The sequence below is a fragment of the Chiloscyllium punctatum genome, chromosome 30, assembly GCF_047496795.1.
Source record: "Chiloscyllium punctatum isolate Juve2018m chromosome 30, sChiPun1.3, whole genome shotgun sequence".
Taxonomy (NCBI): Eukaryota; Metazoa; Chordata; class Chondrichthyes; order Orectolobiformes; family Hemiscylliidae; genus Chiloscyllium; species Chiloscyllium punctatum.
Window position 1 is genome coordinate 41,075,302 of NC_092768.1, and position 72,089 is coordinate 41,147,390.

At 41.9% G+C, this 72,089-nt stretch overlaps 1 non-coding gene and 1 pseudogene across 1 annotated transcript; one reads left to right on the forward strand and one right to left on the reverse strand.

The window, feature by feature from the left end:
• Positions 1-301: 301 nt before the first annotated feature.
• Positions 302-46,619, reverse strand: LOC140455579 (uncharacterized; annotated as a pseudogene).
• On the forward strand, positions 31,051-31,122 carry trnae-cuc (transfer RNA glutamic acid (anticodon CUC)). Its single transcript has one exon. It is a non-coding gene; the product is annotated as a tRNA-Glu (tRNA).
• Positions 46,620-72,089: the final 25,470 nt, after the last annotated feature.

Sequence of the window (72,089 nt, forward strand, 5' to 3'; positions counted from 1 at the left end):
AGAAAATTCTCCCAGGTTGATCTGCAAGAGGAGAGACTAACCACAATGAAGTTTCAAACAGGTTTGGATAGATGCTGAGAAATACACCGCTTTATGCTAAGCATGCACTTGTTGTTTATTTTGTATGCTGGAGGACAGTTACATTGCTGACACTATCCTTTGAATATCCAACTGTGGGCCATTGAGCTATATAGCGTCAAACATATTTGATTAAGCAGATTTATTTATTCATGAAGCAATGTGACCAGGCTGGAGTTTAGTTCCATCAGCAGAAACAAAATCCAACTGACAGAATGTGGTTCAGTTGTGGATGTGAATACCAGCAGTGACAAAAGTAAGATCCATCCCCTGCAATCAGTTGTGAATTTGCTGGTGTTTTAGCAGGTTTGATGACTGAGTGAATCCTTTCCCACATACAGAGCAAGTGAATGGTCTCTCCCCAGTGTGTACTCGTTGGTGTGTCTTCAAGTTCGATAAACGTGCAAGGTTTTCACACAGCCAGAGCATTTGAAAGGTTTCTCATTGGTGTGAACTCGCTGGTGGGTCAGCAGGTGGAAGGACTGAGAGAATCCCTTCCCACAAATCGAACAAGTGAATGGCTTCTCCCCAGTGTGAACCCGCTGGTGAGTCAGGAGGTTAGAAGACTGAGTGAATCCCTTCCCACAAATAAAGCAGGTGAAAGGCCTCTCTCCGGTATGGACTCGCTGATGCTTCAGAGGTTTGGACGAACGGCTAAATGTCTTCACACAATAAGAGCAACTGTATGGTTTCTCCCCAGTGTGAACTTGTTGGTGTGTCAGCAGGTGAGAGGATTGGGCGAATCCTTTCTCACACACAGAGCAGGTGAATGGCCTCTTACCAGTGTGAAGCTGCTGGTGTTTCAGCAAGTTAGATGATTCTCGAAAACACTTCCCACATTGCGAGCAGCTGAACAGTCTTCCCCAGTGTGACTACGTAGATGTATCTCCAACTGAGATGGGTTGTTGAATCCCTTCCCACAGTCCCCACATTTCCATGCTCTCTCCATGGTCTGGGTGGCTCTGTGACTCTCTAGGTTGGATGATGAGTTGAAGTTTTGTCCACACAAAATACAAATGTACAGTTGCTCCTGCTGAAAAGTTAAGATTTTTATTCAGGAATGATAACTAGTCGAAGTTCTTTTCACAGTCAATGCATTGGAACATTTTCAGTCAGGTGTCTGGGTCTTGGTATCTCGCAGTCACATTGATACTTGAAATGTTTTGAACACGCAAATGGAGCAAACACATCTCCTTTCACATTCAAATGCCGAGAATATCCAGGATCTGTTTGTCGTCAAGCAATACTGTCAAATCTGGATATGACATTGTGTTTTGAGTTTTCTGATCTCAATTCTTCTTCTAATGTCCCTGTGAAAAGAGGTTAAAAATAATCACTACTCAAGGTACAAAACAGAATTTCAGAACAGGCATATATAGTTTCTTTGGAACATTCTTTCCCCTATGGTTTCCTCAAAACTGTAAGTACTCATCCCATACAGTTTCTTTTGTCCCTTTGGAGAAATTTCAAACAGACGGATTTCTCCAAAATTTCTCTCCTCTCTGTCTTTGCCCTCTTCGGCTGAGTTCAATTCTCCAACCCCAGTTGCAAAGTGACAATAAAGTCAACGAGTCAATGGTCACTCGTGTCTAGAAACCCAGACTGCTCCCTCTCCCATTCGACAAGTTGGCTGCCATTTTTATGGCCATGCCCTGGGAACAAGAGACCCTGCTGACTCAAACCTGTCTCAGTGGTCAAATATGGGTTTCAGGCTTCCTTCATGCAATTCCAGGTGAATTTCAGTTTTGACCTCTTCATATTTTCCTCCTTCTCTACTCTCATCCTGGCACAATTAAGTAATAGGAACAGGTTTTTCAATATTTATATAATCTAAAATTTTCATAACCTTGCACAACATCTAATCCTAGTAACTATAGGCCAGTGAGTCTCACTTCTGTTGTGGGCAATGTCTTAGAGAGAATTGTAAGGGATAGGATTTATGCACATCTGGATAAGAATGATGTGATAAAGGATAGTCAGCATGGTTTTGTGAAGGGCAGGTCGTGCCTCACAAACCTTATTGAATTCTTTGAGAAGGTGACTAAGGAGGTAGATGAGGGGAAAGCGGTAGATGTGGTATATATGGATTTTAGTAAGGCGTTTGATAAGGTCCCCCATGGTAGGCTACTGAAGAAAATACAGAGATATGGCATTGAGGGTGAGTTGGAGGTTTGGATTAGGAATTGGCTGGCTGGAAGAAGACAGAGGATAGTAGTTGATGGCAAAGGTTCATCTTGGAGTGCCGTCACTAGCGGTGTTCCGCAAGGATCTGTTTTGGGACCATTGCTGTTTGTCATTTTTATAAATGACCTGGAGGATGGTTTAGAAGGTTGGGTGAGCAAGTTTGCGGATGATACGAAAGTCGGAGGAGTTGTAGACAGTGAGGAAGGATATGGCAGGTTACAGCGGGATATAGAGAAGCTGCAGAGCTGGGCAGAAAGGTGGCAAATGGAGTTCAATGTAGCTAAGTGTGAGGTGATTCACTTTGGTAAGAGTAATAAAAAGATGGATTACTGGGCTAATGGTAGACTACTTGGTAGTGTGGAAGAGCAGAGGGATCTTGGTGTCCATGTACACAGATCTCTGAAAGTTGCCACCCAGGTAAATAGTGCAGTGAAGAAGGCATATGGCGTACTGGCTTTTATTGGTAGAGGAATTGAGTTCCGGAGTCCTGAGGTCATGCTGCAGTTGTATAAGACTCTGGTGCGGCCGCATCTGGAATATTGTGTGCAGTTTTGGTCGCCATACTATAGGAAGGATGTGGAGGCACTGGAACGGGTGCAGAGGAAGTTTACCAGGATGTTGCCTGGTATGGTAGGAAGATCCTATGAGGAAAGGCTGAGGCACTTGGGGTTGTTTTCATTGGAGAAAAGAAGGTTTAGGGGTGACTTGATAGAGGTGTACAAGATGATTAGGGGGTTAGATAGGGTTGACAGTGAGAACCTTTTTCCACGTATGGAGTCAGCGATTACAAGGGGGCATAGCTTTAAATTAAGGGGGGGTAGATATAGGACTGATGTTAGGGGTAGGTTCTTCACTCAGCGAGTCGTAAGTTCATGGAATGCCCTGCCAGTAGCAGTAGTGGACTCTCCCTCTGTATGGGTATTTAAGCGGGCATTGGATAGGTATATGGAGGATAGTGGGTTAGTGTAGGTTAGGTGGGCTTTGATCGGCGCAACATCGAGGGCCGAAGGGCCTGTACTGCGCTGTATTCTTCTATGTTCTATCTCAACACCCAATCTCCTTTGTTCCAATGTCAACTTCTTCAACCTAACCTTCCAATTTCCTGTATCTCTGGAACCATTCTAATAAAATCACCTATACACCTTATTTCAACTCCTAAGCTGTGTTGACAAAATTGAATACTTTGCCCTTGATCTGGCGTAACTAGAGCTTTCTGAGTGTTTACAATAAATTCACAACTTTTGTACTCAAATTTCTGACTGGCAGTCTGTGATCAGTGGGGTTCCACAAGGATCAATGCTGGCATCTCTGTTGTCTGAAATACATATAAATAATTTGAAGAAAATATCGATGGCTTGAATAATATCTTTGCAGACAACACAAAAATTGGTGGAGTTGTGAAGAGTAAGGAAGATTGTTAAAGGATACAGCAAGAAGTAGACTAGTTGGAAGGTTGGGCAGAGAAACAGCATATGGAGTTTAATGTGAACAAGTGTGAAGTCATGCATTTTGAGAGGCTAAATGCACAACGAAAGAAAGTATATAGTAAACAGCCGGCCTCTCAGGAGCATTGATATACAGAAGGATCTTGGGTTTCAAGTCCATAGCTTCCTGAGTGTGGCAACACAAGTGGATATCATGGCAAAGAAGAACATATTGGAACTGGCCAGTTAAGCATATAGCCAATATGTAAATAAAACGTAATATCGAAAAACATAAGCTGATGCCTTTTTAAAGATAGGAGAAATAAAAACAATTTTGACTAAAATGCACAGTTCGAAAGAGTGAGGAGGATCAAAAGTACTCTACTTACCAGGATGGTAAATCCTTGAGGGTGGTTGTACAACTTGGAAAAGCCATCAAGAAAGCATGATGTTTCATTGATAGAGGAATCAACATTGAAGATAGAACTGCACAGCACAGGAACAGACTCCAGCCTGCCATACATGTGCTGGCCATGGTGCGATTCCAAACTGCTTTCACATGGTCCATAGCCACTATTCTCCACCTCTTCAGGTGTCTGTCTAAAAGCATTTTCCGCATTGCTATTATATCTACTTCTGCTACCTCCCTAGACATTACATTCCAGGTACATTACACTCTTTGTTTAAAAATATCTGCGCATCTTTAAACTTACCCCCATCATCTTAAATCTATGTACTCTTGTCTTTGGCATTTCCAGGCTGGGAAAAAGACACTGACGACACACGCTATCCATAGCTCTCATAATTTTATATACTTCTGTCAGATACCCCCTCAGCCTCTGACGTTCAAATGAAAACGACCCGTTTGTCCAATCTCTCCTTATAGCTAATATATTGCTATCTTGGCAACATCCTACAAAATTTCTCCAGACTTCTGATAAAGTGCAGTGACCAGAACTGCCCAAAATACTCCAAATGTGGCCGTATTCAAGTTTATACAGTTCTTACGTGACTTGCAAACTGTTAATGTCCTATCCAATGAAGGTAAGTATATCATACATCTGATTTGCATCATTTCCACTGGTATTGCCACTTTCAGGAAGCGATGGACATGCAGACCAAGCTTCCTCTGATATTGATGCTCCGAAAGGTTCTGCCATTTGCTGTATATTTAAACTCTTGCATTTGATCTCCCAAAATGCAACCCCACATACATTTTCAGATTAAATTCTGTCTGCCATTTCTCCACCCAAACTTCCAATTCATCTATATCCTGCTGTACATCCTTCCTCATTTTCCACTGCAGTGATCGGAACAAGGTCAGTCAAGTGGATATCAAAGAATTAGTTCTTTTATTGCGTCTGTGAACCTGGTCCAAATCAGGGACGCCTGGCTGACAAAAGATAACAGGCTTTGTTTGTGTGTTTTTCCTGGTGGTGGAATATTAAAACTGGTATTTGTCATTTTGTCCTGCACCTACATTCACACAACACAGGCGCTGGGCAAAATAAACACGACTGCGGTATGGCAGTATTGCAGCGATATTAAAGAAAATAAACAGGCGAGTCAGGGGTTCTGTTCACTTCAGCAGTTGGCTGTGAGCTTGCTGGGTCAGTGCTATGTGCTATCTGCGTGTAAATCAAGGATGACTTGATGACTGCATACCAGCCTTTGTGGAATTACTTCTATGGCAATGAGCGTGGCATTAGTGATGTGACCATACAAAAGCACCTACTAGCTGAAGTCCCCTTGGACTTCAAACAGGCACGATAATTGCCTTTATCATTAGAAAATGTGGCAAGTGAAGTTTATGAGTTACACGGTATACCAATGTAAGTGGACACCCTCTCCAGGCCAGCTGAGATTCGGGAACACCATTTGAATGCAGGCAATTGCATGGCCTCATTCAGGTCATGTCCTGAGCAGAGGGAAGCTAGATCAGCCCACAGAAAAACCCCAACCAAAATCAATCCTCAACAAACAATTACAATTTTCTTGAGGATCCAGGCCAGCAGGCCACTTTCATACAGTCAGTACGCAGACACAAGTCAGCACGAAGTGTCCCGCTATGTCTGAATAAAGTCAGAGAACTCGTAGACTCGTATCCAAGACCATGCACACCCTATCAAGTGCATCTACAGCTGGTTTGGAACACTTAAATTGCTTCACAATATCCAAACCAGCACCAATCAAAACAAACAAATGGTTAAATGGTTACTCAGTTCTATTGGAAGTTGATATCAATGTGTCTGTATCTGTGGCTGTGGAACCAAAATTCACCCTGTATTGCAAACCTTACATTTGTGGAAGAGCCCCAACAAATTAAGTCTACAATCTTTGTTCCCATCTCTTATGAAAAGCAGTTGTTTCAGTTGCCACAGACTGATTATAGTAAAAGGCTGATGCACATGTCTGATGGGGTGAGATTGGTTGGGAAAGGTTCAACTTGATTGGTTGTGCACTTTTTGATTAGAAACTGGCCGCCAGAGCGAATTCTCAATTAAATAACCAGACGTTTGTCAGGGATATCTACGGACTATGAAAAGTGGCAAGACCACATTAAGCGTTGATTCAGAAGCAATTGCTTAATTCTGCAAGGCCTGACCAATGCCATTCACTTTATGTGCAAAAGTAGAGGTATGGGAAATCAGGCTGGAAAGTGAAAGAATGATCAAACCAATGCCGTTTGTGGAATGGGCAGAACTGGTCGTACCGATTCCGAAGCCTGACAGATCGGTTTGCCTTGTGGCGATTGCAAACAAATGGTGAACTGCTTTTCATAGCAACATAAATACCCAATCCCTTGCAAACAGGAGTTATCTACACATCTGGCGGGCGTGTACACATTGTCCTTCATGGAGCTCGATGAGAAACATGTGTTCCTTCAATTGCGATTAGAAAATAAGAGGAAATTAGATATTGCCCATAAGGGTTTGTATCAATACATGAGACTGCTTTTTGGGGGTCTAATCAGCTGTGTCATTTTCCAGTGGATAATGGAAAATATTTTACAAAGTCAACCATGTCAACATTTAACTGGATGATGTGCTAATAACAGAGAAGAGCAGTAAAGAGCCTTGAAAGAACTTGGAAATTGGGTCCTCAGCAGAGAAACAAAAATGTGTTCCAGTCACCTTAACTGACTTCCTTGGCTGACCGAGTCGACAAGACCAGATTACATCTATTGGAAGATTAAGTGAGGGCAGTCAAAGGTGCCCTGGCTCCCAAGTATGTACTAGTCTTTTCTTGGGTTGTTGACTTATTATGGAAAAGTCATATGTCACCTGGCACCTATGCTGGCACTTTTACATTTGCGAATGAAAAAGTGCAAGCATGCAAAATGGTCTTGTAGCTGAGGTATCGCCTTTAGGGAAGTGAAGAATCAGCTGTCATTGTCTAAGGTGTTGACAGACTACAATCTCAAGTGAGACGTAGGGCTGAAATCTGATGCTTCCCAGGATAGTATCACGGTCGTGTTGGCCCATAGGTGACTTTACAGAGAGTAGCATTCAATAGTGTATGCTTTCTATGCTTTGGTTGATGCTGAACAGAGATAAGTTGAGGTAGAGAAGAAAAGTTTGATGATGAGAGCAAGTTCCACCAATATTTGTATGAATGTAAATTTGTCAAAGTAAAGGACCACAATAGTAACTTAATAGATAGGGCTACTGAAAGAGGACAAGGCTCTGCCACCTGAAGGTTCAGGTCAGATTCAGCAGTGGGCTCCTATTCTGAGTGCAGACAATTACAAGTTGGAACACTGTCTGGGAGGTCAAGTGGCAAATCTGGATGCTTGGAGTTGCCACCCACTCATCAAAATTGGCCTTTCTCCAATTTAGAACAACATTTCGACCTGGTCTATCCTTTTCCATCACTATTTTGAAATAGTGAAGAATCAGCTTTCTCTCCCTGCTGACTCTCTGACATTGCCGTACTCCTTCAGTAGTAACCCTCTGACGGTGTTGCACTCCCTCATTAATAACCATCTGACAGTGCAGCATTCCATCAGTGCTGACCCTCTGACAGTGCGGCATTCCCTCAGTATGACCCTCTGACAGTACAGCACGCCCTCAGTACTGAGTGTCTGATAGTGTGGCACTCCCTCAGTACTGACCCTGTGACAGTGCAGCATTATCTTTGTCCTGACCCTCTGACAGTGCCGCTCTCCCTCAATACTGACCCTCTGACGGTGCTGCACTCCCTTAGTACTGACCCTCTGACATTGTGGCACTCCCTCAGTACTAACCATTTGACAGTGCAGCATTCCTCAGTTCTGACCCTCTGACAGTGCAGCACACCATCAGTACTGAGCCTCTGACAGTGTGGCACTCCATCAGTACTGATCCTCTGATGGTGTGGTGCTTCCTCAGTACTAATCCTCTGACAGTGCAGCAAAACCCTCATAACTTACCCTCTGACATTTTGGTATTCTCTCAGTACTGAACTTCTGACAGTGTGGCACTCCCTCAGTAATCACCCTCTGGCCGTGCAGCACTCCCTCAGTACTGTCTGCCAACAGTGTGGCACTCCCTCCGTACTGACCCTCTGACAGGGTAGAATGGATGTGATTCCCTTATTATTAAGAAATGAAGTTAATGCAATAGTAAGCAATGATGTAGGGTCGGATGGTGCAGAATTTGTGAGGGTAGAAATGAGAAACTGCAAAGGTGAAAAAACACATTTGGAGTTATGTACAGGCCGCCCTTAGGAGCTGTGCCTCAAGGTACATGAGAAGATAGAAAAGATGTTTAGGAAAGGCAAAGTTACAGTAATCATGGGGGATTTGAATATGAAGGTGGAATGGGAAAATCAAGTTGGTAGTGGATTGCAAGAAAAGGAATTTGTGGAATGTCAACCAATTGGATTTTTGGTGCAGCTTATTGTGGAGCCCACTTGGAAATAGGCAATACTGGATTTAGTGTGATGCAACAAGGCAGAGGCAGACATGATAAGGAAGCTTAAGGTGAAGGAACCCTTAGGAGGCAGTGATTATAATATGATTGAATTTACTCTGCAGTTTGAGAGGGTGAACATAAAATAGAGGTAATAATTTTACCGCTTAATTAAAGGCATGAGGAGGAACTGGGTAGAATTGACCGGGACAGGAGTCAAGCAGGAAATACAGTGGAAAAACAATGGCAGGAATTTCTGGGAGTAATTCAGGAGACACAGCAGAGATTCATCTCGAGGAAAAAAAAACAGTGCAGGGAGGATGAGGCAACCACGGCTGACTAGGGAAGTCAGGGATAGAATAACAGCAAAAAGAGAAAACATATTGGGCAAGTTGTTGGAGGAATCCTGAGGGACGGGATGTACATGTATTTGGAAAGGCAAGGAAATATTAGGGATAGACAACATGGCTTTGTGTATGGGAAATCATGTCTCACAAACTTGATTGAGTTTTCTGAAGAAGTAACAAAGAGGTTTGATGTGGGCAGAGCGGTAGATGTGATCTATATGGATTTCCGTAAGGCGTTCGACAAGGTTCCCCATGGGAGATTGATTAGCAAGGTTAGATCTCACGGAATACAGGGAGAAGTAGCCATTTGGATACAGAACTGGCTCAAAGGTAGAAGACAGGGTGGTGGTGGAGGGTTGTTTTTCAGACTGGAGGCCTATGACCAAGGATCAGTGCTGGTCCTCTACTTTTTGTCATTTACATAAATGATGTGGATGCGAGCATAAGAGGTACAGTTAGTAAGTTTGCAGATGACACCAAAATTGGAGGTATAGTGGACAGCGAAAAGATTACTTCAGATTACAACAGGATCTTCACCAGATGGGCCAATGGGCTGAGAAGTGGCAGATGGAGTTTAATTCAGATAAATGTGAGGTGCTGCATTTTGGGAAAGCAAATCTTAGCAGGACTTATACACCTTATAGTAAGTTCATAGGGAGGGTTGCTGTACAAAGACATCTAGGAGTACAGATTCATAACTCCTTGAAAGTGGAGTCGAAGGTAGATAGCATAGTGAAGAAGGCGTTTGGTATGCTTTCTTTTATTGGTCAGTGTATTGAGTACAGGAGTTGGGAGGTCATATTGTGGCTGTATAGGACATTGGTTAGGCCACTGTTGGAATATTGCATGCAATTCTGGTCAACTTCCTATCGGAAATATGTTGTGAAACCTGAACGGATTTAGAAAAGTTTTACAAGGACATTGCCAGGGTTGGAGGGTTTGAGCTATATGGAGAGGCTGAACAGGCTGGGTTCTTTTCCTGAAGCATTGGAGGTTGAGGGGTGACCATACAGAGGTTTACAAAATTATGAGGGTCATGGATGGGATAAATAGACAAAGTATTTTTCCTGGGTTGGCAAGTCCAGAACTAGAGAGCGTAGGTTTTAGAGTGAGAGGGGAAATATATAAAAGAGATCTATGGGGCAACTTTTTCACACAGAGGGTAATACGTGTATGGAATGAGCTGCCAGAGGAAGCGGTGGAAACTGGTACACTTGCAACATTTAAAAGGCATTTGGATGGATATATATGAAGAGGAATGGTTTGGCGAGCTATTGGCCAGGTGCTGGCAGGTTAGACTAGATTGGGTTGGGATATCTGGTCGGCATGGACGGGTTGGACCAAAGGGTCTGTTACCATGCTGTACATCTCCATGATTCTATACTGTGGTGAGGGCAATAGGAAACCAGAGGATTGGGAACCTTACAAAGACTAACAGACGAACAAGGAAATGGCTGAGAAACTGAATAATTACTCTGGTCAGTCATGAAGACATGAGTAAATTCCCAAATATTCAAAAGAGTGAGGGGAAAGAGCTGAGTATGGTGGACAACACCAAGGAGAAGGTGCTAGAAACACTGAATGGCCTGAAAGTGGATAAATCACCTGGACCAGATGGACTCCACCCCAGAGTTCTAAGGGATAATTGAAGAGATAGCGAAGGCAGTCGTGGTGATGATTCAGGAATTGTTAGAATCAGGGAGGGACCCAGAGGACTAGAAAATCGTTAACATGACAACCCTATTTAAAAAGGAAATAAGGCAAAAGATGGAATCTTACAGACAGATTAGCTTAACCTCGGTCATGGGTAAGATCCTGGAATTCATTGTGAAGAATGAGATTTCTGAATCCTTGAAAGTGTATGGTAAAACAAGGCAAAGCCATCATGGTTTCATCAAGGGGAGGTCATACTTGACAAATATATTAGAATTCTTTAAGGACATAATGAGCAGGTCTGACCAAGGAGAGCCAATGCATGTTTTCTACCTGAACTTCAAGAAGGCCTTTGACAAGGTGTCACACAGGAAGCTACTGAGTGAGATGAGGGTCGTAGTGTTCGAGGCAAGGTACTCACTTGGATAGAAACTTGGCTGTCTGGCTGAAAACAGAGAGTGAGGATAAAAGGATCCTTCTTAGGATGACAGTAAGCGACAAGTGATGTTCCACACGGCTCAGTGTTGGAACACAACATTTCACTTTATACATTAATAGAGCCATAGAGTCACGGAGATGTACAACATAGAAACCAATTCTTCAGTCCAACTCGATCATGCTGACTAGATATCCTAATCTAATCTCGTCCCATTTGCCAGCACTTGGCCCATATCTGTCTAAATCTTTCCTATTCATATACCCATCCAGATGCCTTTCAAATGCTGAAATTGTACCAGCCTCCACCACTTCTCCTGGCAGCTCATTCCATACCCACACCACCCTCTGCGTGAAAATGTTTCCCCTTAGGTCTCTTTTAAATCTTTCTCCAGTCAGTCCGAACCTATATCCTCTATTCTGAACTCCCCCACCCCAGGGAAAATACCTTGCCTATTTACCCCTTCCATGCCACTCATGATTTAATAAACCTCTATAAGGTCACCCCTCAGCCTCCAATACTCCAGAGAAAGCAGCCGCAGCCAATTCAGCCTCTATCAATAGCTCAAATCCTCTAATGCTGGCAACATCTGTGTAAATCTTTTCTGAACCCTATCAAGTTTCATAACATCTTTCCGACAGGAAGGAGACCAATATTCCAACAGTGGCCTAACTAATGTCCTGTACAGTCGCAAACTAATGTCCTGTACAGTCGCAACATGATCTCCCAACTCCTGTACTCAATACTCTGACCAATAAAGCAAAACATACCAAACGCCTTCTTCTCTATCTTATCTATCAGCGACTCTACTTTCAAGGAGCTCTGAGCCTGCACTCCAAGGTCTCTTTGTTCAGCTACACTTCCTAGGACCTTGCTATTACGTGTGCAAGCCCAGCTATGCTAGGATACGCTTTTACAAAATGTAGCACCTCGCATTTATCTCAATTAAACTCCATCTGCCACTCCTCAGCCCATTGGCCCATCTGATCAAGATCCCCGTTGTACTCTAAGGTAACCTTCTTCACTGTCCACTACATCTTCAATTTTGGAGTCCTTTGCAAATTTACGAACTATATCTCCTGTGTGCACATCCAAAGCATTTATAACATTGACAAAAAGCTTTGGATCTAGCACGATCCTTGTGGCACTCCACTGGTCACATGTCTCCTGTCAAGAAAGCAACCCTCGTCCATCACGATCTGTCTTCTACTTTCGAGCCCGTTAAGTCTCCAAATGCTAGTTCTCCCTATAGATCTAGTTGAAGGAGCTGAGGGCATGCTGGATACGTTTGCAGACAATACAAACATAGGTGGAGGGACAGATAGCATTGAGGAAATGGAGAGGCTGCAGAAGAATTTGGATAGGTTAGAAAAGTGGGTGATGACATGACAGAAAGAGTAAAACATGGCAACGTATGAGGTCATACACTTTGTTTGGAAGAATAGAGGCATGGACTACTTTCTAACTGGGGAGAAAATTCAAAACTGTGAAGTTCAAAGAGACTTGGGAATTCTAGTCCAGGATTCTCTCAAGGTAAACTTGCAGGTTGTTTCAGTAGTTAGGAAATAAAATGCAATGATGGCATTTACTTTGAGAAGTCTTGAATATAAAAGCAGGGATGTACTTCTCAGTTTCTATAAGACTCTGGTCAGACCACAATTGGATATTGCGTGCAGTTTTGGGCCCCATATCTCAGGAAGGATATACTAGCCCAGTAGCGTGTTCAGAGGAGGTTAAGGAGAATGGTCCCAGGACTGAAAATCTTAACAAATGAGGAGTGTTGAGGACTCTGGGTCAATACTCAATGGAGATTAGATGAATGAAACGTACAGAATACTGAGCGACTCATCTTCTGCCTAGGACCCTCCAACCACAAGGGATGAACTCAGATTTCTCCAGTTTCCTCATTTCCCCTCCCCCCACCTTGTCGCAGTCAAATCCATCGAATTCAGCACCGCCTTCCTAACCTGCAATTTTCTTCCTGACCTCTCCGCCCCCACCCCACTCCGGCCTATCACGCTCACCTTGACCTCCTTCCACCTATTGCATTTCCAACGGCCCTCCCCCAATCCCTCCTCCCTACCTTTTATATAAACCTGCTGGACACACTTTCCTCATTTCTGAAGAAGCACTTATGCCCGAAACGTCGATTCTCCTGTTCCTTGGATGCTGCTTGACCTGCTGCGCTTTTCCAGCAACACATTTTCAATAAATGAGGAAACCACGCTGCAGCTGACAAACAATGCAAATCCCCCTGTCTTCAAGTTCAAATGCTTGCCATGTAAATTGTGGTTTGTCAGCAATTAACTCGAACATTGAGTGAAAAAAACCTGCTTTGTGAGCTAATGTTCTTGCAAAAATTTCCTGTTGTTTCTGAGTCTGGTGGGATGATTCCATATTTTCAGACTCTTGATGAGCCTTGTACAAAATGCAGTTTTTTTCCCCCAGACTGGTTGTGTAAGTGTTACATTTATCAGTGACATCTGGGAGAAAGTATACTTAATCAAAATAAAAGCAATACTATTCTATAGGATTAAACACATTTCATAATGTAATGAATTTTCCAATAAACGTAAATGGATTGGTCACACACTTTTCGGTTGCTCTCCAAACTTCGCCTGAGTTACAGCATATATGCAAATTTTCGTGCGGCAAACGGGAGAAATGCACACCTATCTCCCCGTGCGACCCCATATAGAATACAACATGAACATAGAACATAAATGTATGAAATTGCCGAGATTTCAAAGAGTAAAGTTATGAATGTTCTTCTGTTTACCATCTGCTGGCTACAAGAATGTGTTTGACAGTGAAAACATTCAGTGACTGAATCAAAATAAATGGTACAAAGCGGGTGAGGATGTGATACAGAAACTCAATTGTTCCCCAAAACCGGGATTGCAGAGCATGCATTGTTACCTCACGAATCCAGGTTGCATTGTCAAGCTAATATTGATTGTTGAATGTGAAATACCGGACAGTATTCTCTAAACAATTCAACAGAATCACTACTCCTCGATTAATAGCCCAAGTTTTGTACGAGAAGTACTTAGTTGTCAGTTTCTGGCAACAAATAGCTAGTAATCGATACTTGGTAAACACAATACTGAGTCAGACGGAACAATATGGATATTGCACAAATATGAGACAATATGTCTGCAAATACAAGTTCACCCAAACATTGATGTGTGTTTGTAACCACGTGCATATGAGTGTGTGTGAAAGAGAGAGAGAAAGAGTGAGCGGGGATGTGTAGTTGTTTGAGGGAGAGAGAGGGAGATGGTGTGGGTGTGTGTGCTCTTCAATATGTCTGTGTGTTGAGATAGTGTGTGCGTGAGTGCAGTACATCCCTATGAGAGAGGATAAGTGTGACTGCGTGTTTGAGAATGTGTCTGTGTGAGTGTGTGTGTTTGTGTGAGATGTGTGTGTGTGTGTGTGTGTGTGTGCGTATTTGACTATTGAGGTAGGTTCACCTGCCGTGTGACATGAAGTCAAGATCTTCTCTGAGGCCGTACTCATTGGTCCCAAACATGGCGAACGGCAATTTGAGCAACACGATTTCGTGAAGTTTAACCAAACTGTTGTTGCGTGCCCCAAAGTCTGCCCTGGGCGATATTTACTCGGAGAACTGAGGCTGAATTTGGGTGATTGCTTTCCTGCCAAAGTCATACAACACAGAAAAGCCCCATTGAATCTGTAGATAGATTTTCTTCAGATGAATGAAATAGAAAAAAAAACGCGTTGTATTGCATGCTTTAACGCAAATACCACCTCAAGCGTGATACATCCCAAATAATTTAGAAGGAAAATCAAGGTAAGAAACGCAGCACAAGACGTAGTCGTCAGCATTCGAGCCTACGCTGTGTAACCCCAAAGGATTTTGAATGCATCGCCTTAACCACACGCCCACGACTACCTCAATTGCTGCAACTGTGCAGCCCTCTCTTTCTCTAGTTACAGACGTAAATCTTTGTTGGTTCTTTTGCGAAACGCTCTCCGGTTGCTGAGCACAATTACGTCAAAATGCATCGACATCATCTCCCAGATATGAGACGGAAGGATCCCGTCAACTCGATTCCATCCATGAGCAAAACATCCGAGGAGTATCATATGAAAGTGAAAATGTGTACAGCTCAAGTGGATGCCACTTCATGACAGGACATTGATTCATCGGATCTGCCAGTATTAGCCTACTTGAATGTTTGTGTGTTTTTTTTGCTTCCTTTAACATTGAATGATTCACAAAAAATGCCCGTCAGTGAGTGCAACAACAATAAAACGGAACGGGGTTGTAAAGAGGGAGCAGGTAAAGAGGGAGGAGAAACATAGTGCATCCTGATAATTAAAAACAATTGTACAGATGACTAGTAATGAAAAAATAGAAGAAAAACATATCTAAAATAGTGTAATTCCAACTTGACTATTGTACCCAAGTCAAGCCATCACATTCTGGACGGATAGTTCGGTTTCATGGTGATTGCAGGAACAGTTTTCTGAAAGGTATGCTGATAGAACACACCCTCATTTTACTAACTAGCACAGTTCATCAGTGCTCTTTTTTATAGTTTGAGCAACATAATTTCGGCAAATTTAATCAAACAGTTTTGAAAATAATTTTCTCTCCGCACTTGCTGCGAAGCTTGTTTGTGAATCCATTATTTTCCACTGATGTATTCTTTTTTAAAAAATCATTTTCTGTTTAATGCTTTGGTAATATTTTGCTCTTGACTGAAGCTGGAGAATGCCTGACACTACTTTCCAAGGAGAGCTGATGGATGTTGTATCCATAGATTTTCATGAGGCGTTTTATAAAATGGTACAAAGGAAGAAGGATAGAAAGGTTTGAATACATGAAATTCGTATTGACATGGATTAATGATTGGCTGGAAGTCTAAAGAAGATGGGAACAAGAATAAATGAGTAACTTTCACAGTTGGGTAGTGTGCCCTCTGGTGTACTGTGAGGATCAGTGTTTGGGCACGAACTGTTAACTCTATATCAACCATTTGCAGGTGAGTGTCAAGTCCAATGTTTGGACGTTTGATGAAAGTGGCCCGAGGTGTATTAGAACGATCGTTATGAATAAACTAGTAGATGACATTTGGGGTATAATGTGGAGACGTACGGGGCCAGACACTTTGGTAAATTTGCAAGCATGCAGAGTATTTCTCAAACATTAAGTGATTGGAATGTGTGGATATACAAATTTACATAGGATGACCTGCAGTTGCAGGAAGGCCACGAGTTAGACTAACACAATTCTAGACTGCATTTAAATGTTGATTTGAAGACAGGGGTATAACAGTATTACTTTGGTTGCTTAGGAGCTTGTTTAGACTGCTGCTGATGTGTTGTAATCGCAGCAAATATATTGAGTTGGAGGGAGTGCAACGTACGTTCACCAGATTGTTGAGAGAGTTTCGAGGAATGAGAACAATCTCAACGAAATGCATCAAACAGAAAACATGAATAAGCAGAGTAGGTTCAGGTGAGACATTTCACCAATTGAGATGGCTTGAACTCGGGTTATGATATAAAAACAGATCCAAATTAAGTCAGAGCTGAGGAGAACTGTCCTTTACACAGAGGGTTGTAGACCTTCGGCATTGTTTATCACAGAGAGATGCAGAAGTTTTATGTTTGAGTTTAGTTACATACATGATCGCAATAGATGTTGGAATAACCAGTTGAGCTGAAAGGCTTAGTTGTGTTCCAGTGTGAATAAGTATGAGCTTCATGGCGTTGTAAATGTGTGATTTACAAAATACAGGCATATTTTCTCCATTTAATGCAACAACCTGGACTCGTTGGACACTCCGAGAGGAAAGTCAACACTCAGTCAACTTCTGATTCGACCTTTAGCCAATTCTTATTCATTGCTTTTTCCAAATCTATTTCATTGCAAGGTAGTGATGCTGGACACTACTCTCTATACAGGCGGTGAGGGAGCAACTTCTACGTGGAAACATCATTTTGTTGTAATCAGTAATGAGCTGTGGCTTTCATAAACTCGACAAAATCCAAGATAAGTGCAGGTGTTAGTTTATGTCATCTGTTCTCTGCAACACGGTCTACAACATGGAGTGATGAGTCAACGTTTACTACTTTGTCACATTTCACTTTAGTGAAGAAAGCTTATGATTCTATACCAGTCTCGTCGTCGTGTGTATTCTTGATGTTTCAAAACTGAAACCTACTTCTTTTTCCAAATGTTTTCTCCACTTCGCCAGTACTAACCTATCAAAAATTCCCTCTTTGAATGTATTCGTAACTTCACTTCCCATTATTCAATTAACACTTTCAATGTGTAACCTATTTAAAATCATTCTTCTGCATTCAGTTCTCCGAAGTGCGTATGTCCCCTCTCCATTGTCTGTACATCAATGCTTTGGAGCCAATTCAATTAGGTAGGTGCGAATATGAGATACTGAAGTTTAACACTTGTTTTATGGAAAAGTGACGAATTCCCTTGTATGTAGCAAGCGGTAAAAACTGTGAAGTCCTCGTGTGATTGATGGCGACCTGGAAAGATTATATATTGAAAATGATGTCATTAAAACGGTACCTGCCAGCAACATTTCGAAAAGTAGTGAAAGTTTGAAGTTTGCTTGGGGAAAGAAGTTGTCTATTTTTAACATTCTGAGCCTGTATCTTAGTTAACCGTTTATTAAGGTGGATTCAATTAAAAAGTGGAACCATATTTCGGAGTTGGAAAACGGTTTTTGCGGTATTCAATGACACATTTGGTGGAAGACACCTGTAGTTCAGAAAACAATGTTTGGCACCGAATGTTACGGCAGTTTTTATGCTTCAAAAATGTAAAGATAATGCTCTAGTCAATCTTCAGGTCAGTTGTACTGCATTGATAAAGAGTTATTTAATGAAAACCACCAGCTTATACAGGTGGATTTGAGTTATTTTAAAAGCATTCTTCTGAAAAGAATAAAAATATTTACCTTTACTGACCTGTTAAGTCATAAGGACTCCCCTTTTTGCCCTGCGGATATTGGAACTTTCTTATTTGATAATAACCACAACGTTGTTTATAGAAGCTTGTGAGTGCATCGGTTACTGGAAGGGTCAGTACTTTTGGACATATTATGACTTTGTTTTCAGGTTTGTAGGGAATGGAAGGGATTCACTTGTATGTTTTAGGGATTCAGATTCAGAAACGTGACAAATATATTTGAGGAAAATATTAATGAATCAGGATTTCATTTAATTCTGTATTGGCTCAATACACACTACCTACTTCACTGCATCCAAGTTGTCCGAAGACTTGCTCTGAAATCTTCATGCAAGTACTGCCACAAACACGACGTAGGACAAACAGGAAGAAAGTTAGCTACCAGGGTATATGAACACCAGCTAACCACAAAAAGACACGACCCCCTCTCCCTCATAGCCCTAGACACGGATGAAAAAAAAAACACCATTTCGACTGGGACAACACACCTATCCTGGGACAGGCTAAGCAAAGACATGCCAGAGAATTCCTAGAGGCCTGACACTCCAACCACAACGCCACAAACAAGTACATAGATCTAGATGCCATCTATCAATCCCTCAGAAAACGAACTGGAAATGACATCACCACAACCCCAGGAACCCCATCCAGGAGAAAGATATAAATAGAAAGTAGTAGACAACAGCTTCGCTTCCCTTGGAGGTCGCTACTGATGATATTACCTAGCCAGGTAATGAAACGTCTGGATATCAAACCTAGAGCTCAGCGAGCAAACCTGCACCCTCAACCTCAACCTGAGCTCAAACCTTCACAAACCTTGTGAGATCCTCAGTTCATATTCGCACCTTCTATTGCGCTGGATTTTATTACGGAACATTACCATCGATAGAGCTTTTTTTGTCATTGCCTTTGTATTCATCTCTCAATGGATTACCAGATAGCGTGGGAGTATTAAATGTTACTCACAGTCTCCATTTCTTGACAGGTAATAAACGAGTAAACCACGTTGAAGCTGACAAATAATGCAAATGCCCAGTCTTCATTTTAAAACAATTGCCATTTAAATTGTAGTTTGTCTGCAGTAACTACATCATTGAGTATAAAACTGCCTGGTGCGCTAACATATTGGTAAACGTTTCCTGTTGTTTCCGAGTCTGGAGAGATGATTCCATATTTTAAGATTCTTGATGCGTCTTGTACAATATGCCATTGTTTTTTTTCCCCAAAGTGAGTGTGTAAGTGTGATCTTTGTCAGTGACATCTGTTAGGAAGAATGGTTAATCAAAACCAAAAAAACCTGTAAAGGATTAAATATATTTCACCATTTATTGACTTTTCCAATAAACATAAATGGATTGGCCACGAAATCTTTCATTTGCTATCCAAACATTGCCTGAGTTACAGCATACATGCAATGGTTTGTGCAGCCACCGGGAGAAATACAGACCTATGATCCATCTACACATGTGACCCCATATAGAATACATATATAGATTTTCTTCTGCTTTCCATCTGAGGGACCTTGGGACTGTCTCTTTTGCTTTGACTTCTAAGTCTCCTGAGAGTTTTGCTGGCCTCAACAATGGGTTTGACGGTTAAAACATTCGGTGACATAACCAAAATTAAGGGTTCAAAGGTGGTGAGGCTGTGGTACACGTAACTCAATTGTTCCCCAAAATTGTGATTGCAGAGCGTGCATTGTTACCTCACAAAACCAGGGTACATTGTCACCAATATTGATTGGTGAAAATGAAATATCAGACAGTATTCTTTAAAACAACTCAGCACAGTCACTGCTCCTAGATTAATAGCCACTGTTTTCTGCCAGCAACACTTCGTTGTCAGTTTCTGGCAACAAATAGCTCCAAGTCGATCCTTAGTGAACCAGGTAGAACAATCTGTGACTGCATAGATAGGCAGAGCATGGATATTGCATAAAGGGATCGAATACACAAAAAATAAACTGTTCCTCGTCAACAATTGGAATCTGTCTCAATATCAGATCGATGATTACAATGAGTGCATCAGCTGCTCCCATGGCGACCAGATTTCAAGGAATGCGTTTGGAAGGACCGCACTTGCGAATGATCACCACGAAAATCGTCAGTATGCTCACTGCAACGAAGATAATTAATCGGAAATTACGCATAAATTTGCGAGAAAAGAATATCAGTATGGGTCTCATTGAATTTCGCAAGTGTATTCTTGCATTTAGAAATGAACTAATCTCGTTGTGTGATCAGGATTCTGCACTGGAAATAGACATTTTCTTCCACTTGTACGTGTTATTTTAGAGTAAATACTGCATGGCAGAAAATAAATTCTAAAGCAAATTGTTTACTTAACAGCTGGATACTTCAATAATTCAAAGTTCAAAACACGTGAAAATACTAAGGACGACAACAGGATAGTCTCCGTTGTCAACAAAAGAAAAAAAAAGAACCAAACTATGGGAGCTTCAGATCAATATCTTTTCACTTGTGATTGTCGAAAAATTGCAGATTGCTTCCGGCAAGTCACCATAACAGCATTTTCATGCCTGAACCGAGAGACGTCATTCTGTGGACAGCTTGCCTTTTTTGAACTATCGTCCCATACTGAAATTTGGAAGAAAAATAAAACAGCAGACGATTTTTTTTTTCTTCAAGGACACATGGCGATAATGAGACCAGAAGTGTAAAAGCGCTCTCTTCTGCACTTTTGAAAACCGAGACATCAGTTCAGGAAATCTGTCAGTCATTGTTCAGTTGGTCAGTTCAAACTGTGAGGTTTTTGTGGCTTGGCGGCAGGCATAGTGTTCCTGCGGGAACATGATCCATTCCTGCAGCCTAAACACAATCCTAAAGAGGCAGCTACGTGGATTTAAGTACATTTGCCCATTTTCTAACACACGTCACTTCATAAGAATGTTGCAGATAGGCTAGATACTAAAAAGCGAAGAAGCTGTTTGGATTCGATGAAATATATTTACAATGACTCACGTGATCAGTGATGATGTTTTCTGAAACATATGCCATGATTCGAAATGAACTTGAAGTTTAATTGGCAGGACAACGATTATTGTTTTTTAACGTTAATACTGTCCAAGTGTCTCTGGATCAACATCTATAAAGTCATTTTAGAGTCAACCATGTTGCCGTCGTCTAGTTTGTTAAGGCTAGATCAAGTAAACTGAATGTCAGAACATCAGAAGTATTCCTGACCGGCATTACAAAGTAGATGAATATTTTACAAAAATTACGATACAGTCATCATGGGGCATTTTCACGCTTCCAGTACTTTGGAGAATACAAATTTCATTACCTTCCAACAAAGATATTTGGTCAAGACTTGCAAAATTGCTTGCCCAATGTTATTACCGTTTCGCCACTGACCCAGGAATTCGGTAGATTAATGGAACCACAATTCGTATTTGGGTAGCATGGTGGCTCAGTGGTTAGTACTGCTGCCTCACAGTGGAAGGAACATCGGTTTGATTCTGCACTTGTCTGTGTGGATGTCTCGCTAATGCTCTAGTTTCCAGTCAAGGTCCAAGTGCATGTCCGATGTCCATGGCAATCCTAAATTGCTCATAAGCAACTTTGCAAATAATGCTTCTCATATCTACAGTCTCTGAATCGTGTCATGAACACTTGTATACCACTAAATATCATAATGTGTGAAGATACTGCAAAGTAGTCCGAAAGGGTGTGGACATGAGTAACTCAAGACAAGCAATAAATCTGAGCATTTTGCAACAATCTTTATTAGAATGTCAACTGGAGAACGCCAAAATCATTGATGACAACCTTCATCGAATTTAATTCGGCAAATGATATCGAGAAATGTCAGAAGGCACTGGTAACTGGAAAGGCTATGACCTTTTATGACATTCCTGTAATTGTAAAGAACTCTTTTATTTCTGCAAAACTTGCTGTGTGTTCTTGAACACTTACAACACTGCAATTTACCTGATGGTATGTGCTTTGTGCACAAAGGCAGGGTATAATTAATATGGCAACTGGATACACAATGAATACGATATTATTCATCATCAAAGTGATAGAAAGTGTCATTAATCGATAAATCAAACACAACCTGCTTACTAATCACCTGCACTCTTGTGTTTAATTGCGACAAGCTCACTCAGATTTGAACAGTATTACAGTTTTGTTCAAAGTGGACAAACGTTTTTAAACTCCGGTGTTTGAGTTGAGAGTGAATGACGTTGACTTCAAGGGAGGAGTTATTTGAATGTAGCCTCGAGGAACTCATCCCAAATTGGTGTCATCGTAAACCATAGTGAAGCCTCAGTTTTGGTTGTGGCTGTTCACATTCTATCATGTTCATTTCCACGAGTTCTTTGCAGTAGATTGCCAATATAGGCATTTCAAATCATTCTGCCCAGTGATGATATCATACACGCCCAGAGCAGGTGGGACTTAAAGCCAGACTCCTGAATTAGATGTAACGGTGTTATCATTGTGTACAAAGTTCTTCGATTATCACATTGTTGATATTTATAATCCACCTTTTCAGGGATGTTATGACACTCCTCGGGATCAGGTGGGACTTGAGCCCAGGGCGCCTGTCTCAAAGGTAGGGATACTATAACTGTGCCATTTTGATCTTTCCTGCGTAGCTGCAGCAATCAATGCAAATCTTCAGATATGGTAGCTTATTATGGTATATCGTATAATCTAGGAAATATGCAACTATGGCATACACTTGCAAATGTAATGAGCATTTCTAATCAGACAGAAGCTTACCATTACCCCCATAGCATTCATTTGGGTTACAATTTCTGAGTCCCCAATACGAAAACATAAATACTACTCATAGTAATTAATGAATTGCACATAAACGCTGCAACTGCAAGAAGACGTCAGGTACTAGGAATACTGCTGGAAGTAACCGAGCTTATCACTCCCCGAAGCCTGTCTGCCTTCAGTAAACACAATATTGGGAGTTTCATGGAGTATTCCTTACTTGCTCGAACAGCTGCGGTAACATTGAACAAGATCACCAGCATCTAATAGAAAGCAACTCACGTTCTTGGCACCAAATCCACAAATATTCAGTTACTCTGACATCGAGGCTCCTCACAGTCAACATGTGCAAGCGAAAGGATACATTGCAGAAGTTCACCGAAGTTCTGCAGATAGAAACTTCCAGACAAACAACACCTACCACTGAGGAAGACGGATCAGCAGTACATGGAGACATTACCTTCTGCAAGTTGCCCTCCAAGCCACTCAGCGTCTGTAGTTGGGTAAACGTAATTTACACATCAGGAACACGAGGTGAAAAATCCTGGAATCTGTCTCTCACTGCACCATACATGTACCAACAAGGAATGGACTGAAGTGGTTTAAGAAAGCAGCTCACCAATACCAAAACCAAGGGGAACTAGTGATGCAACGTCGATTATGTCTCAACAAGAGATACCTCTATCCCATAAACGACTAACATAAACGAATATCTATATGATGACATAAAACAAAGAACCATCAACGATGTAAAGATGGGGAATTGCGACAGCAGGAAGTTGCGGACAATAGATTCTCTCCACGTTGAAAAGAAAAAAATATATATTTGAAACTCGAACAGATTTTTTTTGTCCATTGTCGCTCACACTCTCCCTCCAAAAGCAGATGCCTATTTGTTCAGGAGACGCTTGCCCAAATAAAGTTGCATCACAAAACCCAAGTAAAAGATGCTCTTTATAATGAAACGAATGTTCTCAAGGGCACTGCATTGCCTACGCAGAATGACATTATGTATATTCATCGATGAAACAGTTTTAAATCTTCCCGTTCATGTGACCTTGTTAAGAATATCTCTTGGCATTTCCAAACTGCTGCAACATTCACTAAATTCATGATTGATCTAATTTTAATCTCGGCTCTACATCGTCATCAACAGATTGCCACCCCCTTAGTAATCAATAAAGTCTACGTCAGCCTTTAAAAATACTGAGGAATTCTCACGCACTACTTATCGAGAAATGGAATTATAAAGAATGGCAAACATCTGCAGGAAAGATAAAATGTTCCCTCAACTATATTTCAAATTGGGGACACTTTATTTTAAAATGATTACCAAATGATCTGGATTCTGCCATAAGAGGAAACATGCTTTCGTCATACAAATATCGAAGCACTCTCAGAATTTTATTTGTTTCAATTAATTCATCTGTGAGTCGTCTAAGTCCCAGAACGTATGGATCTCTCCTGCCTACCCTTTTCTCAGAAGTCAATCTGTTCACCCCAGATACTAGCAGATTCTGAGTGTATTCTTTCCGACGGTTTTCCATTCTGCTGTAAGCGCAGTGAATGATACCGCAGAGAGTACTCCAGCTACAATCTCAGCAATGCTCTGTATAATTGAAGCACAGCCTTCCGAGGTAAGATAGTACGTTCATATAATCATACACATGACAATGCCTTTCATCCACCAACTCTGTGTCAATCGGCTATTGCAACTTCCAAAAATTTGATCGATGACCCTTGGTGTTATAACAGTTCAAATGGGCATTGACATACGTTTTAAGATTGTGCTAGCTCCCACTTTTACTGCCATCTGGGAAGTGCATTCTACAACTTCACTAATTGATTTAAAAAAGATCAAATCCTCCTAGCTCTTATTTTTATATCCTAGCCGTGTATTCGTGACTCTTCAAATGATAATAGCTGTTTTACATCCACGTCCACACCCCTCATAATCATATACACCTCAATTTTGTGCTCCGTCCCTAACACTATGTCACTCAAAAAATTCAAAGCCATCCAAGCCCTCGATATATCTGAAATGCTCCAACTGGAATGTTTTGTGACGCCATAGTCTTACCAGATAATAGGGTCTGGACGATCAATAGAGAGAGAAGGGACTGGTGGTGATTCAACCTGAGGGCCTCTAGAAATCTGGTGAAGGAGGAGATTGAGAAGGAAAGTCCTTCATGTAATCTCAAACCTGTGACGGGAATAGAACCTTCGCTGTTGGCATTAAACTGCTCTGTCAACCAACAATCCAGTAAATTGGCAGCATACTGGAAAATCTCCTCTGCAACCCTAACACTGCAACAGGAAAATGACATCGTATGGACAGGAGGTTAACATTAACAGCGTTCTTTAATTGGGGATCAACTAAGGCCATTAGAGTGTTCATAAAAATTGTGCTGGCAGGAGTCCTAAAGACACACTGCCTTTTCTTCATAATGTGCAGTGAGCTCCTGTGGGCTTGTCTTGTTTGTACAACAGAATCTGAACAGATTGGCTTATGGTGGAGTCTTGGACATTGATCTGAATGCACTACTCAATGAAAAAGAAATAGTGCATCTTCCACAAAAGCAGGACTCATAGGCGGCCATCTGCACCACTAATATGGACGCAGCAAGCTCCCAGAAACACTGAAATAGTTCATGAACACATCATAAATGTTTTATGCATGCTCGGTCTTATACCACTATACGGAGAAAAACAAAGTGCTTTCTTTCGCACAAGTGAGGAGGACCATGAGATCATTTTCAATTATCAAATGACATGGGTTTTGTCTTTGTGTTTATACTTCAAATGAGGTTTGGTTCCTATGAGAGACCAGCACACACTCAACGAAGGAAATGATCTCTCTGATGAAGACTTATAAAGATCCCGCGAGCAATTGCTGCTTAGCAAAGGATTTTGCAGATTCAAAAATCAAAGTATTTAAAACAACAATAACGGAGTACCCACAGTCGTGGTCAAGAATATCATCGATGCTTAAATTGTGTGAAAATACATTCGCTGGACAATAGATATGAGAGACATTCACTTTTTAAACACAAGCTGCAAACCTTCAAACTAAGAACGACAAGGGTAGGGGATTTAGCATTGTCTCTGTGCAGAACAAAGTTGTGTGAAAAAGCGGTGTTCCATATAACTACATTTGCATTGGCAATCAAAACGGCAACAAAATTAGTTCAAATAAATGGTGCAGAAAGACACAGAGAGTGGAAGCAGTGAGAGGCTTTGCTGCAGACTTCAGTGGCTACACTGTTTAAGAGTGTGGAATGTCTGAGCCGAAGTTGGCCAGTTCACCCATCGAGCTTACTTCATCATTCTCCGAGATCAAGTTTAATATTCATCTTCGTGTTTTTTTTTTCTCTGTAGTCTGTTATTCCCTCAGTACTTTTCTTTCTAGACCCCGTCAGTCCACAAGCTTCTATAGTCTGCAATATTTTCTTGTCCCACCCTCAACCATTAGCTGCTATATCATAGTGTGACGTGATATCAATGTACGAAAATGATCAATCTTCCATTCATTTAAATTAAACGTCCTTCAGTTTCACCATAACCCGATCATGCCTTAACCTGTGCCTGAAGAGTTGTATCTCTTCTTTCTTGAAACTCCATCACCCTCTATTCCATCTACTTCCAGATCCCATCTCTCCATCAAATTATTTTACAATTGCTCCACCAATAGTATCAGGAACTCTTCCCCTCCACAGCAACTCTCATGGCAGCAACAGCATCTGTTTAGTTTCCTGTCGGTTTTGATGCAGTGCACCAGGTTAGTGCACATTCCATCTTCCCAGTCACAGACTCAGTGATCCAGAATCCGAAAGGCCTTTTATCTGACAACAGCTCTTCAGGTATTCATTTGTCTAATCCATTTGATTATTCCTCTAGCCATTGGTAAGTTTTCAACGCGTAATCCGGAGAGTAAAAACAATGAGGCTCTGTTAATCAATCTAGTTTAAAATTTCTTATTACAGTACATTATCCTCTTTGTATCTATGTATTGATATCTTTATGAAACCAAATATCTGACTGTTTGTGCTGCCCAATCAGGATGCTCTCGATTTGATCGTTGACGTCCTTGACCATGGCCCCATTACAGTAACACACCATATTTTTGTCACCTTGACGGATACAAAACACAACAACAGAATGTGCTGCACACGATAGTGGCCCTTCATTTATTAGTCTTTATCAGTTTCTCCAGTGCAAATACGCACTGGCTGAACTCCGAGAGGAATTCTCAGCTTGCTGATTTCGATGACAGCAAAACTTTTTTGATTGTGATACGCCATAGATCTTTCCAGACTACCCATTATTGTGACTACTCCTTCTCTAAACACACTTTCATAATTCGCCGGGTGATCATTGAGAAAGAATCCCTGCTATTCAGGGATTTGCCTCCACCCATCAATTTAGCTTAAGCGCTAAATTTGAAAACACGAGGAAATCTTGTAGATTTGTTCATCCGGAATTCCAAGCACATTCAAGACGTCTCATACTCTACAGACCATGCAACTAACAGATCATACTCAATATAATCTTCTCATAAATGTAAGAGAAGTACGGAAATATGCAAAGCATTTGAAAGCAAACATACATAAATCTCAAATTCTCTATTCCAACAATAATATCGGGACACAAAACAAAGTGACCGAATAGTCAGCTCACGAAATGTGGCTGATTTGATTTGCATCCTCCTGTTCGAATTTAGATGAGCCTTATTGTGCTGACAATTCTTCCAATTGGCTCAGTCTGTACCTCAAAACTCAAAACTTTTATTCAGAAGTTTTGCTGTCGCTGTTCATGTTTGCATGAGGCTGCTCTGTGCGATGCTCTAACTGTCTGGATGAGGACCTCCACACTCAGATATTTATTTAGTATGTTTCCTGACGCTGTTCACCTCCATGCTATATTCACAACAGTCCTACTGCTCATCTGATGAACTCTGTCTCTGAATGCCTGGCATGGGTTCCTCATCTTGTCCACACCTTCGTGATGCTGACTATAGATCTGAATGTCCACACCGTTGCTGTTCCTCTCTGCAATATTTATTTCTCCTTATACCTTGCTCAATTAATTCTGTACTTGAAGACCGTGATGTATCCTCTTCGTCCAGCACTGCCATGCTCTGTTGACCAATCTCTCTCCACACCTTTTAAAAATACTCATTCAGAAAGTCAGTTCAAGTACATGGAGGGCCAACTTACCTCCATCTGTATCATCCTCTGATTCAGTGCAATTTTAAGATCCAAACACCGCCTGTTTGACTGGAAGGAAGGAAAAGAGAGACAATTACTAAGCTGTGCCAGCTCACCAGATGCTGTAGAAATTCCCGGAAACTCAGCAGGATGCTCAACCCATCTGCTGAGTTTCTCCAACATTTTCTGCATTTGGCCCATAGTTTCTTCTTGTCCTCTTTTCTCATCTTTTCCGCCTGGATCTAACAGAATGTGACAAGGGGACAGGCTTAAATTGCCTTCTCCTGCGTCACAGCGCCAGAGACCCGGGTTCAATTCCCGCCTCAGGCGACTCTCTGTGTGGAGTTTGCACATTCTCCCTGTGTCTGCGTGGGTTCCCTCCGGGTGCTCCGGTTTCCTCCCTCAGTGCAAAGATGTGCAGGTCAGGTGAATTGGCCATGCTAAATTGCCCGTAGTGTTAGCTAAGGGGTAGATGTAGATGTAGGGGTATGGGTGGGTTGCGCTTCGGCGGGGCGGTGTGGACTTGTTGGGCCGAAGGGCCTGTTTCCACACTGTAAGTAATCTAATCTAATCTAAAAATATTTGTCAATGATTGCACGACTGTGCTGAGAAGGCAAATCAGATGGTGTGAGAAAAGAAATTCATGAAGAATCACACAGGAGGTCCAATATAACTTGCAGTCCGTTTCACTGCTCCTGTCCCCCTAGTTCTGAGATTGAAAGATGTTTAAATAAAACGAACTGCAGTTGCTATAATCCAGAATGAAAAAAAAAACAAATTGCCTGAAATGTTCAGCAGGTCTGCAAGAATCTATGGATAGAAATCAGATTTAATGTTTCAGGTCAAGTGTTCTTTCCTCAACAGTCTTGAAAGATGAAAGAATGATTGAGGAATATGAAGCAAATGGAGGGGGATGAACCTGGATCGATAATCAGCCATGACCACATTGAATCGTGGAAAAGGCGAATCTCCATTGCCTTTGGTCTGGATGTCCTCTTGCCTGCAGTGTCAGTGCAGACTGAATGTAATGAATGGCTGATACTACCGGAAATCTACGGCTTCACCCTCAGCTCATTTGACTCACAACGACCCGTGCACCCTCACCAAGCCAGGTCCAGAATTTGACAATCCCTCAGGAGCAGAAAGAGATCATTCAGCCAATCGAGTCCGCACGGAACATCAGAAGAGCATCCTACCCAGACCAATCCGTTCCCCAAAATCTATCCTTTAAGGCACACTTCCCATAGCTAATTCCCCTAGCCGGCACATCCCTGTACATTATGGAGCAACCTAATATGGCCAGTCTTTCTTAAACTGCGCATATTTGGACTGTGGAAGGAAACAGGAGCAACCAGTTGGAATCCAAGTGGAAACGGATGCAACGAGAAAACGTCTGGGCCCTGTCCGCTCCTCGGTTGCCAGCCATCACCTCTGTCTGGAGGACTCACCGACGGCCTAAAAAATGCTGCCAACATTATCATTCCAGGCCGGTGAGCTGGTCTGATGGTCAAGTTTTGCAGCTCAGTGACAATGATGTGGAGGTGCCTGTGTTGGACTGGGATGGACAAAGTTAAAAATCACTCAACACCAGAGAACCAGCCAACAGGACGGACTTTAACGTCGGGTTATATGATTTTTTGCTTACAAACAAGGCTGCGTTCACAGTGTCTCCACATTTAACAAACATGATGATGTGAAAAACGAGTCATGTATTTGCTGGCTCGATCCCAGGCGACAGCGAGCTGCCAATCAAAGGAACTTCTCTCACTTTGCACTGGCTTTGCAAAACTCACTTCAAATGCAAAGTTAGCGTTAGTCCGAAATATAAGCAGAAATCATTAATAACAGAAAAAATCTGATACCTAAAAATCGAAAATTACAGGTTAAGACAAAAAAAAGATTGAATAATAGCAAAATTACGAATTGCTGACTGTCAATGCTTTTATTCAATGTCTCTCACACCCAAAATTTTGGAAAATGGAGCAGCAAGGGCAATGGAAGGCATGAGCTCAGGAACGCAGGTAGATAGTTCATGTATATTACAGAAATAGAAATAAGTACCTGGGGAATAAGAGGGATGAAATTTAGGGTATGATAATTTTTCATCCATTCACACCAGTACTTCGTGAGCCAACGACTTGGAAACCAAAGCACCTCTCAGCTCAAGGAAATAATGTATCCCTTTTCCATATGACCCTTTCGGAGATGCTAAAATACATCTCTGGTGCAGATGGGATTTGAATCCACGCCTTCTGGAAATGACATGATCACGTTGCCACAAAAACCCCTGAATTTCAAATGGGGCTTATATGGACCTGTCGGGAAACAGGGCTTAGAAATTTATATCAACCTGTTCACATATATTGTGATTCACCTTGGGAGCAGGTGAGATTGGAATCTAGGCCTGTCTCAAAGGTAGAAGGCAGAGGGTGGTGGTGGAGAGTTGTTTTTCAGACAGGATGACCAGTGGAGTGCCACAAGGATCGGTGCTGGGTCCTCTACTTTTTGTCATTTACATAGATGATTTGGATGTGAGGTACAGTTAGTAAGTTTGCAGATGACACCAAAATTGGAGGTGTAGTGGACAGCGAAGGGTGTTACTTCAGATTAAAACAGGAACTGGACCAATTGGGCCACTCAGCTGAGGTGTGGCAGATGGAGTTTAATTCAGATAAATGCGAGGTGCTGCATTTTGGGAAAGCAAATGTTAGCTTAACTTATGCACTTACTGGTCATGGTCTTAATTACAGTGGTTTGAAACACCCCTTAGCTTGACAGGCGATTTCAGAGGACATTTAAAAAATCAAGCTCAGTTCTGTATGGCTGAATTCACATGATTCACGTAAGATAATGACGGCAAATTTCCTGTCCCAAACAAAATTAGTGAAATATCGTGATGACAATTATGTTTTTTTTCAAAAAAGAACTTCGAATGAAGCCAAATGCAGCTTTCAAAGACAGATGAACCGAAATAGATTTGTAGCAAGCAAGGACATGAAAAAAATGTAATATCCAGCGCATGGAAATAAAACAATGAAAACATGACAAATTCGATACATTTCGATACATTGACTTCACTGTAAATACCATTGAGACAACAGCCCTTCGTGTCAGTCCCTGGTGGTCTAGTGGTTAGGATTCGGCGCTCTCACCGCCGCGGCCCGGGTTCGATTCCCGGTCAGGGAAGAAAGATTTTGAAGCGCTATCTACAATGTCAATAGTTTTCACATAACTATTCCAGCTCCTATATATTACTGCCTGTGAAAATAAATGTTTACCAAAGATCTGGTGGGTGATCTCGTGCTACCTCAATTTTCATCACTTTTGTCCCCGGCTTCGGCTGACAGCCAGGATAAAAATTTGTAGACTGCGAAAACGTTGGATCAGTGGATGGACATTTCAGGAGAGCTTGTGGCGAGATGGGTGGGGGACGGTGACCGTGCACTTAACAACTACAGGTGTATACACCTAACCTTTTGCATTGTCGAGTTCTTTGCATATGTTTACTTTCATGCCCATTTCACAGTTCACAATTCACTTTGTGCGAAGGGAAAAAAGGAACATCAATTTCTAAAACTTTACACTCACGAATCTGTTCCTCTACCGATGAAGAATTACTTCTCTCCCCATAAAGGTCACTCGTGTTTCCCCATATTTCCGGTACTTGTCGTTTTCTTTCATATTTTTCTTCCGCGACTCATGGGACCCTCCTTCGGATCCTTCGTCCCGCCTCCGGGAAACACCACACTGATTCTGTGAATTGGATGTGCCGATGTTGGACTGGGGTGGACTAAGTTAAAAATCACACAGCACCAGGTTATAGTCCAACAGGTTTATTTGTGCTTCTGTGATTTTGAACTAGATTCTGTAAATGCAGTGTGTTTTGTTGGGGTGGGGGCAAGATTGAGAGGAGAGTCACTTAACCACACTTTCCTGCAAACACTTTTTTCCCGGAATGTGACACTCATGCATTCACAAAATCTCCATTCTCTTGCACAGGCAGACGACGCTGGTAGGAGCTATACCTGGCAAATATGCACCTTCTGGCCGGTATACATATGCAGAGCACAGCTGGAGAGGGATATAGTGATTCTGTCATTCGGAAATATGTCCAACATTGGGGAAAAAAAATCAGAATAAATTTCTTTCAAATGAAACAGTATGTTTAGCATTGTTTTGCCTCTACTAATTCAACCTGCACAACAACTGAAGTAGCTTTACACTGTATTTGAAATCTGTAGAAACATCTTGCAGCAGTCTCTTTGAATCAGTACCTTAAGGCGAGAGGTTAGAAAGGAAATATTGCGAGTTAGGAGTAGAAAGAAATGAAAAATAAGTTAAAAAACAGACGACAATTCTGTAACTCTTGATGGATGCTTAAGTGCACCCTTCTTTCTCATCAAAACAAACTTTGCTGGAGGAAACTCAGCAGGTTTGGGAATGCCTATAGAGAGAAGGCAAAGTTAAAGTTTCGGAGTTCACTGTTCCTCATTCAGAACTGCTCGTGTCACAGGTGCTCTCAGACCTGCTGAGTTTTTTCCAGCAGTTCTTTATTTTTATTATTGTTAATTTTTCTTTCTCCGTGGAGATACTGGAACAGTTACTCCAAACGTCTCCACAAAATCAATGCATCTGTATCACTGAGACAATTCCCAATATTGCACAGCAGGACATAAAGTGCAATGTTGGTTTCAAAACCTTGTGAATATTTCATTAACGATGTATTAAATGGCTATAACGAAGGCGGCGGCAACAGAAAACAAACCACATAAATCTGCTTCCAAGATATATATGGGGATACCCTGGGCAAGCTTTTCGTAGGTGGTTTTTGTGGCGCACCCGGTTAGTGCGTTGTGCTGTTAATAAAAATGGTGGTGTTACGAGTCGACTCAGAGACGCATATCCCTGTCGATTTTAGCATTCTTGCTTAAAAACATCACCATGAATTGTTGTGCTCTCAATCCCAAAGAAATATCCACAAACGTTATCATCGCAAGAAAACCAGAAGATGATCATTCATCAATTGAGAGATCAGTTCGTACTATCTTCTTTTGCGATACTGTTTTGCATCTGTATTGTAGCAATCCTGGAAAACTTACTACAGATGCTGGAATCTCGACTGAAAAGTCCGGAGACCACAAGCGAGTCAGACAGCTTCCATTGAGAGAAAGAAAACTAAACTTTCGAGTCTGGAGAACTCTTGATCACAGCTGATGAAGCGTGGAATGGGCACCTTTTATGCAGTAAGGGATTTTTTAGAATGCTGCAGGAGATAGGATTTGGATCGTTCAGATTAAGTGATCAGAATGTGAGAATAACAGAATTATGGTGTGGCGAATTGCCAGACTGGAATTGTCATTCTAAGAGCACTGTATGTAATTTTTGCTTCTTGGCTGCAGAGAGTCAAGGAGCGGACGCACCACCCAGGATAAATTGCAACAGGCAGAAAGTGCTGATCTGTGCTTCCTTCCCATAATCGAATGCAAATCTCATTGAAATTTACAAGATTAAATGTAGACTCAGGAGGAATATCCTCACCGGCTGCGAATGTAAAACATTGGAACTTCAAATGGATGTATACAATAAACATAAAACGTTTTCAATCGTTAAATTTGTTTTTGTTATTTTCCACACTTGGGAAGGATGCGCGGGAGTGCGTTGAGAATGAGGCATTTGGAGTAAACTATACAGCGGAATAAAAAACAACTGTTGTGTAACAGGTGAATATAAATTCACGCCAAATTAATGTAAATCATATTATCTGCCAACGATTGTTGTTGATTCGTTTATTTGTTCGTAACAAGAAAACTGCTGGTGGTCCCAAGATGTTCATATGCTCCATCGCAGGAACAATTTTGTGTTCGCCTCCGTAAGAACTGGGCTATGAGAGACCAAACAAGAAATTCAGAACCGGGTTTGTTCATTCGGAAACACAGGGGATTACTGCGCAGATTCTCTGAACGGAATTCAATTTTCTGGGAGAAAAAAAATCATTGGCTTTGCCAATGCATACAATTTAACACTAAGTAGTTTCACCCGTGCAAGAATAATGTATCACATTTAAAGTGTGAAAAATAGGGAATAAATGCTGATCAGCTGTGTGAGGCAACACCTTTCTGGTTGTCACTCCTGCACATCACTCCTTGTCTGCCAACTCGTACAATGTGATCTAACATCTAATGTCTCCACTTATTAAGCAACTACTTACACTTATTACAAACAGGATTGTAACAGGATACTCAGATCTGATGGAAGAAGCAAAATGTAAACATGTAGTAACTAATTACTTCATCTTGACCTTCAGCAGACTCTATCATGACAGACTGAAAACAACAAATGCTTGAGATCACAGCGCTTCAGAAAGCATCCATGGAGAGACAGCAAGCTAAAGTTTCAAGTCGAGAGGACGCTGATGAAACGTTGTTCTCGCTCCATGGATGCTGCCTGACCGGCTGTGATAACCAGGATTTGTCGTTTTCATTGCAGATTGCAGCTTCTGCAGTAATTTGTTTCCGCCATGCGAGACTTTCGTGTGAGTGTGAAAGCAATGAAATGTTTTCTTGAGTGGCGTAGTGTTTATGTCAGCCAAGATTGTAGTGCTGGAAAAGCACGGCAGGTCAGGCATCATTCCGGCAACAGGAAAATCTTTTTTTTAATTTCAAAAATATACTTTATTGATAAAATATTTTGATGATCTGTACAATTGGTCATGCCATACATACGTAAACATTCCATTTCTTTGCATACAGAGATCGAGAAATCAACCATATATACACGTCTGAACGTTTACTGTCCATATATTTAGCGGAGGCGTCAGCAGAGCCCACTTATGCGTGGGCTCCCTGTTCTTAGGCAGACAGACCTTACACGGTGGTCTTTCCCCTCTGCACCTTGGCGGCAGGTGCCCCAAGCTTCAGCACGTCCCTCAACACGTAGTCCTGGACCTTGGAATGTGCCAGTCTGCAACACTCAGTCAGGGTCAACACATTCAGCTGGAAGATCAACAGGTTTTGGATAGTCCAGAGAGCGTCCTTCACCGAGTTGATGATCCTCCAGGCACAGTTGATGTTAGTCTCGGTGTGCGTCCTGGGGAACAGGCCGTCGAGCACGGAGTCTTGCTTCATGGCGCTGCATGGGACGAACCTCGACAAACACCACTGCATTCCTCTCCAGACTTCGTTTGCGGAGGCACATTGCAGAAGAAGGTGTGTGACAGTGTCGTCGAAGGGCAGCGTGCGGTGCGGCAGAGAGTCCAGGCGTGCACAAAGGATCTCACAGGCAGAGCCCTTCTCACCACCAGACAAGCCATGTCTTGGTGCTTGTTGGAAAGTTCTGGCGATCCGTCATTCTGCCAAATAACTTTGACAGTCTGCCCAGGGAACCGTTCGACAGGATCTGCCCTCTCCTTTTCCCAAAGGGTCTCAAGGACACTATGTGCTGACCACTTCCTGATGGAGTTGCAGTCAAATGTGTTTTTCTTCATAAATTTCTCCAGGAAGGACAGGTGATACGGAACGGTCCAACTACTTGGAGCATTCTGCAGCGAGGCCAGGCCCATTCTTCGCAACACCAGGGACAGGTAGAACTTCAGAATGTACTGACACTTGGTGTAAGCGTACCGGGGATCCATGCACAGCTTGATGCAGCCACACACAAAGGTGGCCATCAGGGTGAGAGTGGCATTGGGATTCGACGTTTTGGGCAAACGCACTTCATCAGGAATGTGGCCTGGAACCTTGACAGTGACGAGTTAAATGGGAGCATGGTGGGGCAGGGGGGAAGGTAACTGAGACTCGGATAGGTAGATGGAGGTGTGGGTAATGGTGATAGGTTGGAGAAAATGCTGGAGCAGGTAAGTAGGAGGGAAGATGGACAGGTCATGAGGGCGGTGTCGCATTGGAAGTTTGGAAGGGGATAAGGTTTGGGGAGGGGAATTGAGCTCACTGGTGAAATCCACATTGATGCAGTAGGGCTTTTTTAGAGTAGATTCCCGATAGTATGGAAACAGGCCCTTCAACCCAACAAGTCCATACCAACTCTTCCAAGAATAATCCACCGATTCCCCCACCCTCTAATTACTCCTAAACAAGCAGATTAAACATTTTGGGTCTATAACATTCTCTTAGAATGTCTTTTGCTATGTCCACTATACAGGACACAAACCATTGCATTATCACTGAGACACACAGCAGTAGCTGTTCTAAAATCTGGAACGTTATGTAGATCACAATCATAGAAAGTTTATGACACAAGAGAGTGGCCAGTTGAGTGAATCAGCTGAAAACAAAAAGACAACCACCAAATCAATTTCGGAGCAGCTTTTCCATGGTCGATGAGTTTCCCAGCTCAGACTATGGATGGTACAGTATTGAAAATAATAAATGCTGGAGATCACATCAGGTCAGACTGCTTTCACTGAGAGAGAGCAAGCTTACGTTTCGAGTGGCGATGACTCGTCAGTAGAATCTTGGGAAAATTGATTAATGAAATCAGAGGCGAATGCTACGTAAAATAGTCAGAGGGATGACCACGCTTTCTCCCCCTTTCACACATTCCTTATGAAAATATAGCTGAAAGTGTTGTGGAGAAAATATAGAGAATCACCAGGAGACGAAAGGAGTTCTTAAAGAATTAAGTCTTTTATTTGCAAACAAAAAAGCCATGACACTGAGAAATCAGATTCTCGACTGCCCCAAACCTCAGGGTCCATGGATTTTTATATCTTTTTTTAATCATGTTTTTCTTTGGTAATCAGCATGTCCAAATATATTAATCAAAGTACCTCACTCGAGCTACACAAAAAACCAGTGATGTTAGTTCCCATTATCTCTTTAGTTGTACATTCTACTTAATGTTATTCTAACGTCCCGGTTAGATATTTAGTGCTAAGTCTTGCAACGATGGTTTTTCATTCCAGACCCTACTTAATGTTTTCCTAATGTCATGATTAGATATTTATTATCAGCTCTGCTACAGTGATCATCTATTCCAGACTAACCTATCATGATAGATATTTAGCTATTCCATCTATTACAATAGTCTTCTGTCTCAAGCTGACTCTACCACCTACTAATTAGATATTTTAATGCCATGTCCCAAATGTTCTTGGTCCCAATCCTGTCATACTAACACTTAACAGAGAAACTTGCTTCATTACTTGTGTTATCCTTAACCTTACTCTGCTAATTGGATTAAGACCGTTCCACTATGCTTATCCCATCTGCCTTCCACAGACCACACATTGCCAGTGGTGTTCATGCTTGAACCCTTCCCATGTTTTCATGTTCTTTATTTTCCATAAAAGGAATTGATCTGCCTCATCAAAAGAATGTTCATTTCTGTCGGTCAGGAAGTAATACAAAAGTACATACAACATTGACTGAATGAGAACTAGAGTGTAGTCATGACTTGGAGATGCCGGTGTTGGACTAGAGTGGATAAAGTTAAAACTCACAAACGAGGTTCTCGTCCAAGAGGTTCAATTGGAAGCACCAACTTCCCGAGCGCTGTTACCGGACGTCTACGATTTTATTGAGATTAGAGGAAACCATTTAGCCAACAACTGGACTCTGTGGCGCAATCAGTGAGCGTGTTTGGTTGTTAACTGAAAAGTTGGTGGTTTGAGCCCACTCAGGGATGTGTTTCCCTACCGTTGAATGCCACACTGCCCCAGGTTGTCGTGTGCCCTCTGATCATTACTGCATTTCAGACTGGAGGCCAGTGGTGTGCCGCAGCTTCTCGTCATTAATTTCAAAGATCATTGCTGTTCGTCATTTGTATAAATTATTTGATGTCAACATAGGAGGGAGAGTTAGTAAGCTTGTAGATGACACTTAAATTGGAGGTGAAGTGGACAGTGAAGAAACTTTTCTCAAAACGGGATCTTGATCAGATGGCTCAATGGACTTTGAAGTGGCAGATTGAATTTGTTTTAGATAAATGTGAGGTGCTGCGTTTTGGAAAATAAAATCAGAGCAAGACTGATACACTTAATGGTAAGGCTTTTGGTCGTGTGGCTGAACAAAGAGAACTTGGAGTGCAGGTTGCTAGTTCCCTGAAAGTAGAGTCGCATGTAGATAGGATAGTGAAGAAGGCGTTTGGTATAGTCAGAGCATTGAATATAGGAGTTGGGAGGTCATGTAGCGGCTGTACAGGACATTGGTGAGGCCACTTTTGGAATATTGCGTAACCTCTGGTCTGCTTCCTATCGGAAACTTTGAAACCTGGTGTTGTAAAACTTGAAAAGTTTACAAGGATGTAACCAGGATTGGAGGATTTGAGCTATAGGGAGAGGCTGAACCGGCTGGAATTATTTTCCATGGAGTCGGAGGATGAGAGGTGACCAAGCATGAACACCACTGGCAATGTGTGGTCTGTGGAAGGCAGATGGGATAAGCATAGTGGAACGGTCTTACTCCAATTAGCAGAGTAAGGTTAAGGATAACACAGATGTTTATAAAATCATAAGGGGCATGGATAGGATAAATAAACAAGGTCTTTTCCCTGTGGTAGAGGAGTCTAGAACTCGAGGGCATAGGTTTAGTGTGAGAGGGGTAAGATATAAAAGGGACCTAAGGGGCAACGTTTTCACGCAGAGAGTGGTCTGTGTATGGAATGAGCTGCCAGAGCAAGTGGTTGAGGGTGGTATAATTACAGCATTTAAAAGGTATCTGGTCGGGTAAATGAATAAGATGGGTTTAGAGGGATATGGGCCAAGTGCTGGCAAATCGCACTAGATTAGTTTTGGGTATCTGGTCAGCATGGACGAATTGGACCGAAGGGTCTGTTTCTGTGCTGTACATCTCGGTGTCTCTGTGACTCTATGACTGTGATGTTCTTTTCCTAGATGGTACAGAACAGCCCCGCAAACTGGCCTTGACCTCAGGTTGCAGAAACCGCATTGACAGATCCGTGATTTGAGCAAAATATTGAAATCAGCTGCAAATTAAGTTAGATTTCAGACTAAGGGAAGATGGGACAATTTAACGATAGAGGTGTTTAAAATATTCTATAAGCCCAATACAAATAATTTCAGCTCGTAAGTGAGTAAGAAGCGGTTATCTGATCTCCACATCATTTTGATCCACGGCAGTTTCTGTTTTTCTTTAATGTTATGTGTTCACTATGAACCATAAAATAGAGAGTCGCGGATGCTGGAAAATGGAAATTGCTGTCAAAACTCAACAAATTTGGTGTCGTCTGTGGAAGAGAGTAGAGATAGTGTTCAAGTCCAATGACTCTTTATCAGTGCTGACAGCAATTTCTTGTCAGGTTGCTACAGAATCATCCTGAACTCCAGACAACTTCACTCAAGGGGAGAACTCCTTGAGCGTTTCTCCGACATGAGGACTCATATTCACTCACATCTGCTTTGAAGTCGGCATTTCTGAAAACTGCTTATGCCAATAACATTTTTGTCTGGGCTAACTTGCTGCAACATTTTTTCTATTTCGGATTATCGTCTATCTATTGCGACTGCACATTTCAACAGAGGACATGCCTGGCAGTTCGATCTTGAACTCTCCACCGGTTTGTCGGTGCACTGCTCATCTGTCTGGATATCACGCACATCTAAAGAGATCGATTGGTTTCACTGCACAGCCGGTGGGATTGAGCCACATCGTCCAAGAACAGCGATCATTGCAGAACACACATGGAAGCAAAAATATGGAAATAAATGTAAACTGTTCCCTTAGGTGATGTAGCATGAAAGTAAAGATGTAATGAAAGAATGAAAATAAATGAGTTCTCGTGATCTAGAACGAGGAAAAGAAAACATGAGAAAAGGGTTAGGTTTGAGAGGGGGTACAGACGCGCGAGGGCGCTAGGTTTAGAAGCTTCAAACAGGTTTTGCCATCACATATCTTTATTCTTCCCATGGCGTGTTCTTTTGCCAGGTGTGGCAGAGTTTAAACTCCGTCGAAAAGGAATGCGCCATGACTCGGATTCTAACCACGATTGCTACAGCCACACCAGAAAGCACTAACTACTGTGCAATCACTGCGCCATGCAACAAATGCAGTACCTTTGTTTGCCTAGGGTTCACTTATAAAACACACCGGCTGGTTTGGAAAGATTGAGAAAACCCTCTGCTGCTTAGAAAACAGGTGTACAAAGTTAAAAATCACACACCACCAGGTTATAGTCCAACAGATTTAATTGGAAGCATACTCGCTTTCGGAGCGTCGCTCCTTCAGGTGGACCAATGTGAACTGGGTGGTGTGTCTGCAGATAAGAGGTATCATAGAGTCACAGAGATCTGGACAGTGAAGAAGGCTTTTGGCACACTGTCCTTTATCAGCCAGGCCATTGAGTGCAGACATTGGGAAGGTGTATTGCACTTGTCCAGGTTGTTGGAGAGGCCGTACTTGGAGTATTGTGATAAATTTTCGTCACCGTTACTGGAAGGATGTTAGAAGACTAAAGACATGGGATTGGAAGCAAGGCCATTCGGCCCAACGAGAACACTCTGCCAGTTAATCATGGCTGATGGGCGTTTCAACTCCACATATCCGCACTCCCCCTGTAGTCCTTAATTCCTTGCGAGAGCAAGAAGTTATCAATCTCTGCCTTGACGATACCCAACGTCCCGGCCTCCACCATACTCCATGATAAAGAATTCCACAGGCCCGCCCCTCTCTGGCTGAAGAAATGTCTCCTCATTTCCATTACAAATTGACTCCCTCTTATTTTTAGCTGTGCCCATGGGTCCCAATCTCCCTGTCGAAGGGAAACAACTTCCCAGCATCCACCCTTTCTCAGCCAAGTATTATCTTCTAAGCTTCTTTGATTTCCCCTCAACCTTCTAAACTCTAATGAATACAATCATAGGATCCTCAGCCGATCATCATATTTTAGGCTGACCATTCCAGGGATCATCCGTGTGAATCTCCACTGGACATGCTCCAGTGCCAGTAAGTCCTTCCTGAGGTGTGTGGCCAAAGATTGGACACAATATTATAAATCGGACTGAACTACAGCTTGATAAAGTCTCAGAAGCACATCACTGGTTTTATATTATTAAACTGGAAAGACTGCAGAAGAAATTTACCAGGTTGTTGCCTGGACTAAATGGGCAGAGTTATCGGGAGAGGTTGGACAAACTCGGATTTTTTTTTCTTCAGAGCATAGGAGACTGAGGGGGCACCTTGTAGAGGTGTATAAGACCATGTGAGGCATGTCGAGGGTGAATGCACTCAGGTTTGGGGAATTGAAGACGAGAGGGGATTAGTTTAAAGTTCAGGAGGGTGGTAGGTACATGGAGTAAGCTGACAGCGGGAGTGGTTGAGGTGGGTGCATTAACATTTGGACAACTACATGGATAGGAAAGGTTTAGAAGGTATGGGCTAAGTGCAGGGAAATGGGGTTAGAGTGGATGTATATTTTTGTCGGCATGGACCAGTTTGGGCCAAAGGAGCTGCCTCCATGCTGTTGGACTCTATGATTCTCTATGCAGCAAATACAGAAAAAAAATCTATAGCCTATTCACTCAGCTGCAGGTCAATATCCACCCAAGTATTCCTGTCCTTTTTGCAGTATTTCAGCAATAGCCTGGTATGGCTTGTCATTCCAATTGTATATCCAAATGTGTCATAGATGTCATGAGTGTTTGTGCACCGGGTAATAGTGGTAGAATGCTTCTTGGACTGGAGTTCTGTGACTGGTGGAGTGCCTCGGGGGTCGGTGCTGGGCTAATTGATGTTTGTCATTTATATCAAGATTTGGATTAGAATGTACAAGGCACAGTTAATAAGTTTGCAGATGACATTAAAATAGAAGGTATTGTGGACAGTAAGGAAGGTTCCTAGAAATTGCAGCAGGACCTTGATGAGCTGGGAAAGTGAGCTGAGAAATAGCAAATGGAGTTTAATATAGACAAGTGTTTTTTTTTGAATATTGGAAAGTCAAATCAAGGCAGGAGTTTCATGGTAGGGCTTTAAGGAGTGTGATGGAACAGACAGAGTTTGGAGTACAGGTGCATGGTTCTCTGAAGATGGAGTCACAGGTCGGCAGGGCAGTGAAGAAGGCTTTTGGCAGACTGACCTTCATCAGTCAGTGCATTGACGATAGGTGTTGAGAAGTTATGTTCTGGTTCTACAGGATGTTGGTGAGGCTGCACTTGAAGTAATGTGTTAGTTTTGGTCAACTTGATGTAGAAAGCATGTTATTAAACTGGAATTTGTGTTGAATAAATTTATAAGGCTGGTGGCTGGACTCAAGGGCCTGAATTATAGGGAGAGGTTGGACCAACTAGGAGATTCTTCTTTAGAGTATAGGAGATTGAGGGTGGAACCTTGTCAAGGTAGAGAAGATCATGAGAGGCATGGATAGTGTGAATGCACTCAGTGTTTTTTTTTTCTCAGGGTTCGGGAATCAAGGATGAAAGTGCATCACTTTAAGGTAAGAGGGGAAGAATAAAAGGAAACCTGAGGGTCAACGTTTCTCCACAGAGGATGGTCAGTATATTGAATGAGCTGCCAGGAGAGGTGGTTGAGGTGGTATATTAACAACATTTGAAAGGCATTTGGGTAAAAACATTGACAGGAAAGGTTTAGAAGGTATGGGCCAAGTGCAGGGAATTGCGGTTTGTGTTCCTGGACCAGTTTCAGTCAGAGAGCCTGTCTCTGCCCTGTTGGACTGTATGACTCTGAAAGCAGACAGAAGCCGATGGTCCTGGGTCAGAAGCTCAGGCACAGTGTTATTATTCTGCCATCGTCTTGGAACATTCTGTGCGCCCTCTACAGTACAATCACATCTCTCCTATAATGTGGATCCAATCCTGTATAAAATGCTCCAGCTGTGGCTGAATGAACAGTTTTGTTTACAATTCCAGCACTTACATTTTCCTGCTCTTAAATTCTGTACCTCAGCTAATAAAGGCAAGTATCCCATTTAGAGTCAGAGAGTCACAGAGATACACAGCATGGAAACAAATCCTTTGGTCCAACCCATCCATGCCGACCAGATATCCCAATCCAATCTAGTCCAACCAGCCAGCACCCGGCCATATCCCTCCAAACCCTTCCAATTCATATACCCATCCAAATGACTTTTAAACATTGCAATTGTACTAGGCTCTGCCAATTCCTCTGGCAGCTCATTCCATACATGAACCCACCTCTGCGTGAAAATGTTGCCCCTCAGGTGTCTTTTATATCTTTCCCCTCTCACCCTAAACCTATGCCCTCTCGTTCTGGACTCCCTGACCACAATGTGAAGACTTTGCCTATTTATCCTATCCATCCCCCTCATAATTTTGTAAACCTCTAAAAAGGTCACCCTTCAGCCTCCGACACTCCAGGGAAAATAGACCCAACCTGTTCAGCCTCTTCCTATAGCTCAAATCCTACAACCCTGGCAACATCCTTGTAAATCTTTTCTGAACCCTTTTAAGTTTTAAAACATCTTTCCAATAGGAAGGAGACCAGAATTGCATGCAATATTCCAACAGTGGCCTAACCAATGTCCTGTACAGTCAGAACATTACCTCCCACCACCTGCACTGAATACTCTGACCAATAAAGGAAAGTATACCAAACGCCATCCTCACTATCCTACTTACCTTTGACTCCACTTTCAAGGAGCTATGAACTTGCACTCCAAGGTCTCTTTCTTCAGCTACACTCCCTAGAATCTTGCCATTAAGTGTAGAAGTCCTGCTAAGATTTGCTTTCCCAAAATATAGCACCTCGCATTTATCCGAATTAAACTCCATCTGCCACTTCTCAGCCCATTGGCCATTCTGGTCCAGATCCTGTTGTAATCTGAGGTAACCCTCTTCGCTGTTCACTCCACCTCCAATTTTGGTGTCATCTGCACTCTTACTAACTGTACCTCTTATGCTTGCATCCAAATCATTTATGTAAATGACAAGAAGTAGAGGGCCCAGCACCAATTCTTGTGGCACTCCACTGGTCACTGGCCTCAAGTCTGAAAAACAACCCTCCACCACTACCCTCTGTCTTCTACCTTTGAGCCAGTTCTTTTTCCAAATGGATAGTTCTTTCTGTATTCCATGAGATCGAACCTTGCTAACCAGTCTCCCATGGGGAACCTTGTCGAACACCTTCCTGAAGTCCATATAGATCACATCTACTGCTCTGCCCTCATCAATCTCCTTTGTTACTTCTTCAAAAACCTCAATCAAGTTTGTGAGACATGATTTCCCACGCACAAAGCCATGCTGACTATCCTGAATCAGTCCTTGCCTTTCCAAATATATGCACGTCCTATCCCTCAGGGTTCCCTCCAACAACTTGCCGACCATTGAGGTCAGGCTCACTGGTCTATAGTTCCCTGGCTTGTCTTTCCCGTCCTTCTTAAACAGTGGTACCAACGTTAATTAACTTCCAGTCTTCGGGCACCTCACCTGTGACTATCGATAATACAAATATCACTTCTCTAGCTTCCCACAAATTTCTCAGGTACACCTGATCAGGTCCTGGGGATTTATCCACCTTTAACTGTTTCAAGGCATCCAGCACTTTCTCCTATGTAATCTGGACATTTTGCAAGATGTCACCATCTATTTCCCTATAGTCTATATCTTCCATATCCTTTTCCACAGTAAATACTGATGGAAAATATCAGATTAGATTAATTACAGTGTGGAAACAGGCCCTTTGGCACAACAAGTCCACAGCAACCCGCTGAAGCGCAACCCACCCAGACCCATTCCCTTACATTCACCCCTTCACCTAACACTACGGGCAATTTAGCATGGCCAATTCACCTAACCTGATCATGTTTGGACTGTGGGAAGAAACCGGAGCATTCGGAGGAACCCCTGCAGATACACGGAGAACATGTAAACTCCTCACAGTCAGTCGCCAGAGGCGGGAATTGAACCCAAATCTGGCGCTGTGAGGCAGCAGTGCTAACCATTGTGTCATCGTGCTACCCAAATGGAAATATTCCTTCAGTAGCTCCCCCATTTTCTATGCCTCCACATGAAGGCCGCCTTGCTTATCTTTGAAGAGTCCTATTCTCTGCCGAGTTCCCCTTTTGTCCTTAATATATTTGTAAAAATCCTTTGGATTCTCCTTAATTTTATCCTGTCTATACCTGACATATGCTTCCTTCTTTTCCTTAACCAAACCCTCAATTTCTTTAGTCATCCATCATTCCCTATACCTACCAGCCTTCCCTTTCACTCTGACAGGAAATATACTTTCTCTGGATTCTTGTTATCTCCTTTCTGAAGGCTTCCCATTTTCCAGCCGTCCCTTTACCTGCGAACATCTGCCTGCAATCAGCTTGCGAAAGTTCTTGCTTAATACCATCAAAATTGGCCGTTCTCTAATTTAGAACAACTTTTCGATCTGGTCTATCCTTTTCCATCACTATTTTAAAATGAATACAATATGGTCGCTGGCTCCAGAATACTCCCCCATTGACACCTCAGTCACCTGCTCTGCCTTATTTCCCAAAAGGAGGTCAAGGTTTGCACCATCTCTCGTAGATATATCCACATACTGAATCAGAAATTTATCTTGTACGCACTTAAGAAATTCCTCTCCATCTAAACCTTTAACACTATGGCAGCCCCTGTCTATGTTTGGAAAGTTAAAATCAAGACCATAACTTCCCTATTATTCTTACAGATAGCGGAGATCTCCTTACAAGTTTGTTTCTGAGTTTCCCTCTGACTATTGGGGTGTCTATAATACAATCACAATAAGGTAATTATCCCTTTCTTTTATCTCAGTATCACCCAAATAACTTCCCTAGATGTATTTCTGGGAATATTCTCCTTCTGCACAGCTGTAATGGTATCCCTTATCAAAAACTCCCCTCCCCCTCCTCTCTTACCTCCCTTTTTACCCTTGCTCTGTATTCACATACAGAGCAAGTGAATGGTCTCTCCCCAGTGTGTACTCGCTGGTGCATCTTCAAGTTTGATCAACGTGCAAAGGGTTTCACACAGGCAGAGCATTTGAAAGGTCTCTCATTGGTGTGAACTCGCTGGTGGGTCAGCAGGTGGAAGGACTGAGAGAATCTCTTCCCACAAATCGAACAAGTGAATGGATTCTCCCCAGTCTGAACCCGCTGGTGATTCAGGAGGTTAGAAGACTGAGTGAATCCCTTCCCACAAATAAAGCAGGGGAACGGCCTCTCTCCGGTATGGACTCGCTGATGCTTCAGAAGGTTGGACGAACGGGTAAATGTCTTCACACAATTAGAGCAACTGTATGGCTTCTCCCCAGTGTGAACTTGTTGGTGTGTCAGTAGGTGAGAGGATTGGGCGAATCCTTTCTCACACACGGAGCAGGTGAACGGCCTCTTGCCCGTGTGAAGCTGCTGGTGTTTCAGCAGGTTAGATGATTCTCGAAAACACTTCCCACATTGCGAGCAGCTGAACGGCCTCTCCCCAGTGTGACGACGTAGTTGTATCTCTAACTGAGATGGGTAGTTTAATCCATTCCCACAGTCCCCACATTTCCATGCTCTCTCCATGGTCTGGGTGGCTCTGTGACTCTCTAGGTTGGATGATGAGCTGAAATTTTGTCCACACAAAGTACAAATGTACATTTGCTCCTGCTGAAAATGTTAATTTTTTTATTCAGGAATGATAACTAGTCGAAGTTCTTTTCACAGTCAATGCATTGGAACATTTTCATTCAGGTGTTTGGGTCTTGGTTTCTCGCAGTCACATTGATGCTTGAAATGTTTTGAACAGGCAAATGGAGCAAACGTATCTCTTTTCACATTCAAATGCCGAGAATAACCAGGATCTGTTTGTTGTCAAGCAATACTGTCAAATCTGGATATGACATTGTGTTTTGAGTTTTCTGATCTCAATTCTTCTTCTAATGTCCCTGTGAAAAGAGGTTAAAAATAATCACTACTCAAGGTACAAAACAGAATTTCAGAACAGGCATGCATAGTTTCTTTGGAACATTCTTTCCCCTATTGTTTCCACAAAACTGTAAGTACCCATCCCATACAGTTTCTTTTGTACCTTTGGAGAGATTTCAAACTGTCACAATTCTCCAAAATTTCTCTCCTTTCTGTCTTTGCCCTCTTCTGGCTGAGTTCAATTCTCCAACCCCAGTTGCAAAGTGACAATAAAGTCAAAGAGTCAATGGTCACTCGTGTCTTGAAACCCAGACTGCTCCCTCTCCCATTATGCAAGTTGGCTGCCATTTTTATGGCCTTGCCCTGGTAACAAGAGACCCTGCTGACTCAAACCTGTCTCAATGGTCAAATATGGGTTTCGGGCTTCCTTCATGCATCTCCAGGTGAATTTCAGTTTTTTACTCTTCATATTTTCCTCCTTATTCCTTACCAAATATCCTGCAGTTCTCTCCTCTAATCCTGGCACAATTAAGTAATAGGAACAGCTTTTTTCATATTTATCTAATATAAAACTCTCATAACCTTGCACAACATCTCAACACCCAATCTCCTTTGTTCCAATGTCAACTTCTTCAATCTTACCTTCCAATTTCCTATATCTCTGGAACCATTCTAATAAAATCACCTATACAACTCATTAAAACTCCTAAGCTGTGCTGAAAATTTGAATACTTTGCCCTTGATCTGGCGTAACTAGAGCTTTCTGAGGGTTTACAATAAATTCACAACTTTTGTACTGAAATGTCTGACTGGCAGTCTGTCATCAGTGGGGTTCCACTAGGATCATTGCTGGGATCTCTGTTGTCTGAAATACATAAAAATAATTTGAAGAAAATATCGATGGATTGAATAATATCTTTGCAGACAACACAAAAATTGGTGGAGTTGTGAAGAGTAAGGAACATTGTTAAAGGATACAGCAAGAAATAGACTAGTTGGAAGGTTGGGCAGAGAAACAGCATATGGAGTTTAATGTGAACAAGTGTGAAGTCATGCATTTTGAGAGGCTAAATGCACAAAGAAAGAAAGTATACAGTAAACAGCTAGCCTCCCAGGAGCATTGATATACAGAGGGATCTTGGGTTGCAAGTCCAGAGCTTCCTGAGAGTGGCAACACAAGTGGATATCATGACAAAGAAGAGCATAGTGAAATTGGCCAGTTAAGCATATAGACAATTGGTAAATAAAACGTAATATAGAAAAACATAAGCTGATGCCTTTTTAAAGCAAGGACAAAGAAAAACAATTTTGACTAAAATGCACCTTTCGAAAGAGTGAGGAGGATTAAAAGTACTATACTTACCAGGATGGTAAATCCTTGAGGGTGGTTGTACAACTTTGAAAAGCCATCAAGAAAGCATTGATAGAGGAATCAACATTGATGTTCGAACTGCACAGCGCAGGACCAGACTCCAGCCTGCCATATATGTGGTGGCCATGGTGCCTTTCCAAACTGCTTTCACATTGTCCATAGCCACTATCCTTCACCTCTTCAGGTGTCTGTCTAAAAGCATTTTCCACATTGCTATTATATCTACTTCTACTACCTCCCTCGACATTACATTCTCGGCACATTTCCCTCTTTGTTTAAAAAAATCTGCACATCTTGAAACTTACTCCCATCATCTTAAACCTATGTGCTCTCGTATTTGGCATTTCCAGGCTGGGTATAAGACACTGACTACACATGCTATCCTTAGCTCTCATAATTTTATATACTTCGATCAGACCCCCCCTCAGCCTCTGACGTTCAAATGAAAACGATCAGTATGTCCAATTTCTCCTTATAACTAATGTATTGCTATCTTGACAACATCCTACAAAATTTCCCCAGACTTCCGATGAAGTGCAGTGACCAGAACTGCCCAAAATACTCCAAATGTGGCCGTATTCAAGTTTATACAGTTGATACGTGACTTGCAAACTGTTAATGTCCTATCCAATGAAGGTAAGTATATCATACATCTAATTTGCATCTTTTCCACTGGTATTGCCACTTTCAGGAAGCTATGGACATGCAGACCAAGCTTCCTCTTATATCTATGCTCCAAAGGATTCTGCCATTTGCTGTATATTTAACTAAAGCATTTGATCTCCCAAAATACAACCCCACATGGAATTTAATCTGAAAATGTGTCTGCCATTTCTCCACCCAAACTTCCAACTCATCTATATCCTGCTGTACATCCTTCCTCATTTCCCACTGTAGTGATCGGAACAAGGTCAGTCAAGTGGACCTCAAAGAATTAGTTCCTTTATTGGGGCTGTGTACCTGGTCCAATCAGGGACGCCTGGCTGACAAAAGATAATAGGCTTTGTTTGTGTGTTTTTCCTGGTGGTGGAATATTAAAACTGGTATTTGTCATTTTGTCCTGCAACTACATTCACACAACACAGGTGCTGGGGAAAATAAACACGACTGCGGAATGGCAGTATTGCAGGGATATTAAAGAAAATAAACAGGCGAGTCAGGGGTTCTGTTCACTTCAGCAGTTGGCTGTGAGCTTGCTGGGTCAGTGCTATGTGCTATCCGCGTGTAAATCAAAGATGACTTGATGACTGCATACCAGCCTTTGTGGAATTACTTCTATGGCAATGTGCGTTGCATTAGTGATGTGACCATGCAAAAGCACCTACGAGCTGAAGCCCCCTTGGACTTCAAACAGGCACGATAATTGTCTTTATCATTAGAAAATGTGGCAAGTGGAGTTTATGAGTTACAAGGTATACCAATGTAACTAAGACACCCTCTCCAGGCCAGCTGAGATTCAGGAACACCATTTGAATGCAGGCAATTGCATGGCCTCATTCAGGTCATGTCCTGAGCAGAGGGAAGCGAGATCAGCCCACAGCAAAACCCCAACCAAAGTCAAGCCTCAACGAAACAATTACAATTTTCTTGAGGATCCAGTCCATCAGGCCACTGTAATACAGCCAGTACGCAGACTCAAGTCAGCACGAAGAGTCCCACTGTGCCTGAATAAAGTAAGAGAACTCGTAGACTTTATCCAAGAGAATGCACACCCTATCAAGTGCAACAAGAGCTGGTTTGGAACACTTAAATTGCTTCACAATATCCAAACTAGCAGCAATCAAAACAAACAAATAGTTAAATGGTTACTCAGTTCTCTTGGAATTTGATATCAACGTGTCTATATCTGTGGCTGTGGAACCAAAATTCACCATTTAAACGTACCCCAATCGCAATCCTTACATTTGTGGAAGAGCCCCAACAATTTACGTCTACAATCTTTGTTCCAGTATCTTATGTAAAGCAATTGGTTCAGTTGCCACAGACTGATTATAGTAAAAGACTGAGGCACATGTCTGATGGTGTGAGATTGGTTGGGAAAGAGTCAACTGGATTGGCTGTGCATTTTTTGATGAGAAAATGGACACCAGATCGAAGTCTCAATTAAATAACCAGACGTTTGTCAGGGATATCTACGGACTATGAAAAGTGGCAAGACCACATTATGCATTGACTAAGAAGCAATTTCTTAATTCTGCAAGGCCTGACCAATGCCATGCACTTTATGTGCAAAAGTAGGGGTATGAGAAATCAGGCTGGAAAGTGAAAGAATGATCAAACCAATGCAGTTTGTGGAATGGGCAGAACTGGTCGTACCGATTCTGAAGCCCGACAGATCGGTTTGCCTTGTGGCGATTGCAAACAAATGGTGAACTGCTTTTCACAGCAACATAAATACCCAATCCCTTGCAAACTGGAGTTATCTACACAACTGGTGGGCGTGTACACATTGTCCTTCATGGAGCTGGATGAGAAACATGTGTATCTTCGATTGCAATTAGAAAATTAGAGGACATTAGATATTGCCCATAAGGGGTTGTACCAAAACATGAGACTGCTTTTTGGGGGTCTAATCAGTTGTGTCATTTTCCAGTGGATAATGGAAAATATTTTACAAAGTCTACCATGTCAACATTTAACTGGATGATGTGCTAATAACAGAGAAGACCAATAAAGAGCCTTGAAAGAACTTGGAAATTGGGTCCTCAGCAGACTTGCTTGGCTGACAGAGTCGACAAGACCAGATTACATCCATTGGAAAATCAAGTGAGGGCAATCAAACGTGCCCTGGCTCTCAAGTATGTACTGGTTTTTCCTTGGGTTTTTGACTTATTATGGAAAAGTCATATGTAAACTGACACCTATTCTGGGACTTTTACGTTCGCGAATGAAAAAGTGCAAACATGCAAAATGGTCTTGTAGCTGAGGTATCGCCTTTAGGGATGTGAAGAATCAGCTGTCATTGTCTAAGGTGTTGGCAGACTACAATCTCAAGTGAGATGGAGGGCTGAAATCGGATGCTTCCCAGGATAGTATCACGGTAGTGTTGGCTCATAGGTGACTTAACAGAGAGTAGTGTCCAATAGTGTATGCTTTCTGTGTTTTGGCTGATGCTGAACAGAGATAAGTTGAGGTAGAGAAGAAAAGTTTGACGATGAGAGCAAGTTCCACCAATAACTTTATGATTGTAAATTTGTCACAGTAAAGGACCACAATAGTAACATAATAGATCGGGCTACTGAAAGAGGACAAGGCTGTGCCACCTGTAGTTTCAGGTCAGATTCAGCAGTGGGCTCCTATTCTGAGTGCAGACAATTACAACTTGGAACACTGTCTGGGAGGTCAAGTGGCTAATATGGATGCATGAGTTGCCTCCCACTTGCAGATTAATGTTACCACTACTGGAAGTGTCCACTCTGCTTTTAAATTTTATGGACACGATTGCAGTCACTGCTGATAATATCAAACTGTGGATACAAAAATATCTCATCCTGGCAAAAATAAAACAGCTGGTGGTGATGGGGGCACCAAAAGTGCCATCACAACGAGAACTGAAACTTTTCTGGACCCAGGGAGACCTGATCGTCAGACAGCACGGCATATTATTATGGGGAGCAAGAGCAGGTGTCCCAAGCAAAGGTCATTACCTGATACTGGCTGAATTCCACCAGGAATGAAGATGTTGGCGAGAATTTATGTCTGGTGACCAGGATTGAATGCTGACATAGTCACGTTTGCTGGGCCGTGCCCAGAGTGCCAACAAGACAATGAAATATAACCGCCAACAGCTCCTCCACATTCATGAGAATGCCCGGCTGAATCCTGGACTTGGTCAAAGATCGACTGTGCCATCCTTTCATGGGCTTTATGTTTTACTCATAGTGGAAACCCACTAATAGTGTTTGGATGTGCACAGAATTCATTTGTCAATAACAGGATGATGGCCGACAAGCTGCAAGTATCATTTGCCATATACAGACCCTATGAGGTGTTGGTCACAGACAACAGGCCAGCATTTACCAACAAGGATTCTGAGTATTTCCTAATAGAACATAGAATTTAGAAAAATACAGTGCAGTACAGGCCCTTTGGCCCTCGATGTTGTGCTGATCCAAGCCCACCTAACCTACACCATCCCACTATCCTCCATATGTCTATCCAATACCCGTTTAAATGCCCATAAAGAGGGAGAGTCCACCACTGCTACTGGTGGATGTCACATGTCGCATGACGTTTGGTATATAAGGACAGTTCCATACCATCCATCGCCCAGTGGTCAGGTGGAAACACAGTCCAAACTTTGAAGGCAGGCTTGAAGAAACAGCCTGCAGCTTCACTCGACACCAAACTGCCCCCATTCCTATTGATTCCGGCTCAACCCTATACATCTACAGGGACAACTCCAGGAGAGTATCTCACGTGGAGAAGACTGTGGACCAGGTTAATTCGGATCTTCCCAAACCTGGAGGGGAGGGGGTGGTGAAACAACATCAGGAATGCCAACGCTGAATACTTGACCCTCTAAAACAGAGAGGCTATTTACATCATGGGACAAAGTTTAGTTTCGACACCAAGGAATGTCCCTGCATGTGTAAAAGGCATGGTGGATATGGGGTCAGGTTTCATGACGTACAACGTTTGGGTAGGAAAGTTGATCCTGAACAGGTATGTGGACCACATGAAAGCTACAAACGTGCAAACAAGGCAGAATCAAAACATACCTGGCCCCTCAGAACATCCATAACTGTTAGAACCCATGGATTCATTCTCATTGCACAGCATCTCAGGATAAAATGGACACAGCAGATGTCACAGCTACCATGTGAAGATGATGAGTTTCAGCCAAGACAGTCTGGGCGCAAGAGGCAGGCTATTATCACTCCAGATTAGGCAGACTTGGAAGAACCAGACCTGGTGTGAAAATGCCCGAGGAGAAACTACTGGATGAAGAACATGCCTATCTGCAGGATTTAAAGGGGGATGAATGTTGTGGTTTGAATCAGTTCAACTCATTGAAAATGATTTCCCTGATTAGGGCTGTTAACCTGATCAAATCAGGGAGTTCCGACGGACAGATATAAACAGGAGTCTCAGGGTTTCTACTCATTCTAGGAATTGGCTGTGTACTAGCTGGGTGAATGTCATTTATTATGCAAGTGTAAATAAAAGGTGACTTGATGACAATATACCGACTTTCATGGAGTTATTCCATAAACAATTCCACCAATTTTCAACTCGTCTGCAAACGTCCTAATCAGAAGTGAAAAATTACTACCACTTATATTTTCATCCAAATACATCTATATACAAACAGAGATGATCTCAAAACTGACTCTTGCAGAACACAACTAGTCACAGATACCCCATCAGAAAAATACACTTTCCCAAATTATCGTCTGGCTTATTCGACCAAGCCAATTTTGTATCCAACTTTCCAACTCAACATGGATCCCATGTGACTTAATCTTCTGGTCCAGCCTATCATGAGGGACCTTGTCAAATGGTTTAGTAGTGTCTATGGAGGCAACATTCACAGCCTTTCCTCAATCATCATTATCACTTCCTCAATAAGGTTTGTGAGACAAGACCTCCTTGCAGAAAGCCAATTTGACTTTCCTTCGTGAGTTCATTTCTTTCCAATGATGAGTGAATCCTGCGCCTGAACCAATTTTCAAAATGGTGGATGAGAAAGAATCATATCCATACAGCAGATCCTTTCTTCCCTCGATTTCTTGGAGCATTCATTATTATATTTATAAGTGATAACTTTTTTTTTAATTGAAAGGAAAAATCAGAAATAACATACTTTAAATGGGTGGAAATGGAGAGAGCAGGAATTTCGGGAGAGACCACGAGGGAGGTCCAAGAATGGATCGAGAGTTAAACACAAAACAAACAATGAACTTTCACAGCTGACCGATTGTGAAATTACAAACATCTCTGGGAATCGGAGCTCTGTCCAAGAAAACCAGACAAACAGTTGAACTTGCAGACCTCACTTTCAGATCAGCTCACATCATGGAGAATCATGATTTCACTGATCAGTGAGTATTTGCTCTGAAGATTTAAAAACTTACAAATCTTACATTCCTTTGGCAAATCTATAATAGACTCTGATGTTTTACTGAGATCTGTCTTTTGTTTTCTTTAAATATAAAACATAGGTATGAAGTTATCCGAGAGCAGTGCTTTTCGAGCAATAAGATGGTGCTACGATCTGGATCTGTAAATAAAGGTCCAGAGATGGCCTTTAGTAAAGTAACATGCTCTTCCTGTTTGATGTGTGAGGTTATCGAGAATTTCAATATTTCTGATGATTGGGCCTGCAAGAGGTGTGTTTGGTTGTGAATCCATTGGGTCATATGGAGCAGGTGGAGCAGCAGTTCGAGGCAATGAGGGGGTGATGGATTGAAGTTCAGGAAGGTAGAAAACTGCAGTTCTAGTCAAATGGATGGGTTACCGATAGGACATGTAGGAGAGGCAGACAGGAAGTGCAGGAGTCTCCTGTGGCTATCTGCATCTCAAACAAGTGTGCTGTTTTGGAAAATGTATGGTGTGATGGACTATCAGGAAAATGTAGCGCTGACAGCCAAATTTCTAGGACCAAAATTAGCCATTCCGTGATGAGAGATATGTTCAGTTCCAAGCAATTAATCGTGATAGAGACTCTCTCTCTTTCTGGGAGTGCAGACTGACATTTCTGTGACCGACAGCGAGACATGAAAATGGTCTGTAGCTGCCCTGGTCAAGGATGTCTTGTAGAGGGTGCACGATATACTCAAAGGGGAGAGTGACATTATACACATTGTACCAATGATATCAGAAGAGAAGGGAGGCGGTTTTGTGAACAGAATATAGGATATTGAGCAGGAGATTGGAAAATAGGTCCTTTAGCATTGTAATATATAGATCACTCCCTGTGCTAGGTGTGAGTGAGAGGAGAAGAAGAGTTTAGAGCAGATGAACGTGTGAGTATAGAGCTGGTGCAGTGGGCAGCGAGTCACATTTTTGGATCATTGGAATCTTGTCTGAGGCAGAAACAGCCTTATGAGAAGGATAGTTTGCAGCTGAATGAGAAGGGGACCGGTATCCTGATGGGTAGATTGCTCATGCTTCTCATGAGTTTTCAACCAGTAAAGGCTGGGGAGATGGGGCAATAAAATAGTGAGAAAAGAGAAATGACTGAGGCTGGTGCAATTGAAAAGAGGAGCAGGTCAAAGAGTCAAGGCAGGCAAGAGCAAGACAGAGATAAAAATAAGACTGATCAATTAAATTGCACTTATTTCAATATAAGAGGACTGACAGGTAAAGCTGATGAACCCGAGGCATGGTTGAAAACATCGCACAGGGATATCATAAGTATTACATAAACTTGTCTCAGGGAAGGACAGGTCTTACAGCTTAATGTTTCAGGGTACTGATGCTAGAGAAAGGAGTGAAAGGAAGCAAGCGCAAAGGGGGTGTTGCATTTTGTTCAGCTGTACTCAGGGACGATATTCCTGGGATTACGTATAATGAAGGTATTTGGATGGAAATGCAAAGAAGAAAAGCGATTATCACCACATTGGAATTAAATATAGGCCCCTTAATAGTCAGGAGGAAATTGAGAAGCGGCCCAGTGACTCAGTGGTTAGCACTGCTGCCTCATAGTACCAGGGACTGGAGCTTGATTCCAGCCCCGTGCAAATGTCTTTATGTGGTATTTGCATATTCTCCGTGAATCTGCGTGAGTTTCCTCCAGTTGCTCTGGTGTCCACCCACAATCGAAAGATGTACAGGTTAGGTAAAGTGGCTATGTTAAATTACCCATAGTATTCAGGGATGCGTAGGTTAGGTGCATGAGGAAGGAGTAAATGTAGGAGAATGGGTCTGGGTGGGATACTGTGCGGAGGGTCGGTGTTGACCTGTTGGGCCAAAGGGCCCATTTCCGCACAGTAGGGACTCAAATTGCTTATCAAGCAAATTTGTGAGGGGTTATCAGTTATCTCTCAGAATAGGAGAATTATAATGGTTGGGGATTTTAACTTTCCAAGCATAGACTGTGACTAATATAGTGTTCAGGGCTTAGATGGATTACAACTTGTTAACTGTGTTCAAGAAGATTTTCTGATTAAATATGTTGATGAGCCTCCTAAAGAAGGAGCAAAACATGACCTTCTCTTCAGAAGTAAAGCAAGGCAGTTGACTGAGGTGTCAATGGGAGTACAAGTTGGGGCCATTGATTATAATTCTGTTAGCTTTAAAAGAATAGACATAATCTAAAAGTTAAGATTCTAAATTGAAGTAACGCACATTTTGATGGAATTAGGCAAGTCATTTCAAAAGTTGATAAGGAGAAGCTATTCATGGGTAAAGGGGCTGTTGGAAAGTGTGAGACCTTCAAAAATGAGATAAAGAATTAAGGGCTCGGTAATCGAAAATGGAGGATGGGGGAGAAAAGTTGCAGCCATAAGAGCTGCGACTTTGTTGAGGTACTTTCAGTGTTGGAATGAATTTCCTCATATTCTCGGAGCAGTAATTACCGTTTTATATGCTGTTGCATTGTATTGGAAGTTTGGGGAAAAAAACGATCAAAACAACACTTCAAAAAGGAAAAAGTCAGAAAAGGGCAGTGAATCAAATGGTGATAGAACCTGACACTGCTGTCGGACCCAGCAGTAACAAGCACAGCTGCTGCCTTTGCTGTCTGGTTTCAGGCATCTTCAGACATTGGAGTGCATCTAAGAAAAACAAACAGACAGCAAAATTCACATATGACCTTTGAGAAACCTTTGTGTGGGAGTTCACAGCAGCGGAGCAGCTATGTGGCTTTTTAAAAACTGAACCCACACTATTTCTTTGGTAAATCCACAATACCGAGTGGGTGTTTACTTTTTGGTTATTTCGTTAAAACTTTAAGAATATATAAACTTAGGTATTAAGGTTGGATAGTGTTTTTAGAGCAGTCAGACAGTGCTTGTTTCTGGGGGTGTACAATGTTAATATGTTAAGATTTTTTTTTGCTGGATTGATGTGCTCATCCGGTCGGATGTGCGAGATTAGGGAGAGTTTCTATGCGACTGATGATTATGTCTGCAGGAAGTGTATTTGGTTGTGAATCCTGTCATACTGCATGGATCGATTGGAGCAGCAGTTCGAGGCAATGAGAAATTTGCAGGAGCTGGGGGTGTGATGGATGGCAATTGCAGGGAAGGAGATAAACCGATGATACATTCAGGACGATGGGTCACATCGAGGAAAGGTCAGAGAAGGAGACAGGTAGTGGAAGAGTCACCTGTTGCCATCCTCATCTCAAACGAGTATGCGGTTCTGGAAAATAGAGGGGCTGATCGACTCTCAGGCAAATGTAGTACTGACAGCCATGTTCCTGGTACTAAGACTGGCTCTAATGTAATGAGGATTATGTCAAATTCCAAGTGACCGATTGTGATAGAGGATTCTTTAGTTTGAGGCACAGACAGATGATTCTGTCGCTGATAGATAAATATCAGAGTGGTGTGTTGTCCTTCGAAAGACAGGAACAAAGATATCTCACAGAGTGTGTAGAATTTTCTCAAAGGTCAAAAGGACCAGGAGAAGGTCTGGAACTAATGTCTTAGGAAGTGAAAAGAATGAGATTCTGAGGAGAGAATATCAGAGTTTAGGTTGAATAGTAAAATGCAGGCTTTTGAAGATAGTCATATTTGGATTACTCCAAGTGCCGTGAGCTAGTGATGGTAGGAATAGGAGTATAGAGCAGATGAATGCGTGGCTGAGGAGCTGATACAGGGAGATGGATTCACATTTTTTCTCATTTGAATGTCTTCTTTTGTAGAAATGGCCTGTGCAAGAAGTACGGAATGTATCTGCATTGGAAGAGGACTAATATACTGGCGGGAAGATTTGCTAAAGCTGCTTGCATAAAAATAAACAGGTCTTGGGGAGAGGTGTGTGGTCGGGGACCCATGGGGATAGTGAGGGAAGTGATCAGTCTGAAAATAGTACAGTTGGGAAAAAGAGTAAATCAAACAGAAAGGGCAATCAAGAACAAAATAGAAATGAGGTAGGATTGATAAATTAAACATCATTTATTTCAATGTCGGAGGTCTAACAAAGCAGAAGCACTGAGTACATGATTGGGAACATGGGATTTAGAATATCATAGCAGTTACAGAGTTGTGGCTCAGGGATGGACCAGATTGCAGTTTAATGTTCCAGGGTATAGATTTTATAGGAAGGATAGTAAGGGGGACAAGAAAGGAGGGGGAATGGTGCTTTTGATTAGGGGCAACATTATGTCTGTACATAGGGAAGAAATTCCCGGGAATATGCCCAGGGAAGATATTTTAGAAATGGGAAATAAAAACGGGATGATCACCTTATTGGGATTGTACAATAGATCCCCCATAGTCATTCAGAAATTCAGTAACAAAGCTGTAAGGAGATTTCCGTTGTTTGTATGAATCACAGGATTATGGAAGGGGATTTTGACTTTCCAAACAAGAAAATTTTCTGATTCAGTGTATGGATGTACCTACTACAGAAGGCACAAAACCCGACCTCTTCTTGGGAAATAAGGCAGGGCAGGCGAAGTTCACAGCACAGAATCATATAAGTTAATTGTTGTTTTAAGTCTGTCCAAGAGAAAGGCTGCAACAGTGGATACAGTGGATTCTTTCTTGATTATATGTTTTTGGAGATAAGTCTTTTGATTAAACTTAAAATATATGCCATAGCTATTAATTTAACCTTGGGCAGTGTTTGTAGAGGAATAAGACGGTGTTATTTTCTGGGTCTGTAGATTGTGAAGGAGTAAAAATTGCCTTTGCAGTGATATGTACCTCTTGTCAGATGTGGGCGTTTCAAGAGAGTTTAAGGGTTACTGCAGATTATATCTGCCATAAATGCTGTTGGATGTGAATCTTATCGGATCGAGTGGAACGGTTGGAGGGACAAATAGAAGCGATGAGGAATTTGCAACAGCAACATTATGCGATGGATGGCAGTTACAGGAGGGGGTGTGTGGTCTGAGATACAGTCACATGGATGGGTTAACTTCAGGAAGAGTAAGGGAGGTAGACAGATACAGCAGGCGTCTATTGTGGGGATACCCATTTCAAACAGGTATGCTGTTTTGGAAAATGTAGGGGGTGATGGATTCTCAGGGGAACGAAGCACAAACATCCAAGTTTCTGGTATTGAGACTTGCTCTAATGCAACGACGGGTATGTCGGCTTCCAAGAGATCAATCATGTTCGGGGATTCTGTAGTCAGAGGTACAGACAGACGTTTCTGTGGCCAGCAAAGAAAAAAGCAGAATGGTGTGTTGTTTCCCTGGTGCCAGGATCAAGGATGTCTCGGAGAGGGTGCAGAATGTTCTCACGGGGGAGAGGGGCCAGCAGAAGTTTTTCGTCCACATTGGAACCAACGACATTGGAAGGGAAAAGGCTGAGACATGAAGGGAGATTACAGAGAGTTGGGTAGAATTTTAAAAAGGAGGTCCTCAAGGGTAGTAATATCTGGATTACTCCCAGTGCTACGAGCTAGTGAGGGCAGGAATAGGAGGATAGAGCAGATGAATGCATGGCTCAGGAGCTGGTGTATGGGAGAAGGATTCACATTTTTGTATCATTGGAATCTCTTTTAGGGTAGAAGTGACCTGTACCAGAAGGACGGATTGCACCTAAATTGGAAGGGGACTAATATACTTGCATGGGAATTTGCTCCAACTGCTTGGGAGGATTTAGGCGAGTCAGGTGGGGTGGGACCCAGGGAGATAGTGAGGCAAGAGGTCAATCAGAGACGGGTACAGCTGAGAACAGAAGTGAGTCAAACAATCAGGACAGACAGGGACAAGGTAGGACTAATAAATTAAACTGCATTTATTTCAATGCAAGGGGCCTAACAGGGAAGGCAGATGAACTCAGGGCATGGTTAGAAACATTGGACTGGTGTATCATAGCAATTATGGAAACATGGCTCAGGGATGGGCAGGACTGGTAGCTGAGTGTTCAAGGATACAAATGCGACAGGAAGGATAGAAGGGGAGGCAAGAGAGGAGGGGGAGTGGCATTTTGGATACGGGATAGCGTTACAGCTGTGCTAAGGAAGGATATTCCCGGAAATAAATCCAGGGATGTTATTTGGGTGGAACTAAGAAATAAGAAAGGGATGCTCACGTTATTGGGATTGTATTATAGACCCCCTCAACAGTTAGAGGGAAATTGAGAAACAAACCTTTAAGGAAATCTCAACTATCTGTAAGAATAAAAGGATAGTTGTGGTCGGGGATTTTAACTTTCCAAACATCGACTGGGACTGCCATAGTGTTAAGGTTTGGATAGAGAGGAATTTCTTAAGTGTGTACAAGACAATTTTCTGATTCAGTGTGTGGATGTACCGACTAGACAAGGTGCAAAATCTGACCTAACCTTGGGAAATAAGGCAGGGCAGGTGACTGAGGAGTCAGTGGGGGAGCACCTTGGGGCCAGCGACCATAATTTTATTCATTTTAAAATAATGATGGAAAAGGTAGGACCAGATCGAAAAGTTGAAATTCTAAATTGGAGAAAGGCCAATTTTGATGGTATTAGGCAAGAAATTTCGAAAGCTGATTGGAGGCAGATGTTCGCAGGTAAAAGGGCGTCTGGAAAATGGGAAGCCTTCAGAAATGAGATAACAAGAATCCAGAGAAAGTATATTCCTGTCAGGGTGAAAGGGAAGGCTGGTAGGTATAGGGAATGCTGGATGATGAAAGAAATTGAAGGTTTGGTTAAGAAAAAGAAGGAAGCATATATCAGGTACAGACAGGATAGATCGAGTGAATCCTTAGAAGAGTATGAACAAAATAGGAGTATATTTAAAAGGGAAATCAGGAGGGCAAAACGGGGACATGAGATAGCCTTGACAAATAGAATTAAGGAGAATCCAAAGTGGTTTTACAAATATATTAAGGACAAAAGGGTAACTAGGGAGAGAATAGGGCCCGTAAAAGATCAGCAAGGCGGCCTTTGTTTGGAGCCACAGAAAATGGGGGAGATTCCAAGTGAATATTTTGCATCAGTATTTACTGTGGAAAAGGATATGGAAGATACAGACTGTAGGAAAATAGATGGTGACATCTTTCAAAATGTCCAGATTACAGAGAAGGAAGTGCTGGATGGCTTGAAACAGTTAGAGTTGGGTCAATGCCCAGAAACTGATCGGTGTACCCAAGAACTCTGTGGGAAGCTAGAGAAGTGATTTCTGGGCCTCTTGCTGAGATATATGTATCATCAATAGTCACAAGTGAGGTGCCGGAAGACTGGACATTGGCAAACATTATGCCACTGCTTAAGAAGGGCGGTAAAGACACACCTCGGTGGTGGGCAATTTGTTGGTGGGAATCCTGCGGGACAGGATGTACATATGTCTGGAAAGGCAAGGACTGAGTCGGGACAGTCAACATGGCATTGCGCGTGGGAAATCATGTCTCACAAACTTGATTGAGTTTTTTGAAGAAGTAACAAAGAATATTGGGGAGGGCAGAGCAGTAGATGTGATCTATATGGATTTCAGTAAGGCGTTCAACAAGGTTCCCCATGGGAGACTGATTAGCAAGGTTAGATCTCATGGAATACAGGGGAAACTAGTCATTTGGATACAGAACTGGCTCAAAAAGTCGAAGACAGTGGGTGGTAGTGGAGGGCTTTTTCTCAGACTGGAGGCCTGTGACCAGTGGAGTGCCACAAGGATCCTGCTGGGCTCTCTACTTTTTGTCATTTACATAAATGATTTGGATGCGAGCATCAGAGGTACAGTTAGTAAGTTTGCAGATGACACCAAAATTGGAGGTGTAGTGGACAGTGAAGAGGGTTACCTCAGATGACAACAGGATCTGGACCAGATGGGCCAATGGGCTGAGAGGTGGCAGATTAAGTTTAATTCAGATAAATGCGAGGTGCTGCATTTTGGGAAAGCAAATCTTAGCAGGACTTATACACTTTATGGTCAGGTCCGAGGGAGTGTTGCTGAACAAGGCGACCTTGGAGGGCAGGTTCATAGCTCCTTGAAAGTGGAGTCGCAGGTAGATACGATAGTGAAGAAGGCGTTTGGTATGCTCTCTTTTCTTGGTCAGAGTATTGATTACAGGAGTTGGGAGGTCATGTTACGGCTGGACAGGACATTAGTTCGACCACTGTTGAAATATTGCGTGCAATTCTGGTCTCCTTCCTATCGGAAGATGTTGTGAAACCTGAAAGGGTTCAGAAAAGATTTATAAGGATGTTGCCAGGGTTGGAGGATCTGAACTACAGAGAGAGTCTTAACAAGCTGGGTCTGTTTTCCCTGGAGCGTCGAAGGCTGAGGTGTGACGTTATAGAGGTTTACAAAATTATAAGGGGCATGGATAGGATAAATAGGCAAAGTCTTTTCCCTGGGGTCAGGGAGTCCAGAACTAGAGGGCATAGTTTTAGGGTTAGAGGGGAAAGATATAAAGCAGACCTAAGTACCAACTTTTTCACACAGAGGGTGGTATGTGTATGGAATGAGCTGCCAGAGAATGTGATGGAGGCTGGTACAATTGCAACATTTAAGAGCCATCAGGACGGGTATATGAATAGGAAGGGTTTAAATGGTTATGGGCCGGGCGCTAGCAGGTGGGACTAGATTGGGTTGTGATATCTGGTCGGCATGGGCGGGTTTGACCGAAGGGTCTGTTTCGCATGCTGTATTGTGCCAGAAGAATGGGTCCACTGCTGTGTACAAATGATTTGCATGTGAAGGAATAGTTCGTAAGTTTGCAGATGATATGAAAATTGATGGTGCAGTGGACAGTGAAGCAGGCTATGGCAGTGTACAACTAGACTTTATTCACGTGGGCTGATTGGCTGAGGAGTGGAAAGTGTATGTGAACTAAGATAAATGAGGCAGGGCAAATCATGGCAGGTCTTATACACTTAATGGTAAGGTTCTGCAGAGTGTTGGTGAACAAAACGACCTTGTGGTTCAGGTTCATCGTTCCTTGAAGATGAAGTCACAGATCGACAGGGTCATAAAGGCAGCGTTTGGTACACTTGCCTTTATTCGTATTTGAATTGAGTTTAGGATTTTGGATGTCATGTTGCAGCTGTACAGGACATTGGTTAGGCCACTTTTGGAATACTATTGTCAGCTTTTGTCTCCTTCCTATTGGAAAAAAATGTTGTGAAACATGAAAGGGTTCAGAAAAGATATATAAAGATGTTGCTATGTTTGGAGGAGTTGAGCTATAGGGTGAAGCTGCACACGCTGGGGCTATTTTCCCTGGAGCATTGGAAGTTGAGGTGTGATCTTATCGAGTTTTATAAAATCATGAGTGACATGGATAGAGTGAATAGACAAAGTTTTATTTTATCCCAGGGTTTCTGATTAGATTAGATGAGATTACTTCCAGTGTGAAAACAGGCCCTTTGTCCCAACAAGTCCACACCCACCCGCTGAAGCGCAACCCACCCAGACCCATTCCCCAAAACTAGTGGGCATGGGATTAAGGTGAAAGCGAAAAGATTTCGAAAGATCTAACCTGCAAAGTTTTTATGCAGACGATGGTGCGAATATGGAATAGCTTCCAGAGGTTTTGGCAGATACTGGTACAATTATAATATTTAAAAGGCATCTGGTTGGGTTCATGCATCAGAAGGGCTAACAATGATATGGATCAAATGCTGACAAATGGTACTGGATTATCCGAATGGTCTGTTTCCTTGCTGTACAACTGAATGACTGCAAGAGACTTCTCCTATAATTTACTGACCACAGATGTAAAGGTCACTGGATTATCCCTGTTGCCTTTCTTAAACAAAGGAACAACATTGTGTGTTCTTCAATCTTCTGGGAACTTACCTTGGCTAAAGTCAACAGAAAGATCTTGGTCAACACGCCAGCAGTTTTCCCTATTGCCTCCTTCAGTATCCTGGCAGAGGCTACATCAGGCCCTGCGAACGTATCTACCTTAAATATTTCTCAAGACCTCCAAAACCACCTCTTTCCTCACGTGGAAATGTCGAAGGGTAACAATGTAACCTCTCCGTAATCAAACAGTGAGGAGAGACAATACAAGTGGAATGGTACAGTTTTAAAAGTGGTGAATAAAGGACAGTTTGTTGTTTCTTTTAAGTGACTTCAGGCAAAACTGAGCATTCGATAAAGCACATGGGATTTTTGGCTTTTATAAGTAGATGTATTCCGAACAGTTAAAAAGAAGTTACACCAACCCTATATATAATTGCCTCAGTTACATCCCTCCCTCAACCACACCACCTCTCTATTCCATTTTCCTCCTTTAAGCCTCAAAGTATTACGCTCTGTGATCATGGTTCTGCTGTAGCATTGCTCTCAGTGACTTAGGCCATAGTCAAGGCTGCAGAGCTCCTATTAAAAACCTTAAAGCAATTAAAGCAAAAGGCACCACGTTAAGAAATTCTTGTGCGTGGATCAAACAAATATCGCGATACTTTATTGATGCGGAATGAACATTCAGTTTTTCCTTAAATAATAGCAAAGGAAGAGCGCCTTCACCACACAGACTACAAAGGTTAAGAAAAAGCCCTTTCATCATTTGCCGAAAGGAGAACTAGGCATTAACCAGTTCATATTGTGTTTGCTTTTCCACAAAGCAAAACTGAAATTTAAACAAGCCCTGAACATGCAAAATTTATTAAAAGGCCATAAAGAAATTTCAGCTCCTACAATTTGACCTATTTTTCATCTAATGATCACTGTCTGTTTAACAACCTCATGGACCTTAGAATTTGCTTAGCTTTATAACCTGATTAGAAATTGTTGGGTTTGCTCCTTCTCCAGCATATCAACAGGAGTCACTTATGCCATAGTGTTTTCAAAGTAATAAGCAAAGGCTGAAGACAAATGAAGAAATATTAAGTCAGATGGCACAAAGTGGAGACAAAGGGGAAAATTTGAAGTGTTTTAAGGAAATGGCAGTTACCTCTCCATCTGCTGTAAGTAAGTTAGGATAGAAATTGGATAAACACCTGGAGGAGACAAAAAGAAATGTAGTTACCTTTGAAGCAACCTCATCTGCAAATCATCCACACTGCCAGAAACTGATTCTTGTTTGGACGTCTTGCAACTTTTGACTCAGTTGTGTGTGCAAGGTCTGAAATAAAACAAAAACAACATGTTGAAGACTTGGAAAACTGGAATAACACATTAAAAAAAATCAGGAGAACACCATAACACTCAACATTCTTATGTCTAATCATCAATCTCCAAACTGCTTTCTAGTTTCCTGCCTGCTCTTCATGTACCTTAATGTCCCAAGCATTCAAAACTCTATCCTTCTCAGCCTTCAATATTGTTAAAAAACCTCCCATCCAGAAATCATTGAGATAGAAAATGCAGAAGCTTTATCACTCATTGAGTGAAGCAATTTTTTCATCTCGTTCCGAAATAATTGCTTTTGATCCTGAAACTGTCAAATTTTGAAACAAGGCACAAAATCATATTAAACATCCTCTCAGTATTACTCTGCAAAGCAGCTTCAGAATGTTGTATATTTCAGTCAGAAAACCTCTTATTTTTTCTGAAATCCAGATGCCCAAGTTTTCGAGCCTATCCTCACAATAAGAACTGTCTCATTCCATTGTCCAATCTGCTGAACCTTGACTTCACTGCCTCCAATTATAATACATCCTTCCTGAAATATGAACAGCTAAACAATTCCAATTGTGATGTCATGTAAGCCCTGCACAGCTGCATAATTTCCTGATAAAAATGAGGATTAACATTTATTTTTCTCATTGCTTGGTGTACCTTCGTGATAGCATTTTCATGCTTTGGATGCATAACATTTGGAAGTTTGTCAGCTTTGAAATTAAACCTCACAAATCCTTTTCTGTTACAAGCTATCAAAATATTTTTGAGTCTTTTAATATACCATTTGCAAGTATCATAGGGTCTGAACAGATTCCCGAGACATAATCGAAAAGGGTAAGAGAAGTGTGCAGGCAGAAAGGCTTTACTTAGAACCAAACTCTCAGAAAAAAAAGTCAGTTAGTGTTAATGAGTAATATGATGTAATCAGAAATTAGCTTAAGTAATGGAAAATAGGGTTTATTAAATGAGAGAAAGGCTTAAAAAATGAAGCACCCAGGGAATTTTACTGGCAAATACAGAAAAATCATAATTGCACATCATGAAACTACACAGTTCAGGTCGCTAAACGTTGTGTGGTATCAACTAAACATTTGGAGGTTTTGAAGAAATTCTAGAACGTAACAAGGATTCAGGCACTTCATAAACAAATATAAGGCTTCAACTGCTAAAATTGACAATTTGCTTAATAATAGATGAGTTTTCACAGTCAATATGAGGCTATTTGTTTGAAAGGAAGATGAACAAAAAGGGTATTAACGGCCAATATTTACCAGGTGTGGCTAGTAATTTGAGATATTTGATCATTATAAATAGAAGAGGAAAGTCCACAGGATGAATACTGCACACAGGATGAGGGCCAGGCGGTTGGACCCTTGGAGTGGGGACATGAAGTACAAAGATAAAAGGCAGGAAAATGTGGGTAAGAGCAAACACTAAACTGGGAATAAACATGCCCTTAAAGTGATCATGAATTGTTGAAGAAATCAACAATTTTCTGATAGGGGAGTCAAACAATAGTGCACAAAAAGATAGAAGTAATGGTGTAGTTCAACAATGAAAAAAATGAAGATTGATGTTGCAGTTTCAATACAATGCTCATGAATGGAGAAATCTCCAAACTGTAATGGCCGCATAGCAGCACTTGGCTATCTCATTTTCTTCTTACAAAGAAAGGAGTAACATCTCTACTTTTATATTCCACTCCCTTTGCACTAACATGAAACATTTGCCTTCTGTATGACTTGGTGAACTTGGATTCTACTTTAGTATGTGGTTCATGCATGAGGACTCCCAGATGCATCTGTTTTGAAACTTGCTGCAGTTTTTCTCCACTTAAGTAACATTCAGCTCCTCTATTCTTCCTGCCAAACCTCACATTTCCACATGTTATATTCCATCTGACAAATTTTTGCCCACTCACTTCGCCTGTATAAAAGCCTCTCCACAACTTTTGCATTCTCACCATATTACTTCCTACCTATTTTTTCTTACACGCTAGTTAGCTATGGCACATTCATTTTCCTCAGCCAAGTCATTGTTGTAAATCATCATAAACTATGTGCCCCGACCCACTCCATGAGATGCAGCTTGCTATTGTGATCAGACCCCATTTGTCCCAATTTGGAAGAGGCCGAGTATTATACTCACTGGACTATTAGTTTAAAGATTGAGATATTGTTCTGAGCCTGGTTTGAATACCACCAAGGCACACAGTGGAATTTGAATTTAGTGAAATCTGGAAGGATAGACTACTCCTATCAGTGTCTTCTTTAGCTTTTTATTCCTTTCCTTCACCAATATCGACCTAATGTGCACCAATCCAGGATTATTCCTTGCTACCGGACTTATTCCATTCTGTATGAAACATACTACCTTGCACCCCGTTCCTTCATGCATGCTTTTGCATAAAAGTCACATGCATCTGAAGATTTAATTCCCATTGTTGATCTATTCCAAACAACAATGATTACCTTTCAGTTTCTATTTCTTCACATTATCCTGAGATTGTCATCGTCCTTCAGCAGAATCTCATTCTTTGTCCGACACACTATATGTACCTGTATAGGGTTAAGAGTGAGAGAGAAAAACTATATTGTTAATAAGTATTAAATGGAGATTTCTATTTTCAAAGCAAGAAAATTCCCAATTTCATCGTTTGCAACAGAGGTGTTAGAATTGGAACATTTGTGAAAGGAGTCATAAATAAACAAGTATCAGACAGATAATAATAAGGAATAGGGCAAACAGACCCAGGGAAAAATATGTTTCAAGAATCCCTGACTGGGTGACCAATTTTGTAAACAAGGAATGCATCTATTTCTTACATTTGTTCAAAACAAGATCAAAACTTGGATAATTGGACATCTGCGCATTATAAGTTGGTGTGAAGAGGCATTTGTCTGTATTCAGGAAATTTTTCAATCCAGCCAGTCAAGAAATGAAACGGTTGAATAAACGATCGATAAGTTGTACTCAAGACTCCAGTGGTGAATCATGAGAAATACCATCCTGAATCTTGCACTGGGCAACAACAATGCCTGAGGGAACTTGCTTAATTACAGAAAAAGGTAACCATAAAATTCGGAAATCGAAAATGCACAACTTCTGCGGGTGGGGAAAACACTTTTTGTGGCTGAACACAATAAATTCGACGCTTTTGAAGAGCCAACCAGTAATCGCAAGTTCAGTACCCACAATGCTCTGCGATGGAGAAAGTACTCTGTCCAAACCTGTGAATTCGATGGTGCTGAAATGGCGCGTGCTCACCAGGACGGGCAGCGGGGCATTCTGGATGCTCCTTTGTCACGAACCAGATGCGGTGGACAGGAGAAAAGGAATCAAGGACTGGTGGCGAGAATGTGGGGGAAGCGCGATAGCGCCAAGTGAATGGTAGGTAACCTTGCTCCCTTTGAACCATAGATGCCAAATGGCCAGGCGGAGCAAATCTGATTCGGGCCCCGAGACCCACAATCAGCACCTCTTAACCAGCTCTCACTTCTATCCCCTCGCCTCAAAAACCGACCCGAGTCAACTTCCGGAAGGCCCAAAGTGCATGCTCATCTATGGGACTTGCTTCCCCAGAGAAGGCAGGGCTTTTTGCTCTTCTGCTTTTTATATTCTGCAGCGTCTGGAATCGCAGAGGGCAACCTTATCCTGCAACATTAAAACAAAACGTCCATACCCCGTCTTCTATGTATGTGCAAGCAGTTTTTGAATGTTCCTCACAATATCTTTCGTTGAAATTATTTCAGTTTGAAAGGTAAATCGGTCTAAGTTTCTGATTCAGTGCTCTTAGGAATCACCTTGGAAGATTCGAGCTCTTTCAGGCGCTTTACAAATACTCCCAAGGAGAGACGACATGGGCATTGATAGGCCAGGATAAAAATTGAATGGTGCAACCGTCTGAATGGTTACCTCTGCTTTTCCTTACAGTCATAGTTTTTTTGTGATCAGAATTGATTGAGTACTTGCAAACCAGGGTTTGTTTTAGCTATTGGGTTCTGGGTATTTCTGTCAAGGCCATTACATGTTGTCCATCCCTAATTACGTTCGGGAAGGCAGGATACGTTTCTCCTGTCTGTCTGAATCAGTTTTACGCTGGACAGTGATTTTCTTTTATTCATTTAACATATCTAATTTCAAACAGGAATATTGTACGTGAGAGGCGTCAGCTGATGAAAGCGGAATAGCCTCTTAACGCACATTTCCGATGATCACACAGATAGATTGGGCACAGCGTCTCATATAGAAGATAAAGTGTTATGCATAGAACTTGACATAGTCAGATTCAGAATATTCAGGGGATTCAGCAAGTGGAGAAATGAATAGAGCCAGTCATAGTCCATGAGGGAACAAGGGAAAGTCAACCAAAAGAGAAATAAGTTTTGAGTGCTGTGATGGGTTTGGACGTTGACTCCGAGAAGAGGCAGATTTGATTAGATTTGATTTGATTTATCACTGTCACATGTATTGAAGTACAGTTTGAAGTGTTGGCTTACCTGCTTTCCAGACAGACCATTCTGTGCAAATGCATGAGGATAACAACAGAATGCAGGATACAATGTTCCACCTGCTTAGATGGTGCAGAGAGAGATCAACACTAACACTAAAGAGGTCAATTCAAAAGTCTGGTAATGATAGGGGAAAAGTTGTTTTTTTCAAGGCAAACAAATTTCATATAAATTCGATGTGTTCTGCCTGATAGAAGAGGGTAGAACAAAGAATGATTAGAGTAGGAAGGGCCTTGATTGTTTTTCTGCTTTTCCAAAGCATCAGGAAGTATAGATGAAGTCAATGGATAGGAAAATTGTTTGCAAGATGGATTGAGCTGTGTTAACAAGTCTATAATTTCTTTTGGTCTTGGGAACAGCAGTTGCTGCATCATGCTGGGATACAGACAAATAGAGTGAGTGACTGAGTGAGAAGTGAATGTAGAGCTGAAAGTAAACAAGTTCAGCCAAGTATATTCTGTACACAATTGAACTGCACTCTGTTATAACACTGAGAACTTTTATGATTGACTTTTTACAGGGCATTGGAAGAAGAGCATTTACAGATGGGAAATTGAAACCAAACATCATATGAAGATCTGGCAGCATTAATTAGTTCATCAGACCCCGAATGCCATCTACCTTTGGAAGTGGAAGGAGATAATTTTCGCCTGTTCAGTTTGTGAGAAAAAAAATTCCTGAATAAATGTCACTGGAGAAGCACCAACACTCACACACTCAAGTGAGTCTATTCCAGTATATTGACTGTGAAATAACGTTTTATAATTTATGCAGCCTCAAAAATAGAACTTACGATGCAGAATAATTAATCAACTGTTTTGTGTGCAGACGAGATTCAATTGATTATCCAAGCGAGAGAGATGTAAGGACATATACACAATGGAGAAGCCTTGGAAATGTCGGGACTGTGGGAAAGGATTCAATTATCCATCCGGACTGGAAAATCATCAACGTATCCACACTGGAGAATGGGCATTCACCTGCTCTGCTTGTGGTAAAGGTTTCAGTTACCCATCTGAACTAAAAAATCATCAACGCAGCCACACTGTGGAGAGGCCATTCACCTGCTCTGTATGTGGGAGAGGATTTGGTCAATTCTCGATCCTCCAGAGACATCAGCGGATTCACACTGATGAGAGACCATTCATTGCATTCATTGTGGGAAGGGATTCAGAGAGTCACCTCATCCAATTGCACACCAGAGAATTCACACAGGGGAAAGGCCATATACATGCTCTATGTGTGGGAAGAGATTCGACCCATGTATCCCACCAGCTGACACACCAGGGTGAACACACTGGGGAGCGGCCTTTTACCTGCCCTGTGTATCAGAAGAGATTTACATGGTCATCTGAGCTTTTGACACATCAGCGGGTTCACACTGGAGAAAGGCCATTCATCTGCTCAGGTGATCATCCATCACTGCCCCGAAGGCGATGAAGCTCACCACCCGTCCCCAGTTCTCCTCACTATTATTGAACATTTCAGTGGCAACCCTTGGGATAGTGTCTAGGTCGCTCTTTTCAGAGATGTTCAAGTGATTTATCATTCCCCTTTAATCGATCTTCGTGAAATTTACCAGCAATTTCACGTAAGGTTGAAGGGGCTTGAATTTTCTATTATTGCTAGTGTTAATTACGTACAAGACTGAATCAGATGAATTCAATCCGTATTAGCTTTGGCTTCTGTTCATACTGGAATACTGGATTATTGCTTGCTTTCATTCTCAGAACTTCAGTATCCCTTTCAGAAGCACTGTTCAACAGAGAAACAAGTCAACAGGAGATTTATGAATGCATTTTTGATAAATAAAAAGGGAACTAAAACTAATACAATAAATTATGTATATGGAACCACATAAGACTGGTGTGAAATATTTATTCAAATAGAGAATTGACTCCCAGAAACAGCAAATAGTATTTAAAATAAAACCGTCAGTGCTTATTTCAAATTAGAAAGTGCCCATTCTTCATACTTTGAACAATAACAGGAAAAGTAGACAAAGGTAACGCAGTAAATGTAACATTTTTGTGTTTTTTAAAGGCCTTCAGTCAGTGAGAATATAGTACATGCATGACGAAAGTCAGAGCATGTGAAGTCAACAACCAGGTTTAATTGACAGGAAGCTCTCTGTACAGCAGAATATTTTGTATACGGCAAATGATTTCCCCATTCACTCAACCTATTAACACAATGTAGTGACATTTGACGGGAGGGGTTGATTCTGCTAGTAGTACTTTGATCAAACACATCCAGGACTCGACCATGATAATGAGCTGTGCACAAGTTCTTGCATTCATACTGAATTTTATACATTGGCTCTCTAGCTTAAGATTCCATTTAATCATAGTACATCACTT